Source organism: Benincasa hispida, chromosome 4 (genome assembly GCF_027475165.1).
Source record: "Benincasa hispida cultivar pf3 chromosome 4, pf3_genome.v1.1, whole genome shotgun sequence".
NCBI classification, from domain to species: Eukaryota; Viridiplantae; Streptophyta; class Magnoliopsida; order Cucurbitales; family Cucurbitaceae; genus Benincasa; species Benincasa hispida.
In genome coordinates this window covers 29,255,669-29,327,757 of record NC_143481.1, presented here as the reverse complement: position 1 = coordinate 29,327,757, position 72,089 = coordinate 29,255,669, and the positions used below count along the sequence as shown (strand labels likewise).

At 32.9% G+C, this 72,089-nt stretch overlaps 1 protein-coding gene, 1 long non-coding RNA gene and 1 pseudogene across 3 annotated transcripts; 2 read left to right on the top strand and 1 right to left on the bottom strand.

Moving 5' to 3' along the window:
* Window positions 1-19,297: 19,297 nt before the first annotated feature.
* LOC150036619 (uncharacterized) lies at window positions 19,298-21,259 on the bottom strand (annotated as a pseudogene).
* Window positions 21,260-24,576: 3,317 nt separating this feature from the next.
* Window positions 24,577-29,712, top strand: LOC120076633 (putative serine/threonine-protein kinase PBL21). Of its 2 annotated transcripts, XM_039030510.2 has the most exons (7): window positions 24,577-24,881; window positions 24,981-25,346; window positions 25,679-25,857; window positions 25,955-26,144; window positions 27,633-28,024; window positions 28,378-28,719; window positions 29,175-29,712. In XM_039030510.2, exons 2-6 carry the CDS (start codon window positions 25,244-25,246, stop codon window positions 28,663-28,665), a joined length of 1,152 nt encoding a protein of 383 aa, XP_038886438.2. In that variant the 5' UTR covers window positions 24,577-24,881; window positions 24,981-25,243; the 3' UTR covers window positions 28,666-28,719; window positions 29,175-29,712. The 2 variants fall into 2 exon arrangements, with proteins under 2 accessions (XP_038886438.2, XP_090168843.1); XM_090312717.1 differs by lacking the exon at window positions 24,577-24,881 and having other exon boundaries at window positions 24,898-25,346.
* A 13,139-nt stretch (window positions 29,713-42,851) lies between these two features.
* On the top strand, window positions 42,852-43,389 carry LOC120076570 (uncharacterized). The gene is made up of 2 exons (XR_016529430.1): window positions 42,852-43,101; window positions 43,195-43,389. It is a non-coding gene; the product is annotated as an uncharacterized LOC120076570 (long non-coding RNA).
* The last annotated feature ends 28,700 nt before the right edge of the window (window positions 43,390-72,089 follow it).

The window sequence follows — 72,089 nt, the reverse complement described above, 5'->3', positions numbered from 1 at the left end:
CTGGATTGGATTGATATCGACTGACAATCCCTACTGCATAGTAAATGTCAGGTCTGGTACATGACATTGCATACTTAAGGTTACCAACAGCCGATGCATAGGGAATTTGTCTCATTGCCTCAACCTCTTGAGGAGTCTTAAGACACTGCTCCTTAGACAATACAATTCCATGCCTGAAAGGTAATAAACCCATCTTGGAATTGTGCATCGAATATCTGACAAACATCTTGTCAATATACGATGCTTGAGACAAGGTCAACCTTTTGTTCGTACGATCCCTGATGATATGGATCCCTAGAAAAAATTACGCCTCTCCCAAATCTTTCATTTGGAATTGGGCTACTAGCCATTTCTTTACATCAGTCAGAAAACCTACATCATTCTCAATGAGTAGGATATCATCCATATACAGCACGAGGACAGCTACTGAGCTGTTGATGATGTTATTGTAAATACAAGGCTAATGACCATTCTGATCAAAGCAATAAGATTTGATCGCAGTATCAAATCTTATATTCCAATATCGAGATGCTTGTTTTAGTACATAAATGGACTGATTAAGCTTGCAAACCTTTTGTTCTTGATCTTGTTCAATGAATCCTTTTGGTTAATTCATGTAGATGGTCTCTTCAAGATTGTCATTCAAAAAGGCAATCTTGACGTCCATTTGCCATATTTCATAGTTATAATATGTGGCTATGGACAAGATTTTTCTAATAGACTTTAACATGAAAACAGGTGAGAAAGTTTCTTCATAGTCTACTCCTTCAACCTGGGTAGAACCCTTTACCATAAGCCTAGCTTTAAAGGTTTGTACCTTTCCATCTACACATCTTTTTCTCTTGTAGATCTACTTTCAACCTATAGGTTTTACCCCATAGGTTGAACTAAAAGCTCCCAGAAAGAATTGATGTACATAGACATCATTTTTTGATTCATGGCTTTAATTCATTCATCCTTGTTAACATCTTCCATTGCTTGTTTATAAGACAATGGATTCTCAACACTATCATCAGTTGTGATGTCTTGGACTTTTGTTAAACCCATGTAGCATACAGGTGGGTTCATAACCCTCCCACTACATCGAGGTAATCTCAACTCCTAAGATGGATGTGAATGATTAGATGAACCAACATCAACAACTCTTGTTGATGTATCAACCCTTTCAACAACCCTTGTTGAAATCTCAATAGTTTCATTAGAAATTTCACTTAAAACAATTTTGTTTTATGGTTTATGATCCCTCATGTGGTTTTCTTCCAAGAAGGTAGCGTTTGTCGATACAAAAATTTTATTCTCACTTGGATCAAAGAAGTACCCACCTCTCATTTCCTTGGGGTAGCCTACAAATAGGCATACTATCGAACGAGGTTCCAACTTTTTGGGATTTTTCATTAGCACATAGGCTGGACATCCCTAAATTCTAAAGTGGCATAAACTACCTTTATGATCTCTCCATAACTCAAAGCATGTTTCATAACTCAAAAGGTATTTCAGAAACACTTTTTGAAGGAACGTTGTTCAAAATGTAAACAATAATCTGTACTACATATCTCCAAAATGAGTCAGGAAGTTGAATACAACTAATTATAGATCAAACCATGTACAAAAGGGTTCTATTTCACCTTTCCGATACACTATTCTGTTAAAGTGTACATGGGGCTAAGAGTTGGGATGTAATTTCGTGTTCTATCATATTCTAAAATCTTAAGTCCATGTACTCTCCACCACGATCAGATCGTAGTGTTTTTATCTTTTTACCTAACAAGTTTTCAACCCTAATATTATACTCCTTAAACTTTTCAAGTACTTCAGACTTGTGTCGCATTAATTATAGATACCCATATCTAAAATAATCATCTATGAAAGAGGCAAACTATTCATACCCTCCCCGTGCTCGTAATTCATCGGACTGTAGAGATTTGAATATATAAGCTCTAAAGTCTCTTTGGTTCTACAACCTTTTCCAGTAAAAGATCATTTTGTCATTTTGCCTTCAAGGCATGACTCACATACATATAAGAAGTTTTCTTGTAAACCATTTAGAAGTCCACTTTTAACGAATCTCTCAATCCTATTGAGACTAATGTGATCTAACATTAGATGCTAAAGGTAGGCATTTTCTTTAGGAGAAATTCTCGGTCTTTTATTAGTTGTTTCCGTGTTGAACATTTAAGCATTTAGCACGATTTTTGTAACTAACAACCTTAGTATATACAAGTTACTTTCCATTGAATCAAAGTCTAACTCTATTCCATTCTTAAAAATAAACACGTTATTTTCAGAGAAGGATAGAGAATACTTTTGTTCAATTAGACACGAAACAAAAATTAAGTTCCTCTTGATATTAGGAACTACATATACGTCATCCAATAACATATATTGTTTCTTGTCCAAAAATAATTTAAGCCTGCCTATAACAACAATTGAAATGGCCTCACCAGTATCGATTCTAAGAGTCATCTCTTCAGTGACCAATTGTCTCCAGGAACTAAATTCTTGATATGAAGAACATACGAGATTAATAGCTTCTGAATCAACTATCCAAGCGAAATCATCATTCTCCGCTAAGCATGTATCCAGGACAAATAAATCAGATTTATTTTCTTTGAAGTTCTTCCTTTTCTAGAGAGTTGTGGGATTAGCTTTACAACCCATATATAAACTCCAAGTTTCATCTCAGAGGACAATCCTTGTTGATTAACTTCACTACATTCGGCAACATTTGCTTTCTTTATTTATCCCTTGACATTTAATATGGACTGGTTCATCGAGGGAGTTGACATTACTGATTTCATCATCATCAACCCCATTTTGCTTGAATTATGAGACTTTCACTCAAATAATTCTTACATTGATTGCATGATCTGATGTGCAGTGACCATGCTCTCAAATCGTTTAGCTAATGCATCAGATATGCTTGCCAAATGTGAACCCTGGCCTTAGAATTAGCCTTTGTCCACATTTCGTATGCATCACGAACATTTCGTGTTACATCAGAGATTGGAACTCGAGGACAATCCTCAATCATGACAAATTTGAGTTCAAGGAGGGACCATTCGTCCAAGAAGGGACCATGCGGCCAACTATGGTATACAATGAAGGAGTGTGTGTTGGCCTAAGAGATACTCGAGGCCTAAAAGGCTAGGAAGGGAGCTAACTAAGTGTGAGTGGCTTCTAACTCTTAAAGTATTTCAAAGTTTATGCTTTTACTAGTTTTCAAGTTTTAGCATGTTGGAAAATGGCTAAGTATAGTATGTTTTGATAAATGAGCTCATATCATGCCTTTGATGAGTTAGAACTCAAACATGTTCAATTTTCCTAAAAGCTAAATTGAACACATAAAGAGTCCTACGGAAACTAAATGTTAAACTTATGTTTTACCTAAAGCATCAAGATTTTAAAAGGAAGCTAAAACATGAATTTTTTTAAGAAAGCTAGATAATGTTCACTCAAACGCATGGCTTAGTGTCAAACACCATGCATGCCAATGCAAGATTTGAGGTTATATGAGTTGATGTTTCCAAGGTAAACTAAACTATGAGTAGATTTCATAAACTAAGTATTCATATATCTTCAAAGTATGCTTATATACAAATGTTTTACTAAAGAGTTCCTTAAAAAGATTCTTATGTTTAGTTATGAATGACTTACTCCAGTTTACTTACGGATTTTTATACATGATTTCATTTGAAAGATGTTAGCTCAATGTTTTAGAGAATGGTATTTTCAGTATATGATATTCGATGCATGCATTTCTATTGATTATATATTTTATTGATGATATATCCTTCAGAATGATATGTTAATGAGGAATGCTTTTTTCAAATTTGTTATGAGAAATATGTTTTTAGTACCCTAGCTATGAAACCCAATACTAAGGTTGTGAAGATATCAGGGTCCCCATTACCGAAGGAGATGGAGGCATATAGGGTTGATTCCACTCTAATGCTGAAGGAGGCAGAGGTAAACAAGGGAAATCTTTGCGTGCACGTAAGATTATTATTAACACTGTTGGTGATGTACTAGTCCACCTCAACTAAGGTTTCGACATTGGGAATGTGAAAAAAAGGGGTTCCACCCAACTAACGTTTAAAAGGGTACAAAGATTTTATATGATTGTTTCATGAGATGTTTTCAGGTTTTTCAGAGTTATTATTATTATATGTTGATATTTTATATTGAATGAGCTTAGCGAAAAACATGTTTTAACCCTAAAATTATGAGGATGTTTTTAGTTGATATTTGCTTTATGAATCTTCCAGTTTAGCATATGATGTGCTAAGTCTGGAAGTCTATGATTTTAATGGACTCTGGTTTTCATAAGTTATTCGAGAGTACGATATTTATATTTTCCATATGTGCACAAAGGATTTTTCCAAACTAAAGCTAGAAGAGCATGCTAATGATTTAGAAAGTTGCTTGCAAAATGAATTTTTATAGTAAAAGCTTATGTTCTTAAATGTGTCACTCACTAGGCTCCCCAGCTCATGTTTTTCCTATACTTTTGCACCCCCCCCCCCCCCCCCCCCAAGGTAGTAGAAGAGTTCCAGGATTCCAGGTTTGCGGGTTGCTTGTCAAGAATGTCCAGTCTGCCACCATCGTAAAGTGTTTGTTAGCTATATGTTACCTGAGTTGGTCTGTATTTAAATAACCTCTACAGAGGTAGAGTCAAGGCATTGGTCTGTAATAAGCCATATTCTGAAGGGTGATGTAGTAATTAAATAATTTGACTCTCTCTTTGTTTTTCTTGCAATGATTAAGGCACAAGATTGCGGAGATGTTTCAAGAAGAAGCAAATAATCTCACTCCATCACCGCAATCCACAAAACATAGATCGCTGCAAGGATGGATATGTCAATACATAATGCAGGCGACAACGCAAAATTTGGGGGTGTACTCTTCTTTATTTTTATTTCAAATTTTGCGCTATCACATTGCATTTTAGTCTTCAAAGTTTTATCACCGCATCCTCTTTAATCACCATAATCATTTGACATAGATAAATTTAGTAGTTTACCTCATTTTGTTCTTTGCCAAGTATGATTTCAATGATGAAAAATATGCTTCTATTTCTTTCGTATATACTAGAGTCAACTTAGTCTTAAGATAGTCACCTCATGAAATACTTCTAGAAGTTAGGGGTTTGCTAGCTTTCTTTCAAACTCTCTTTATAACGCATTCTAGAACATCGCATGACTTATTTTAATCTTTTGACAATGAGAACATTGCCGCATTTTAAATTTGAGGGTGAGGTATTTATTTTCGACCTTGCTATTTTCTATTAAAAAAAATCGAGAATAACAACTCCACTGTCAACGCAATAGGAAACCCATGTTGATAAGAGTTAAGTTGTGAAAGAACCATAGTTGGATGTCCGCATGACACACATGGGGGCAAGCCAAAACGAAAGTAAGTTACTAGGATCAACGCATAAATAAATGACCGCAACTCCACTGCCAAATAGGTATGAGGTTAGTCTAAGAAAGAGTGCATTGCTCGTAGTTGGATGTTCGCATGACATAAGTGGGTGCAAGCCAAAACGAAGGCAAGACACTCGGATCAGTGCAAGGTCAGAAAAAAATATCAATGAAGAAAATTTTTTGTGCAAGGATAAAATCATATGACACCCTGGTAGGAAAATTTTCTTTTTGAAATGAATTATGCGATGTTCTGGAATTTAGTAAAGTCCTTTTGAAAGTTAAACTTGCAGTCCCTAGGTCTTAGAAATATTTTAAGAAGAGACTTGAATAAGACTTAAGGAAAATCTGGTATATAGGATTTGAATGAGGTATACTTGATAAGTCTAGGAAAAGAATATTGCGGTTGACTTGCTAAAGGAATCTTTTGCTTATGCTTGAGGACAAGCATTGTTTAAATTTGGGGGTGTGATAACGGGCAGAAATGCATGTTATCATAATGCTAAATTCTTAAACAATGTTAGATTGCGTTGATGAAGTATGTTACTTAGCGTCCATTAAGTATCAATTTCATAATATTGCGGTCGCATGAGTTCAACGCATTAGAATAGTTGATTTTTGTATTTTTGTGCAGAATATGCGTTAACGCAATGCAAAGATCGCGATCATAGGAATTCAATGGTCGAGCGCAACTTCATCGCAAGACTTTGCGTTGATCGTGCTCGCAAACATTTGCCCGAGAAGGATCGCCGCAACTTGGTCAGCGTAACATGGTGGGCGTATCTGGGTGAAAGACCAATTAAGAGTGATGGGACAGAAAGCTGATGACAGTCGAATCCAAATTAAGTTGACAGTCGATGGTCACAAAGTACATTCAGCTTTATCGGTGATAATTATTCGGCGCATCAGTCAGGAATTAAAGCTGTCCCATCTGTACAACCAGGAGAGAGAAACCGTCTTTCACCATGGATGCTCTATAAATACCAAGGGCATTCTTCAGAGAAGGGGTTAACAATTTGATTAGTTCACACGTCTTTGTTCTTAGTTTTCTTTCATTTTAAGGTAGACGCGAGGGAGGAAGTTGTGTCGGTAGATCATTCTGGTAAGCTTGGGAGAGTTTCGGAAGCTTCAAAGACAGAGAGAAGGCCGACGCCTGCGGAAGCGGGAACATCTTTAGATCAGAATAGAGATTTCAGTGTAAAAAGCCTCGGTCAGGAAGGAATTGCTACCAGGCTCTCTACCTTTAACTTCCATTGTCATTTTGTACTCAACTCATTTATAAGAATGGAATTTCTTTCTTTATATATGTTCACTCTCTGTGATTCACGCATGGGTAGCTAACTCAGTTGAATGGGTTGAGAAGCATTTAGCTAGCACAACTAGGGAATCTTCATTCTTTGCGATTATCTTGTTTATGTATGCTTCATTTGTCCATTAGAGATACTCGGGAGGGTAGTCTAAGGATAGGATCTAGGCTTGGGAAGGTCAGGTTAGAATCTAGGCTCGGGAGAGTCAGATTAGGACGCATAATACAAGAGATAGACACTTAAGAATAAGCACTATTTGTTATCAACGCATCGCATGCATCCTAGAGATAGGATATGATTGTATGCGGTCACCTTGCTTTCATGCATTTTGCATCATCGCATAGGACAAGATTAGAGACTTAGGGATGAGCTCTATGGACATTTTGCATTAAACACATGCGTCCTAGATTTAGGAGCATCGCATTTATATTGGAAAATACTTGCTGTGCATGGTAGTAACATGATCGCATAGTCTGACGCATTCCCGAGTAATGCTAGCTAAAGATCTTCTCAACCCGTTCATCGTATACTCATTGCATCTATCAACGCAACTGTCTTTTCTCAAATCCGCCGCCTTTATTTATTTCTTTTTCATTAATGCAAACAACAAACCAACACTTATTTATTTACTTGGTTACCGCAAAGTTGTCATAAAAATTACCAACGCATACTGTTTTCACAAGTCCTTTTGTTCGACCCTAGACTTACCAGGAAATTCAGATGAATTTACACTTGGATTCTGCGGGGGAAACTTGAGTGCACAACGCAATTCCATCAACGCATAACATCCATATTTCCATTTCATAAATACAAGTATCATTCAACACCTTGATTGATTGAATATATATGTACTCTTAATAGAGATCTAAATATCTTGAAATCAAGTATAAGGAAAAAAAAAAAAAAAAAAGGATGATGAAACTTTTGTGGTTAAGGGGAAATCTGAATCTAAAGGAAAATCACAAGTGAAAAACACTAAACATAGATCTAATCTAAAGGTAAAGAGAAGAGAAAATGTTATTATTGCCATAAAAATGGTATTTGATGAAAAATTGCTTCAAATTAAGAACACTAAAAAGGTTTATGAGAAAAATGAAGAACAAACTATTGCAAATGTGCATGAGAGGTATGATTCAGTAGAAGTGTTAACTGTGTTTGAGAATGTTGTTAGTGATGAGTGGAGATTTGATTCTGGATGTCCCTATCATATGATACCTAATAGCCATTACTTTTAAGATTTTGAGAAACTTGAAGATGGGAAGAATTTGATGGGTAAAAATCAACATTGTCTTGTAAAGGGTATATGTCAACCCCGTACTCTATTTTCCTACAAAAGTAAGTAACAAGCATGTTAAGTAAAATTGAGAAAGAAGATAAAGAAAGTAGGAAGATGTAGGAAGAAAATTTTAAGTATTAGAAATACTTAGATGTGTGAGTTTAGATAATATAACAAGTGGAAATTTGGCTAAGTATGGAAGCATAGTGTAGACATGCGTTGATGGAGAAGAGTGAACGCATGAGGTTGCGTGAGTAGCAATCAAAGCTTGTAGAGACTAAGTGTTGAAGGCAAGGGTAAGCTAGGCGTTGGTTCCAAGGGTGAACGCATGAGTGAAGCTATGATGCGTTGGTAAGCAGCCGAAGGCATACGGTGCAAGGGCATGCGGTGAGGGAGGCATGCGACGATGGACGTGATGGATGCAGCCTATGCGTTGGTGTTATGCTACAAAGTGAGGAAGGCTTAACACATGGTTGATATGATAAGAGCTATGCGTGGGCTAGGACATGCGTTGGCTTAGAAGTGTGTGACCAAAGGAAGGACGCAAAAGCCTCTAGATGAGCTATGCGTTAACTAGATTGGGCAATGCGTTGAGAATGAGGTATGCGGCCATGTGGTTGCAAGCGTTGGCCTGGGAGCTGACCCTTGCGTTAATAGCCAAGAAGGAAAGATTATCTTGGATATTGATCAGCTAAGTCAACTATTATACTCAGGTTTGACATTATCTTCTAAGCATGAGGTGGCAACCTGATGTTAAAAGGAAAGCATGCAGCTATTAGTTTAAAAGAAGAAACTTGACTTCAAGCAGAAGGTTAGAGAAATTCACTCAGGCAAATGAAGTAATTTCAGAGCCATTCAAACCCTAAGTATGTCTAGTTGTTAAAGTTTATATGCCGATGGGAGATTCTAGTAGAATCGAGCTGGAGTATGAAGAATCCGGCTGGAGGTCGAATTCTCGGGTAAGTTGAGCTAGTCTTGATAATTTAAGGATTTCGGCACAACCACAAAGAATTCTGAGCTAAAATTTTAAGTTAAGCTTGCTAAGATAATTTAGAGAATTTTTGTAGAAGGAAATTCCTTGAGAAAAGGCCTGGAAAATTAGTTATTAAAATTGTAAGTTAAATTCAGAATCTTGATCAAGCAGGCAACTGCTTGGGTTGAGCAAGCAAGCAGCTTTAAGGGCTTGACAAGGATGATGAGCACATGCGTTGGAGGTTGAATGGGCGCAAGGATCGCTGAGAAGCATCAGACCATGCAACGCATATTGAAGCCATAAGCACAAGGTTGCGTTGGAAGATGGGTGCAATCGAATGAACGCATGGGGCATGAGTCGATGTGCCACTAGATGGGTGCATAAGCCGAGTGTTAGACGCAATTGGATGAACGCATAGGGCATGCATCAATGTGCCACCAGACGGGTGCATAATCCAAACGATGGGCGCAAAGATTGCTATACGTTGGGCCATGGGATGGGCAGTAGGCACGAGCTGGAGGCTTGGACGCATAGAAGGCTTAAACGTCTAATGCAATGTATGGACGCAAGGCATGGACGCATGGTAATGTAGTTTCTGCCTAGTCAAGTTAAGGCCTAAGAATTTGGCTAAGTGTTCAACAAACAGTAAGCATATACATGAAGGAGATTGCCAAAGACTATGAGTGACTCTAAATGCTTTAAATGTTTTAAGTAAATTGCTTAAGCTTATGAATGTTTAGCAATGCATGTTTACTGAAAGCTATTTATGACAATTATTCTCGAATAGCTATGTAACAACGCATCTCACATGAATGTTATATTTATGCTATGCTTTACAATGACCATGAGGATGCGTTAGTAAGGAATGTGTTCGGGCAACTAAGTTATTAAGAGATAAGAATATGCAAGTATAAATAGCTCAGTACTGAGGCATATGAAGAAGGTACTGAAGCTTGGACTAAAAAGTGAATAGCTCAATACTGAAGTACATGGAGAAGGTACTGAAGCTTTGTGTTAGAATTTGAAAAGCTCAATACTAAAGGACATGGAGAAGGTATTTGAGCAGCTCGATACTAAAGTACACGGAGAAGGTATCTGACCAATAGTACCTAAGGTACGACGGTACTTAAAACTAGAATTATACAAATAAATGAAAAGTTATTATTGGTAGTGTCGAGATCACTCCACTTTAGCTATGAATTGATGTTAAGGTATTGAGTAAAGATTCTCTCTCAACTAAGAATGCAAATTATGATTGTAGGAAGTGAACAAAAAGGGTTCCTATGTGATGTCAATGATGTAAAGAATGATAAGGAGTGAGCAAAAGGCCCACTCTAGACAAATAGACCAAGGATAGTATAGAAAAGTAAGAAAATGCTATGTGATGTCAATGATGTCATGAATAATAGTTGCCAAGTTTATATTTCAGTAAAAGCTTTCAGTTTAAATATGAAATTAATGTATAAATGTTATGTTTAAATGTTAGACACTCACTGGGCATCTAGCTCATGTTTTCAAATATTTTCCTTTCAGGTAGCGGTCAGTTCCCAGAAGAGTTCGTTGTTGCTGCTCTGCCACTTAAAGAGTCAGGTTGAAGGAAGCTTAATTGAAAACCTGTATTTAGTTAGTACACATGTATCTGTCTAGTGACTAGTATTCTAGTTGGGGCTCACTAAATTGTAAGAGTCATGTATGAACAATGCTGCAAAACCCTATAATGTAAAGGTGTTAAGTTCTGAATTAATTGTACAGTGTATTGATGGTATATACTTTTTAAGGGTTTGAAACTATTTAACAAGTTAATTAGGCAGTAAGTGCCAGTAAAAGGGTTGGTAACTACTGCAGTCTCCACTCCATCCGGATTAGAAGAGTAATCTAGGGTGGGGTGTGACAGTATAATATCTATTAAATGTTGTTTTAGAACTAGTTGATAAAGAAATTTTCCTTTGGCATAAAAGATTAGGTCATGTCTCTCAAAGAGGCTTAAGTGAATTACACAAATAAGGATTGTTTAGTAAATTGAAGTTTTTAGAATTACCTTTTTGTGATCTTTGTACTCTTGAAAATTCTATTAGGGTGAAATTTTCAAAAAGCACGAATTTATCCAAAGGGATATTAGATTATATCCATTTGGACTTGTGGGAACTAGCAATGAAGGAGGAAAATACTTAATGAATCTTGTGGATGATTTCTCAAGTAAGTTGTGGGTCTTTACTTTGTATAACAAGACTGATGCATTTAAAACTTTTAGATATTGGAAAATCCTAGTTGAAAACCAAACTAGGAGAAAAATTAAGGCTTTAAGAACAGATAATGGTCAGGAATATGTGAATGTCCGTTTTATAGCTCTATGTTAAGAATCTAGCATTACGCATCATCAAACAGTTTCTTATGCACCACAATAAAATGGCCTTGTAGAACGTTTCAATATGACTCTACTTGAGAGGGTGAAATGTATACTAGTAAACGCAAAGCTTCCAAAGATGTTTTAGGGTGAAGTTGTTTCGACGACAATATATCTCATAAATAAGAGTCCTTCTATTTCCTTTAATATGAAAACTCCTCAAGAATTTTGGTCAAAAAAGCCTCCAAATCTTAGTCATTTGAAGGTATTTAATTGTGCTACATATGCGCATATCAGACAAGACATAATTTAGAGTCACATGCAAGAAAATGTATCTTTCTTGGTTATTTGTTTGATATAAAGGGTTATAGATTATGGCTTTTACAACTAAGTGAGAGATGGTGTATTATCAATAAAGATGTAAAATTTAATGAATTGGACATGCCTTAGAAGCTATTAAGTGGTGTGAGTTTTAAGAAATATGTTAATAATATGTCTTTAAACTCGTTTGAGATGGAGTTAAAACACACATACTACTAAATCTTAAAGAGAACAATCTGTTTCTAATCATGAAGCTATAAAGGTTGATGATCAGTTGACTGGTGAACTATTTGAAGAACAACATGAGTCTGTAGGTATTGAAAATGATGAATCAGAATCTAGTTTGACTGACTACAAGTTAGCTAGAAATAGATAGAGAACTGTTGTTAGACCACTAATAAGATATGATGAAGCAAGTTGTGTAATAGAACAAGAGAAAGAATCAACTCATGCCTTAAATTTTGATGAAATGTTGTTAAATCACGAACCTTCAAATTAGACATTATGGTTAAGAGGTTTCATCTTGATGTTGCAAAGTTAGCAACTGTTCGGATAGCCTCTCATTTCAAATTATGAAAGCTTTAGTCTCTGAAGACAAACACACTACTTGTAGTCATGTCAAAGGTACCTTACTCTAATGCAGTAGGATGTTTTATGTATGGAGTGACACATATTTGTCCAGATTTGTCCTATGCAATGAATGTTATTAGCTGTTTTATGAGTTGTTCAGGTAAAAAGCATTAGGAAGTTTTAAAATGTGTAATCGGGTATGTAAAAGCTACTAAGAACTATAGTTTAATTTACACAACTATTGATTTCGATGTTCAGTGTTTAGAAGGTTTTGTTGATGTTGATTTTTCTTCAGATTTAGAAAAGAGAAAATCTACAATTGGTTTTGTATTTAAAGTGTCTGGAAATACAATTAGTTAGAGATCTTCACTCCAATTTGTGGTGGCTTTTATCTATCGTAGTGTCATAGTGTATTACATTTTGTGGGTCTATTAAAGAAGTAATTTGGTTGAAATGGTTGATTTTTGACGTGTTAGGAGATATAACAAATCCTCTACCATTAACGTGTTCTTACACTTTCAAAAATTTCTTTATACCATGATTGAACCAAATATGGATCTTAAGTTTCATTTCTTGAGAGATGAAGTGAATAAGAAGATAGTGAAGCTTGAGAAGATTGCATTTGAAATTAATATTGCTTATACATTTACAAAGTCTTTGTCAGATGTGAAATATAAATTTTTCTGTCACCTACTTAAGATAGGTATTGGCTAATGTTGCTTGTTTGTGATTTAAGTGTAGGATGAGTTCAAGTTTGTGTTTTACTTCCTTATTTAAGAATATACTTGATTCAAGAGGGTGATTTGTTGACTTGATTGTTGACTCAAGGCAATATATTAAGCTTTTCTTTTATTTAACACTAGGTTAAACTTATTATATTTAATGGGATTTCTACATAAAAGGCCTAAAGAATAAGTACATATCTTACGTTAATGTCTTAAACATTTAATTTTTTACAAAAATACCTCTTGGTTTCTCTATTTTCACTAATATCAGTGACTATTTACAATTTAGCCATCATTTATGTCATATATATATATATATTCTCTCTTTTCCATGCATACTCTCTCCCTCCGATGCATATTTTCTCTCCCTTATACATATATTCTCTCTCCCTAATAATATATTCCATATATTCTTCCCCCATAATTCACACCCATTTTTTCCTCTTCCCTCTCTTTTTTCCTTCCCCATCCCTCACTTTTCTCCTTCTAGCGGTATGAGTTGCAGGTGGTAGATGATGGCATGGGACGAATTGATAACTCAACACGAGATGATGCGAATGACTTGGGACAATCAATGGTGTGGACGGCGTGGGATGAATCAACGGTGGCGGGTTAAGCAGATTCAATCGATGGCACGATGAGGCGAGCAAATTCGTTCAACGAAGACGGGGAGAGAGATTCGTGGCGGCCATAGATGAAGAAGAAGAGATGAAGATGGAGGGTTATGTATAATAAACCCCATATGAAGATGGACTTTATTTTTTTTTTCTATTTTCTATATATATTGTGATATATATGTACTTTCTTTTTAGCTTTTGTAGGAAATTTGACATATACTGTGATATATATATTCGTTTATTTGATATAAACGAGTATTTTTTTTTATTTAGACTTGTTGTATTATGATATATATATTGTGGTGTAAATGAAATTTATGAAGATTTATATATTATGGTATATTTCATATATGGATTTATAATGTGATTTATATCAAGCATTGAGTCAATCTCTAATTTATAAATTGTAGTATATTTCATATATTGGTTAGAATATTTTCAAATACCTAACAAAATGTTCCTAACAAAATGTTCTAAGGTGTATTTAAAATAATTACAAATCCATCAAAATGTTCTAAAGTATATTTAAAATAACCATTAATCCGTTAAAAAAAATCAATAAATTGATATATGAAAACCAACGTAAATAGAATATAAAATTTCATTAAATGTATTTTTTTCAAATTGAAAAATAGAAAAAATAAAATAAAATAAATGCATTTTCTCTCTCAATTGATAAATGAGAAAAACTATATTAAATGATTTTTTCTCTTTATAATAAATTTATTTTCTCTCTCTAATAGGAATATATATATATATATATATATATATATATATATATAGGGGAAGTTGCATGAATATTTATTTTACAATAAATATTAGAGTTTATGTAGTAAGATAAAAGTATTTACAAATATAGATTTTTTATATTAAAGATTTATCCCAGAAAAAGGAAAAGACTAAAATAGACATGGGCCCATATAAAATCGTTTGGCCACAATGTAAAGGACTATTTTATTAATTATAAATTTCATTTCGACCCTTCATCTTCTTCCAAAAAATGCGAAAAACACTTCCAACCCTTTGAGCTCCGACAGTGTTGTCTCCTTTCGATTTCAATCTTTTGATTTCGACAGTGTCGTCTTCTTCCGCTCTGACAGTGTCGTCTTCTTCCACATCGATTTTGCTCCAAACTTCAAAAGGTACGTTGTTCTTCTTCGTTTCTTCATTTCTTCTTTTTCCTTTGTTCATCTCTTCATCACTAATAGCAAGAATTCGAAAACATAGGGCTTCGTTCTTCTTCCATTGACAGTTTATATAAGAAGATAAATAGTTATTTCAAATTAGGGCTACATACATTCTCCAGCTTTTTTAGGTGTTCCATTTTATTATGCATTTTGGTCATAGTGTAGTCATCACGGTGTAGTCATCACAGCGTAGTCATCATAGACTAATAGTCATCAAAATGTTAATTATGTGAAGATTATTTGTAATGTTGATTGTAATTTGCTAGTTTTTCGAGGAATATGTAGATAGTTTATTGTTGACTGTGTTTGATTGCTAATTATGTAAAGATTAGTACTGTGTTTCGTTGTGATTTGCTGATGTTTCAGTGAATATTATGCTAATTTAGTTATTTATTGTTGTTTAACTGAAGTTATCACTGATGCTTTAGGGAATATGTTGACAATTCATTGATAGTTTGTTGATGGATTTGTCTATCAACAAACTATCACTGATGGATGCTATCATTGATGCTAATTTAGTTCCATGTACTGTGATTTGATGATTGTTTATTCATAGGAAAAGTATCTATCACTATTATTGCTATCAATGATATGAATGTAATGGTTCCACATGTTTGTTTTTAGGATAGAAGTTATCACTGATGCTTTAGGCAATATGTTGACAGTTCATTGATAGTTTGTTGATGGATTTGTCTATCAACAAACTATCACTGATGGATGCTATTCATTGATGCTAATTTAGTTCCCTGTACTGTGATTTGATGATTGTTTATTCATAGGAAAAGTATCTATCACTATTATTGCTATCAATGATATGAATGTAATGGTTCCACATGTTTGTTTTTAGGATAGAAGTTATCACTGATGCTTTAGGCAATATGTTGACAGTTCATTGATAGTTTGTTGATGGATTTGTCTATCAACAAACTATCACTGATGGATGCTATCATTGATGCTAATTTAGTTCCCTATACTGTGATTTGATGATTGTTTATTCATAGGAAAAGTATCTATCACTATTATTGCTATCAATGATATGAATGTAATGGTTCCACATATTTGTTTTTAGGATAAATGGAGAGAGAAAATAGAAAAACATTGGAAGGATCAACATCTAGGAAAAAACACAAGAAGATCAAAGTTACAATGTAATGATATTTTATAAATTTATATAGATTTGTAGTTGCTTTTTTCTTACATTTATGTTATTGTTATATATACAGGAAAATGTATTAATTGTTCATAAAAGTGAATGGACAAATCCATTAAAAGTCAGCTCCTTCATAAGTTTAGATGTCCTGTCTAACATAGAAAAATTAGATGAGCCATCACTCCAACTATTTAGAGAAGGTCCTTTTGGGTACTTCTTATATATGAAAATGAAAAGGATGCCCAACCAACTCATATCACACCTTATTAGAAGGCAATGCATAACTACCAATCAAAATATATTGGCCTTTAATTTAGAAGGACATATTTCAGAATTTGGCCTCAAGGATTTTTGTTTAGTAACAGGTTTAAATTGTGATGATTACCCTATAGATGGTATCTATAGTGAACAGGAATCAATGGATAACACAATTAGGAACTTCTTTTTCAAGACAAATAAAAAAATTATAAGAAGAGAGCTCCAACCTACTTTTAATTTGTTAGGTTCTGATGCCAACATACCCATTGATATAAAGGTCAAACTTGTACACTTGTATTTTCTAGAAAGCTTTCTAATTCCTACACAAGGACATAAAAAAGTAAGTTGGAAGCATCTAAAAAAGTTGGATGACGAAGAAAAGTATAGATCTTATAAATGGGACAGGGTTTCCTTTGAACTAACTATAGAGTTTTTTAAGAAGGTTGTCATCAATAAGCCATCTTCCATTTTCCTCCAAGGATTTCCACTAGCTTTGGTATATTGGGCTTTTGAAATTATACCAAGATTATCCAACCCCACTATTGGATTTGTACGAAGAATAAAAACCAATGGACCTAGACTTACTCAATGGGAGTCTCAAGAACCTAATGATTTCCAACACATCAACAACAATATTTTCAAAGCCACTGGTGTAAGTCTTTTATCACTATTATTTCCTTTATTTATATATATTATTAGCATGCTATCAAATGATAGAAACTATAACTGATGTTTCAGCTTTTATGACATAGAAGATACCACTATCAGTCATTTGGAACTATTGTGATCTCTTCTATCATTGATAACATGTTATTGTAGATAGAAGCAATCAGTGATAGCTTGAAATCAGTGATTGTTTCTATAAATTAGCTGTATCACTAACATCTTTATTAAACTTTCAATTTACTGTTGCTTCATTTGTTCCAACTGAAAAAGAATTGTATTCCAACTATTATGCCTATTTTGCGGAGGTGGAAACTAGGGAGATGGATTTTGAAAAAGAAAAAAAAGGAAAAAAAATGTCAACTGGGAGAAGAATTGCATCATTACAAGAGGCAATTGAAGAATTAAAAAGAGGACAAGAAGATATTAAGAAGGACATCAATGAAAAGAACAAGGAGATTCTTGATATATTGGACCACATAAAAGAAGCTATCAGTGATAAACTTCCACAAAAAGAAGAAGGTGGTGAAAAGCAATCTCAAGAATCTCTTGAGAAGAACAAAGCGCCATCATCTAGTTTGGAGCTTTTAGATGCAAGTTTGGAAGTTCTAGAGGTAAAACTTGTGATTTTCTTTTTCTGTAAAGAAGTACAATAACAAAAATGATATATGCATGCAGGTTGAAGTTGACACTGCTAAGGACAAGGAGGCTCAAGATGATCAAGAGAATGACCAACAAGAACAATTGCATGATGATCCTGAAGATGAAGAGGAAGATCAAGATGAAAAGGATAAATCTAGATAAATAAGATATGACGAAAAAGAATGTAAATATTGATTGATTGATGATCTTAATTATAACATTAGCATGCTATCAGTGATATCTGAAATCATTGATAACCAACTATCAATGATAGTATAAATAATAGGAAGCTTTATTTACTTGACTGATACTGATAGCATGTTGATGTCATGTTATATTTGATTCCATGATTTCAAGTGATTGAAAAGACTCTTAAAAAGAGTCCAAAAAAATATCGACCAAAGGTTGTCATCGAAAATATAGAGGACAACAAGAGACCAAAAAGACAAGCAAAACCAACCAAGAAAATTTTGGAGAACGCAAAGAAATAAAAGAAGACAAAAAGAAGGTCTCTCCAAATGTGTCTACCAAGGCGTCTCCAAGCAAAGCTACAAGGCAGTCTCCAAGGTGGAATGACGATGCTCCAACCTTTGATCTCAAAATATCACAACTTTGATTGACAATAGATAGACTTATTTATTGACAATATATAGTGATTGTTATGATTTTGGAAATTACATTGTTATTTTACAAGATCAATGATAGTTATATTGAATCAATATGAATCCTTCATAAATGTGATTGATATAGTTGCAACTTTCAATTTATTTTAGAGGTTGTTACTAGCCCCTCCTGCCAGCACCCACCACCCAAGACTTTTAATCTAAATACCAATCTGTTAAAATACTAGTAATATATACAAACAGCAAACCTCCCTTAAGGTTCTACAAAGATTATATAAATACATGCATGTAACCAAGACATTATATTTACTGAAGAATAACAGATCCCTACAAGCGACACTAGCAAGATCCTCTAAAGCGACACTGGCGAGATCCTCTAAAGCGACACTGGCGAGATCCTCTAACGACACCAGCGATACCCTCTAGAGCGATACCAGCGATACCCTCTAGAGCGACACCAGCGATACCCTCTAGAGCGATACCAAGTTTTTCCTGTGAAATTCTTAGCGATACTCACCTCAATTCCTAGCGAGATTTCCCTCGAGAGCGATATCCTCCTTACAAAATCCTCTAAACACAAGCTACACAGCTTCTATCATTGATAGTATGGTATCAATAATGCTATACGATCGTGTAACATTTGGTTGGCGATTCTATCAGTGATAGAATCTATCATTGATGGATCTTCTACAAAAATGCTTATCTACTGTCAGTGATAGAATCTATCACTTCATTGTATTAATTGTTGACAGAAGCTATTACAGATAGCTTGATATCATTTCTTTCAATTGTTGTGGCTAAAGAAAAACGAAAGCTTCATAAATAAAAGAATCATATTGACTAAAGAATGGATATATCAACAACAAAGTCTATTCCATTAACAAAATATTAGTAACAAGGTCTTTAATATATATATGACAAACATCAATAACAAATTGTCTCACTATCTAATGGTTAAATTGATGACAACAAGCAACAACTACAATCTAATTGACAAATTGGTGAAAAACATCGGCTGTCTCACTATCATTGATAAATTGATGACAAACATCAATTACAAAACAAGCTTCTTCATTACAAACATCAATTACAAATCAATCTTCTTCATTAAACAACTGGTGGAAATTTGCATGTCCTACAATTATGGCCACGAAGATGACATCGACTGCACTTCGAGCTCCTTTTCTTTTCACCAATTGATAATATTCTTTATTTACATGGTCATCCAGTCGGAAGTTTAACTATTGGAGGTAATACATTCACACCAACATCGACAGATCTCCAATCAGAATGATTTCCAATAGGATAAACTGATTCTTTATAGGTTGATAACAATGTACTGCAAAAATAGTAGTCTGACACAAAAGTATATATATCTAAATTTAGCCCACGAATAACAGCACAAGCATGAGCACATGGAATCTCCACAAAATCCCAAACACGACAACTACATGGATAATGCTGATTGACCTTTTTCATAAAACCAATTTTGAAGTATTTCTCTAATATAATCAAGTAATGATGCAACGGGGAACTCCCTAGGCTCTTTCAAAATATTATTCAAGCACTTTGAAATAGTAGTTGTCATCATATTATACCTTCTTCTCCTAGAATGTGCACGTGCCCACTTCTCAAAGCCAACTTTACTTAGATATTCCCAAATTGTAGGATATATTGATTCCATCCATTTCATATAAAACTCGAACTTATCAATTGTATAAGCTTTTGCACAACGATAATATATGTCATCAATTAAAGAATCCTTATAAATCAACTTCATATTTTGCAAAAGGTGTCATAGACAAACACAATACTCAACATTTGAAAAAACATTCATAACACCTTGCAGAATGCTAAAATGCTGATCAGAAATAATGACTAATCCTTCTCGTTCACCAAAACTTTTCTTTAAATTCTCAAAAAACCATCTCCAGGATGCATCATTTTCAGAGTCAACAATACTAAAAGCAAGAGGAAAAATCTGATTGTTACCGTCAATTGTTGAAGCCGTCAAAAGAGTCCCGACATATTTACATTTTAAGAATGTCCCATCAACTGATATATTAGGTCTACAATGCTTCCAACCCTTAATTGATGCTCCAATAGCCATATAACAATACTTAAAATGCCCATTTATATTAGTTTCATAGGTAGTAAATGTACCTAAAAGAAGAAAATAAACAGTTAAGCCAGATTACAAAAGGTATATAATTGATTGATGCCTACCACCAATAGCTTCTATCATTGATTGCAGTCCATCACCAATAGCTTCCATTATTTTCATGTTATCAGTGATAGACTCCAATCTGTGATAGAAGCTATCATTGATAGATCATATAATAAGTCATAAACAAGAAACCTGGATTCTTTTCTTCTAACTTCATCAAAAACTTTGGAATCAAAGCATATGATTCACGTGCATCGCCTTTCAAAGACTTCATTATTTACTCTTTTGCCCTCCATGCTTTATAATAGCTAATAGTTACTCCAAATTCCTTACGGACTTTATTCACAATATCACTAGAAGTAGGTATGAGAAGAACTAAATCTAAAATCATTTCTTAAACATTTAGCTATTAAGGACGAAGAAGCTTGCCTATGACAAGTTTGAATACTTTTTATAGAACAATCATGAATATCAATAAACTTTCTAAGCATCCACAAAACACTCTGCTTGTAACGGGGTGCCCTCACATACCACTGACAACCATCTTGAACACATCGAAACACAATTGCTCTTGAATTTGACGTTATAGTCTTAAATTCAAAATTCTTCTTAACCGCTATCAAGTAAAAACAATTTGATAAAATCTCTTTGCTAGCAGACACATCTTTTTCTTTCAAATCACGAGCAATATATATCCATAATCACTTGAAAATCAACATCATCAATCACAGGTTTAGAAGAAGGAACAGTAGACAAATAATTCTCAGCTTCACTAGAAACAACATTAGAAGACACTTCCAAACGTGAACTACTGCATGAGCAACCAAAGGATGTTGTGTATTGTGTTCCTTAACTAAAGCCAAAAACCAAGCTATATCCTTATCTTCACAAATTTGAACTACATTTTGAACCTTATTCATAACAAAATCTAATAGAACGGAAAGTTCTATAGAAGAAGTAGACACATCCAAACAAATCTCCTTAACTATTAAACCCATAAAATCTTCAAAAACCATTATATCATCTACTAAAACTCCAGTAGATTTGTAATTCACATAACAGTGTTTTCATTCCATATTCCACTATGAAAAACAACTATTGGAATAACCATGTTTTAAAATTCCTGCAAAAGTAAAACAAAAACTATTGAATAACAATATCAATAGGTTCTAATAGCTATCAAAAGCAAATATAAATCTATCAATATCATTGATACCAATCTAAAACTAGGCATGTCTTTCAATGGATATCAATAAAAATTAATGAACAAATAAAAAATGATAGCAATCACACATTCTATCAGTGATAGACATTATCAATGATAGCCACTGATATCTTCCAATACACTGATAGACATTATCAATGACAAACACAAAGTCAATGTAGCTGTAATGTCAAACCTAAAAATATCAAACATCAAAATACACTGATATGTTTATAGAAAGAATATACAGTATCAAATGAAACAGTGAAGAATGCAAGCCCTAACTTAATTAATCAATCAAAACTCAAAATATCAACGCAATGAACAAAGCAAAATTTCATGAAAGCACACAAACTCTGCTCACAATCTATTATGTTCACAGTGAGCTGAAGAAATCATTAGGTTCTTGAGAAAAAGAGAAAGAAAAGACTAAATGACCAGAAACTATTTAGGAAAAATTGAAAAACTGAATCGAAAAAACAAGAACAAACGTTAAAAGAAAAAAAAATTCCCAATCAAAGATGAAATCGAAAAAAGAAAAACGAACTCACGAATCGGAATTGATCGAAGTATCATGGAGCTTCACGAATTAGAATTGATCGAAATATCACGGAGCTTCACGAATGGGATTTCATGGAGACTGATTCATTGATATTTCACCATGAAAGAAAAGGAAAGAACGGCAAAAAGGAAAGTAAAAAGTGTCACGGAGCTTCATTGATTTGATTTCATGGAGACCATAGATATAATCACTGTGAAAGAAGAAGAAGGTCATGAACGGCAATATTCAAAGGAGGTGACGAATGTGAAAAAGGAAAGTTAATAAAGGGAAAGAGAGGGTAAATTTGGAATTTTGAAAAAAAGGAAAGGTTGACCGATCAATGTTTGCTATAATAGCAAATATTAAAAATGTGGTATATATAATCACATTTTTTTCCCTTTTGTATTATTGAATACAAATTTTCATATATATATATAAGATAAAACTGTCGAAAAATAACATTAATAGGTCTTTTTAAAAAAATCTAATTTAAAGACATTTGTGAAAATATATGGTGAAACATAAACTTGTTGTTAAGTAAAAATTCCATATTTAATTTGTATGATAGAAGTTAGAGCGTTTGGGCTTTTATTATCTGCCCATTTAGTTTTACTCCTTTGTTAGTTGACAAAATGTGTAGTGCCCTGTTGCTCTCTTTCAGTTTTAGTGTGCATCACACTACTGTTTCAACTTCTGGAACGTGGAGGAAATTGTCTGGGTTTTGTTTCAGTTTTTGGATATTTTCTTCAAAAGGATATTTTCTGAGTTTTGTGAGATTGATTGAGCATTGAAGTTTTTCTATCTTTTGAGATTGTATTTTGTTCTTTGAAGATCGAAACTAACAGAAGATTGTTCATCTTGCAGAATGAAGGTAGACTTCATTGGCTTTGGATTACTGTTTTGTTTTATCAATTAACAGTGGGTTAGGTGAGTTATCACAATGCACATGTACAAGAGTTGTCCCATGCTCTCTAGACTAGTCCACTTCAAAATTATGTCGCCTCTCGATCTCCACACAAAATCACTCTTATTTCTTCGTTTGATTTCGTTTCTTCATTTCATTAGCTCAGGCTTGTCCACTTAAAAAGTGTTTTGTCCAAAAAGTTCATGACCGACTATACTTTTTAAGACTTCACAAATCTCTCACTTAACAACTCCATTCTTTACTTCAAATGCCCCTTAAAATAAATTTGAAGATGCTGACATCATTCAAAATTTTGTTGTTACTACAATATGTTTCCACCCAAAAAGGTCATCATGTCTATCTCTCTATCCACCAAAAAGACAACTTTCTTCCGTTATAGATCCATACACATCCTGTTCTAAATATGAGATGTTGAAAAAGAAGGAAACTACATCAAAATAATATTAAATTCTTAAAATTTGCCAAATTAATCTCTAACATTCAACAAATTTAATATCCAATTCATTTTAGTTATTCAATTAACGATCAAAACTATTTGTACTTAATTACTCAAACTCCAACCATCAAAATGTTGTTTTGAGATTTTAGATACCAAATAAATATTAATCGTAAACTACAAAAAATGTAATAATTTTTTGCTTAAAAATATTTTAAAATTCTAGTTGATTGTTTCAAAGCAAATCTTTTTCAAAAAATATATATTTCTTGAGAAGCGTATCAAAGAAATGGAGAAAAAGGAGGAATCATTTTTTAGACAGTAACTTAAAAGTAAACTTTTCAATTCAGGAAGGACTCTCAACTTCTTGAAAGGTTTTCTTAAAAGGTAAAACATATTTGAAACTCATTACCTTTTGAGTCCTTTAAATAGTGGAAAGCCAAAAGAGATGAACATTGACCATCAAAATTACTAATTCTGATAATAATAAAGTTAATCTTGAATAGACATTTTGAAGTTTATATAGATTAAAATAAAACATATTAAGAAACTAAATTGAGTGGTTGAATCACTAAAAAAACCTTTGATTTGATTTTAATCCATTAATTTCAAATGTCTAATTATAGTCTCTATTCTTTTAATAAATCTTAAGCTTAGTCCAATTGTCAAGGCTCAATTTAGTAACCATTTGGTTTTTGAAAATTAAACCTGTAGATACTATTTTTACCTAAATTTCTTTATTTGTTATTTACTTTTTACCATGAGTTTAAAAAACTAAATCAGATTTTGAAAACTAAAAAAAGTAGCTTTTAAAAATTTATTTTTGTTTTTAAAATTTGGCTCAGAATTCACGAGAAAATAGCCTTGATTTTCAAAAACCAAAATACAAAAAATGAAATAATTACCAAATGTATTCTAACTCGTTGTGATATTTTTTTAAAAAAAATTTGTTACCTAATGACATTTTCACTATAAATTTTGAGTACCTATTCATATATTTTATTACATATTTCAAAAAAAAAATTAAAGGATTAAAATTATACATTTGAAGTAAAATTAAACAAATTCTAAGGTAGAAGGTCAAATTGGTATTTTACCTCAAACTAAATGTTAATTTGAGTTCTATAATTAATTATTAATTTTTTAAAAAGAAAAAATAACAAAAGTCAGGTTTGAGTGAGAGACAGAGCATCACTGAATGAAGGACGACGCTGACTTTGATAAAACAGTTTCCTCGGCCTCCAGAAATGGAAACTTTCAGTGGCATGTCTGGTAAATAACATAATTTCATAAGGGCAATTACGTAAAATAGGAACAACCGGCGGACAGAAAATTAGGAATAAGAACGCGGCGGCGTGGCAGAACAGGCCCACCGCCACCGAACGCAATCCATTTCCTTCCAATTCCTTCCTTAAAAAAAAAAAAAAAAGAAAAAAGAAAAAAAGAAAAGAAAAGAAAAGATGGGTATGATTCAGGAGCCACTCTCCGCTAACTGTGGCGCTAAATCGCTCCTTCCTCTTTTCTATTTTTAGGTTTGTTGTTTTTTCCATTCCAATTCATTTCCTCTGTTTCTCTCTGTATTTCTAACGCCCTTTTTCCCTTTCTCAAATTTTCTCATTCTTTCCTTGCAGATTTTCCACGACGTGTTCTTCGCTGCAGTAATCTCCGCCACCCCTTTTCTTCATTTTCCCTTTTTCTTTGGGGGTGGGGATTTTTGTTTCAGGGTTTTCTTCTCTTAATCTCTCCGATTCGGGGGGGGAAGGAGGAGAAGACTCTTCTCCTTCTGTTTCTGTCAACCTAATGATTGGGATTGTTCTTTTCTATTAAGAAATTAGCGATTTCGGTTGCGGTTCTTTCATGTTTTGATGGGTTTTTGATTTTGGGTTCGGGAAATATGAGTTGCTTTTCTTGTATTTCTCCTCGTACTCAAGATGGGAGCCGGGTCGAAACTGATAGTCGTGTTCGATTTGAATCCCGCCATTCTGTTAATTCCTCAGGTTGGTTGTATTTTCCCCCTTTCCTTTTTGTACATCAGAATGATAAAATGTTGTACTGAGTTAATGACATTGTTTGTGTTGATAATCTTGCTCTTATTTCTACTTCTTCCATGTGCATTTGGGTAATAATCTTAGTGCATGGTTGGAATTGATTATGAAATTAGTCATTTTTGGATGATCTGGAAATTGCATTTAATAGTGTAAAGTTAAATATTAAATTAATTTTGAGTTGTGTTTCAGAGTTATTAGGACATGATGGAAGTGATTTAAACAATTTTAGAATCACTTCCAAATATGCCTTTGTTGTCAGGCTATTAACCATTAAATGTTAGGTACATGGAGGGGAAAAGAAGGTGAGAGCAACCGTGAAAGCTGTCCAAAGGGGAGCGCAGCTGCTCGTAGTTTTACGTTTCGTGAACTCGCCATGGCTACTCGAGGTTTCAAGGAAGTAAATTTGCTTGGAGAGGGTGGTTTTGGACGTGTCTACAAAGGTCGTTTGGAAACAGGACAGGTAAATTAAGGTTTCATTGCATTTTGTCAGCTTTGTTATGGCTAGAAACTATTAGTTTTTATTTTTTACAGTTTTGACCATTTGTTATTGTGGGCAGATTGTTGCAGTTAAACAGCTTAATCGCGATGGGCTTCAAGGCTTTCAGGAATTTATTGTGGAGGTTCTCATGTTGAGTCTGTTGCACCATCCTAATCTCGTCACCTTGATTGGTTACTGTACTGATGGAGATCAAAGGCTTTTGGTTTATGAGTACATGCCTATGGGAAGCCTGGAAGATCATCTCTTTGGTAATTGTTTTTTTTTTGCATTTGCATTTGAAAAGTACTTACCTGTGTATCCCACCAAATTGTCCAATCATAATTTATTATATGACAAATTCACTTTACTTCTTTTTTGAAATACTTGTGTGTATGTGATGGGAGGGAACGGGTACATCAGGATTTCTGTCACGAGTTATGTCTTCTTTTTCTGCAAGTACTATATTATGTTTTACCAAATTTATAGTTGTATGATCATGTGGATATCCATATTATATCCATATATATGGTTAGATTTTCTAGTACTATATATACTCCTTTCATTCAGCATTTGAAATGCCCTTTCATGATATATTATTTTATTTTAGGGGTCCCACACAATTCTTAAATGTTTCTTTTATGACAAGCAATGAATAGGCGATACTACCTATTATTTTATGTTAGGGGTCCCACACAATTCTTAAATGCTTCTTTTATGACAAGCAATGAATAGGCGATACTATCGTAATCCTAGAAATTTTCCTATAGAATATTATAGGGACCTGGTCAGACTTGATCCTACTTGGACCAATTTGGCCATTGACTTGGGGGAGTCAGCCAAGTCAATGATAAGTCAATTGATATAGTGTAGTCACAGATAAATATTTATAATCTTTTCTATGTTAATTTATTTATTTGATCTAACATAATTGGCTAATTAATTACATTTTGTCAGAGTATTTCAATTTTCATTTAACCATTTTCAATATGTAAATGCAATGAAGCTATGGTATTATATCCTCCTTAGCAAGGTAGCCTAGTATCTTTAGAATAAATTATGATGCAATACTATCCTATGTATTTTTCTAACCTTAATTTTTGTGGTCATGAAAATTTCAAGTTTTCTATCTATCTTTTTTGGGTTACATGCCCACACTAACGAAAGCCACTATATCAATCCATCTGTGGGCCTCCATGTCAATGGTGAATGGTAACTCAAAAATTTTATGATTGATAAGAAAAGGTTTTATTTGTTAATCATAAACTTCTTACTTTTATGTTTCTAGAGGGGAGATAATTATATGTTGGTTTTCTATTGAGTTTTACCTTTAGTGTATAATTACTTTTGGAAATAATTTTTTGGTATGACAGTCTTGACTGCTATGATTGCAAATTTCAATCTAAAACAGGAATTTTCTATGAAGTTCACCGATATAAAATGAATGTCATCTTTTACACTGCCCCTCTTGATTATCAGTCCCTACTTTGAATCCTCTAATCCTATTTTCATCATGCCAGTCTACCTGGAAGTTAAGAAATTACAATGGTGAACAGTTACAAGTAGTAAATCAAATTATTGATGTGTAAATGTATTGTGTAATTTAGTTGATAGCCTCATTTTCGCAACTAATCATTTATGGTTCCATATTTGATAGTTTTACTGAAAGTTCTTGGATTGATATAGATCTATTAAAAGAAACAAATGATCAAATTCATCACGTAATCTGATACCTTGATGGTGAATTTTTTTTATTTCAGATTTGGATACCGACAAAAAGCCACTGAGTTGGAATACAAGGATGAAGATAGCAGTCGCTGCTGCTCGAGGCCTCGAGTATCTCCACTGTAAAGCAAATCCCCCAGTCATATACCGTGACTTGAAGTCAGCTAATATCTTATTGGACAATGACTTTAATCCTAAGCTTTCAGATTTCGGACTAGCTAAACTGGGACCTGTTGGCGACAATACTCATGTTTCAACTAGAGTAATGGGAACATATGGATATTGTGCTCCAGAGTATGCCATGAGTGGTAAATTAACCCTTAAATCTGATATTTACAGCTTTGGCGTGGTTCTGCTTGAGCTTATTACGGGGCGCAAGGTAATTGATACAAAAAGGAGACCTGGAGAGCAGAACTTAGTTGCTTGGGTTAGTACTTTGATATAATTTTTGCTCTTAGTCCCACTTTCTTTTTTTAATACAATGGGTAGGGGAATTCGAACCATTGACCTTTTGGTCGTTAACACATACTTTATGTCAGTTAAACTAAGCTCACTTTGGTGGTAGTCCCACCTGTCTTTGTTTAATGTGCATGTTCTTTTTATCCTTCTTACACGATTCCTTCAACTTGCTGAGTTGAAGTATTTGAACTTATTGTTTAGTTTTGTATAGGACTTTTAGTCTTGTGGCATTCTCCATACGATGTATATTTTAAGAGTTGAGAGTAGTTGTTGATACTTTCCTTGGATAATTTGTTTCATCACTTTCCATCGATTTTGCAGTCCCGTCCTATACTTAAGGACCGGAGAAAGTTTGCGGAATTAGTTGATCCCCTGTTGGAAGGACACTTCCCTCTTCGTTGTTTGCAACACGCCGTTGCAATTACTGCAATGTGTCTTCAGGAACAACCATCATTTCGCCCTCTTATTAGTGATATTGTTGTAGCACTCGAGTATTTGGCCTCTCAAAGTTATTTACAAGAACTACGGAATGGTAGGATTTATAATTCATCAAAATCATCACCCTCACAACAGAATGGAGACACCCATGCCCCGGCACCAGATCCCTGAAATTGCTAAACTTCTGTTTGGAGGTTGCTGTATAGAAGTTGCTGAAAAAGCTACGTAAGGAGTCTGACATTTCGAGTTTCTTTTAATAAAGCATTTCATCCTACTTTTATTTGCACGAGTTTCCTACTTTTGTTTTTTGGTTAATACTTAGACCCTTGATTTTAAACTTTGAGATATGAAAATGCTTTTCGAGATGTTAATACACTCTTATAATCAACTCCTGGATGTACCCCATAAATCTTTGGGATGTTTGGGCCCAAGGAGTTGGGAGAGTGGAGGTGTGAACCCCACTCCTTGTTTGGTCCAACGAATTTGTAAGCCCACGACTAAAAAACATCATTTTTTTAACATACTAGCTTCCTATACTATAGGTCCTAAGAGTTCACAACTCTACTCTTTGTTCCGAACGTCCTCCTAGGAGTTGGGACAAAGTTAACTATTTTTGGTACTATTATCTGACTGTCTTTTGTAACTGATGCTTTACTTTTCACATATATGCTTTCTTTCAGGTGCATAGACGTGTGAAGCGTGTAAGATAAAAGCAATGTGAAGCATGTTTTGTAATGTAATATATGCCATTCAAAACGATTAGGTATATAACCTGTACGAAACTATGAACAAGTATTTGACTCAAAGGAGAATAGAAGAAACATGTTTTACACCCGACTTCAGCAGAAAGCAGCTTGGTTAAAAGGTACATATCGATTTTCTGCTGTTTTATTTGAGTTAAGTTCTGAACGTCTCGGTTCAGCTTGACGACTGCGAAAGCTACCCAGGATGTTCCAAGGTACACATCAGTGTCTTTGCTCTGGTATCTTTGTACATGAATAATAATACTCGTAAATGAAATCTATGTATGTAGTTTGTAAGAAGGTCCCTGATTCCCCCCCTTCCCTCACCCACCCCATCATCTATACTATTTTGTTTTTTCATTTGTTTTAGAGAGGTGAAGAAAGTGCTCTCTCTTTCTTTTTCTTTTTTTTCTTTGCAATACATTACACTTCAATATATAATGATAAATATGAGTTATGTTATGAATAAAACAAACCTATTCTTTTGCAACATTATTATTATTATTTGAATTTGTGTATGAATTGGGAAAGCTCCCAAAAGTTTCATTACCAAGACTTTTGCCTTTGGGAGAGTTAGCTGGATATAGATTACTTAGTTTGAATGATTTTAAGTTTATTTTTTTATAGCTGGAAATAGTCAATCCCCTTGACTTATAGATCTAAGAAATTTCAACCAACATAATAACCCCAAAGTTCAACCCTCTTTACTTTCTTCAACTTTTTGGTTTATTATCTTTTAGTTAGTTCCCTTAAATTCAACTTTATATATGACCAGAAAACTTGGGACATGTTTGGTAGATCTGGAAACAATGAAAATAAATTTAGCATCTTGTGTTTTCATATATGTCTTTTAGTAGCATATTTAAAAATTAGATTCTGATTTTAAAATATATTTAATACTATATTTAAAACGAAATTGTAATTACGATAATAAACTATTGATATTTTATTTATGAACATCTTTTGTGTTAAAAAAAAATTGTAGGATTATTATTTTGTAATATTATATAATTTATAATATATATTTTCATTTTTTTAAAATGAATTGAGTTTACAACGTGACATGCTTATAAGTTTTGAGTTTGGTTTGTTTGAAAATGTTACAATTATATTCTTGACATTTGAATTTTGCTTCAGTTTGGTTTCTATGTTTCAAGATTTATATTTTTAGTCTCGAGATTGTTCATTAAATACTTACTTTTTCATCTTTAGAGTTAATTATGTTGATAAATAAAAATAGTTAAAAGAATTATAATTAATTAAGTTTCACTATTTTTATCACTTTTAAAATTAAATTTAAAATTTCACTTCATAATTATTTTTAATTAATTAATAAAATTGAAATTTTAAACCTAAAACTGTAAAGATTTGAAACTTATTGACTACCTAAAATTTAAGGATTAAATGTATAACATTTTAAAATCTAGGGACCAGAGTTAAAATCGAGAGACCAAAAAACATATTTATTATTCTCATGTCTTTACGTACATTTGATGTAGTTCTATATTTTAAAATTTAAAATTCAAAATCTAGATATAACATAAACATAGAAATGTTGTTTCGAAAATTTTTAGAAATAAACATGTGTTTTTAAACATAAAATGCCTTAATATTGGCATGCTTTTTGTTTACTTATGTGATTGAGTAGATTTTCATGGTTAGATTTGTGAACATCATATAGTCAACCCTGCTGGCTTTGTGTGTGTAAAGTTGAGTGGGGCATGGGTGGTGATAGTTTGTCAATATAAAATGAAGAAAAATATTTCAAGTGTATCTAGATAACATATATCTTTGTGCATCTCATAATTTGACATTAAATAATCAATAAATTATTTTGAAAAAAATGAGAGAATTGTTTACACCAAATACATCCAAATATTATCATAAAATAAAATGAGAAAAAGGCATAGAATGAATATTATGATAATAAAAAAGTTGGGGATGGGTTGACTGAGCCACCCCGTTTAAGGGGTCATTGCCTTTAATTAATTCATTCATTCATTGGAAACTAACTGTGTTGAAATTTTCTCACCAATTTATTTAAGAAAATGACATATTCACTCCATATTTTCTATACCAAAAAAGAAAGAAAAAGAAAGCCCCACTTCTTTTTTGTATTTGCCGTATTCATTTTTCTCTGTATTTATTTTTTGGATCTGTTTGACAAAAAAAGTCTTTGAATTGATTGTCCTTTGTCACTTTGTCCTCATTTTCTTCTTCTTTTAATAGGAAAATACTTAGATATTAAGTTAAACTTATGTCTCTGCATCTAAATAGTTGTCAAATAAAAATTTTACTTAGGTGCTGTGTGACTATATCTAAGTCGGTACAATCCAGACAATTGTCAAATAAAAAATAGGCATATGATAGTATTTTTTTAAAAATATATTGTTTAAAATTTTTTTCTCCATGTAAAAGAATGGGGAGCCTAGGAAAATTTTTTCTAGTAGTACAAGAGTACCATACTTCCTTTGTTAATATTATAAATTTCACTTCATAAATATTTGTGATCCTACATTAATATCAGTAGGTCTCACTCTATTCTTAAAAATACGTTGATGTATCACACAATAAATGAAATTATTATGAAAAATTATTCTAACTTTTTATAATATAAACTGCACCTAATTATTGCTTATTTTAAAAAAAAAACAATAGTTTTTGTGAACTCAATAGATAAGGACATCATATTTGTCCCCTACACCACGTTGTAAATGGCAGTCTCTTTTCTCTTTTTCCTTTTTTTTCTTTTGCTTTCCTGTCTGAAATCAAATGGGACCATGTAGCTTTGGATATGATTCTCAGTTATCTTAATTTGTTTTTACCCTAATTATTCCACTTTTTAATGAAGTAAAAATTAAAGATAACTTTTCTTTTTTTTTTTTTTTGTCCAACTGTTGATTATTTTAATAACAATATCTGATTTTTGACAGTACTTGGTATGAGGGAATCGAAACTCTCAAGTTTTATGCTTATTAAGCCTTTTATAAAACTTTAATGATTAAATATAGGATAATTTTTTTTTTAACTTTGTTTTATAACGATTTAGTCTCTAAATATCATTTTTGTATTAATTTAGTCTCTAAATTTTACTATTTAATAATTTGGTCCTTATACTTTCAAATTTATAATAATTTAGTTCGTATTGTAGAAATTATTGTTAAGATTTAATTAGATTTCTTGTATTAATAAATCGATAAACTAATTAGAGACTAAAAATATTTTATAAAATACAAAGTTTACATCATAAAATAATAAAGTTTAACATCAAACTTTGATAAAAAAAAAAAAAATTACGTTAGGGATTAAATTGTTGTAAATTTCAAAGTACGAGGACTAAATTGTTACATATTAAAGTTCAGAGACTAAATTATTACAAAATCAAAAGTATAGGGACTAGATCATTACCAATAAAAGTTTAAAAACTAAATTATTACTTTCATGAAAGTTTAGGGGATGAAAAGTATTTTTTTTTGGTCCTACAAAATGTATTTAATTGGTCTTAAATAATTATTGGATATAGAAGTTTAAGAATTTATTAGTTATAAAATTAAGAGAGATTTTTAAAAATAGAAAATTAAAGGAAATTATTTACACAAAATAGCAAAATTTAATTTTCTTTCGTAGAGGCCAACTGAAGTCTATCAATGATAGAAACTAACAAAAATATATCATTGATGATAAATGTTAATAGAAGTCTACCAGTATTTTTTTGCTATTTCTATAAATAGTTTGACATTTTTCATTCTATGAAAATTTTCTGAAATTAAACTAAACATTCTTTTTAGTGGATGATTAGTTAGATATAATTTTGAAAGTCTAGTGGTTAAACTTATAGTTTAAGTTATTTGAATTCATTTTAAAATTTGATATTTGTCGTGTTACTGCTAAAGTGAATTTAAATATCGAAAATTTTATTTCTTGGTCCCTAAGTTTTCGATACACTTTTTATTTGGTCTTTAAATTCCAAAATGTTACTTTTATCCACAAGTCTTAGTTTTAATTCTAATCGGTCACTAAATTTCAAAGTGTACACTTATTTAAATTCTATTTGGTCATTAAGTTTCGAAATGTTCAATTTTAACTTTGATTTTTCACTAAATACTCACTTTCTCTCATTGTATTAATGTCTATAAATCAATTTAAAAACATTGAATAGATTACAATTCAATTAAACAATCACATGTTGACTGAAATTTAATGTCAAAAACCAAAGTGAGCATTAGCTAAAAAAAACTCGAGGGTAAAAAGTTTCAAATATTGAAACCCAAGAATCAAATAAAAAAGCTAAACTAAAAGTTGGAGGCTAAAAGAGTAAGATTATGAAAATCTAAGAACTAAATCAAAATTAAACTTTCTTTAAAAAATGAAAATTAAATTTAAAATTCGTAACGTTTTGAAATTTATGTACCAAATAGAAATTAAATCCAAAATTTAAGAATGAAAAAGGTATTTTCTCTTAAATATTTAGAATTGGAAGCAAGTTGAAATGTGTTTTTGACATGATCATCCTTTTTCAATAAATGTAAAGAAACATTTTTTAGTCCAACATCTTAGTTAAACTGACAAAAAGCATCTAAGGTCTTTAGAGTACGACGATGAATTTTGGATGAAAATTTAAACTAGACATTATTTTTTTTTTATCACTGACGTATCAATCCAAAATGAGCATAACTTAGCTAACTAACAATTTTGAAGTCACTGGTTTAATCCCCTCCTTCAAACTCCCATGCTAAAAAAATATATAAAAAAAAGAATGGAGTCTTTATATTGCTTTCATGTGGTCCTGAGTCATTTATGAATCAAGTTAATAAGAAAACTAATACCAAGTTTTCCTTTTAAAATGAAACAAATAAAATAAAATAGGCTCCCTTATTCTTTATATGATGTTGATGAGAATGGTTAGAAGCAAATGATGTGTGGTTTTGGGGCCCACATTTTCTTTATCAGAAAGATTCTTCTTCCCCCAAAGAGGCCACTTGGATCTTCCAAATCTATTGGAACCCATCCACATTTTCAACACAGGATCACTCTCATTTTTTCTATTCATTCTCATCTCTATTAAACTTTACTTTCATTTTTCAATTCTTTTGAATTAAATTATTAATTTACATAACTATTCTAATATTATTTGCATTTAATAGATTATAAACATTTCGTCCATGTATCAAGAAATTTTTTACTTTTTTTTTTTTAAAAAAAAAAAATATTATTATTTTCTTGGTATGTCATAAATGAAGAGGGATAAGTAGATAGGTATAACCAAGTCTTACCTAAAATTTACAATGTTTTTGTGAGCGCTGGGAGATTGATTACATAAATAATAATGTACACTCTTAAATTTAATTTTGTATCAAAGTCTATTTTTCAATGGAATTAGTGAGTTTGGTTAAGTTTGGTCTTTGGTAAAATGACTAGGTGAATGTAGTTAAAATTAAATCCAAGGTAAAATGTATATATACATGAAATTGAAATTGAAATTCTCTTTTTAAAAAATTAATTACATTTCTACTCATTCTTTTATCGTTAGTATCATGCTTTATTGTCAAAATGAACCTACTCAATTAGAATAATGTACTATCAACTTCCAAATTAGAGATTCGATCTTTTCTATACTATATTAGAAAAAAGTACTATACATTAATAAAATATTGGTATGATATGCCATTTAGTTAACTTTAAGTTGTAACTAAATTAACTTGATGAGGCTATAACAAATATGTAATAATGAATATTTTATCAATAGTATTCAATAAAATATATATATCATTTGCATCACGTTTACATTATAATTATAAAATCAGTTTCACCTTAAAATTTAATTGTTAATTACCTTTTATTTTTAAATACGTTGATTAATAATCAAAATTAATATAGAAAGCTACACATTTTTGTATGCAGGTTGGAAGGATTTTAAGAAAAACTATGCATTTCACAATTAGTGTATTATATTTTTAAATGCATAAAATCACTACTACTACTACTACTACTACTAATAATAATAATAATAATAATAATAATAATAATAATAATAATAATAATAATAATAATACGTCTTAAATTCAATATTTTAAATTATATTCAAATATCAATACAAAATTATTAATAATGTATAAGTTGAAAATTTAAACCCTAAAAACTTAGGTCAATGATCCATTAGGTCAATCAACTAATCGAGAGTTGGTGTCTTTTTCTTTAATTAATGAGGAACATATGTTAGTATGTAACTTATTTTAATGAGTTCACCTCATTATAGAAATTTTGAATTTTTGACTTTTTAGTCGAAAGATATATGTCGAATTCCGTGATAGAAAATTTAAGATTTTATGTCAAGAATCACAAATTTACATTAATGTAATTTTAGATTGTTTTGATGTGTATTAATACTCAAATTAAGGTAATATAGATTACTAAACTATAACAAATTACTGTGCATGATATCTTTATGTTTAATATTCAGACTAAAAATATGATTTTATACATAAATAATTTTATATTACTTTTTTAAAATAAAATCTAATTGAATGGTTTAAACAAATGTATTAGATAAAAATACAGCATGAAATATGTAGTAATTTTTTTCTAAAATTGAGTTAAATTTTATAATTATATAAAACGTCAAAACTGATAGATATTTTTTCCTAAATTATGAGGTAAGACGAAAATTACTATTTTGGTATATATATTCTATCTTAATTCATATATTTCAAAATCTTAATTTTCTTGAAAAAATAAATTATTTAAATTTAATCTTCATATTCTAGAAAATTTTTAAATTCTATTTCATTATTAATTTGAAGTTCAGTTTTAAAATTAACTTCAAATTAATAATGAAATCTAACTTAAAATTTTTCGAAAATATGGAGATTAAATTTAATTAGTTTCTTTTGTCAATTTTTTTTTTAATTTTGAAATATATGAATTAAGATAGAATATATATACCAAATAGTATATTCACCTTATCTCATAATTTAGGAAAAAAATATCTACTGATTCTTATGTTTTCGGTCTAATATCCATTTGGTAGCTTTTTTAAAATATTATACATTTAGGACACTTTTATCACAATCCAAAAGTAATAAATCAATGATAATTTGAAAAGTGAATCTCATTTGATTTTAGTTGTGCTCTGCATGCTATCTGACACATGGAGCCTACTTCCAAATTTGTAATCATCAACAAACATAAAATGATTGACAAGTGGAGCGTATTCGATTCAATTGCATTTGAAAATTACGTCGTATTATTACCATTACGTTATCATTATTGTTACTGGTCCAAAGAAAAAATTGTGAAATTTGATACATTTACTATTACTATTCTCATTACCATTACGATTTCACCTTCAGAGCTAACAATAACCGTAAATATGTCAAAATTTACAATTTTAAGTAACGCGATCAAAAGCAATTCAATTACGTTTGCAATTAAACTCATTACAATTAATTCATCAATAGAATTCCATTACAATTACAACAATTTTCATTACAATTTTTGTAAAATGACCTTAGTTCTGAAGTTTTGTGTTTGATTTCAATTTAATTCTTATGTTTTAAAATGTTACAATTTTAAAGTTGAGTTTTGTTTCAATTCGATTTCTAGATTTCAAGATTTAAACTTTTAACCTCGCTTTTGCACTAAATACTAACATTTTAATATTTATTGTTAAAGTCTATTACTTAATTTAAATAATTAAAAGAATTATAATTAATTAATTTCACTATTTTTTCATTGCTATTAAAATTAATTTTAAAATTGTCCTTCATAATTATTTTAATTAATTAATAGACATTAACGTCAATGACTAAAAGTAAATATTTAGTGAAGATGAAAATTAGAAGTGTAAATCTTAAAATTTAGGAATCAAATTGAAACAAAACTCAAATTTTAATGACAAAATTGTAATATTTTAAAACCTAAAAGAACAGTGTTGACGGTGGTGTATTCTGACCTAATCCATTAGCCAAATTTATTAAAATTGAATTTGACGACTTTTGAAGTATTAAAAGCTTTTCAAAAGAATTTTATAATCAATGTATAATCAACAAAACCAATAATTAATGCAGAGTTTTTTTTTTCTTTTGAGAAAAAAATAATGTAGAGCTTTAGGATATGTATTAGTTTTCTATCACGCAATTATTCTAACTAGTTAAGAGTGAAATAAATCTAATCTAACTAATTAACTAATTCACGTTTGATAATAATGAGTTTGTTTTCATATTTTGAAATTACAATTGAAATATCAACTTATATTTTCTTTTTCTTTTTTGTTTTTAATTTTTCATTGTTATAATATATCAATTCAATATTTGGCCCACCAACTTTAAATGTTGGTGAGGTTGAGTTGGTATATTTACCAACTCACCCAAACTCACTCCAACTCTCCTTCTTCCAATGTTTTCAATGGCCTTACCTATCAGCCATTGTCGATGTCTATCGCTGCCACACTCCAGGAACTAACTTTGAGCTCCGACAACCACCTTTGATGACAACTTCAGCGACCAACTCCAATGACCAATTTTAGGCTTTGGCAACCACCTCTGGTGACAACTCCAGTGATCCAACCTTGATGATCAATTTTAGGCTCGACAATCACCTTCGACAACAAACTCCGATGACCAACTCCAACAACCACCTTCGCAGGATTTGACAACCACCTCCGACTACAAACTTTGGAGAAAACCACCTTCGAGCAAGCAACTCTAACGACCAACTTCCAACTTCGACAACCATATTTGGTGAAAAAACTCCAGCAACCAATTCTAATACCACCTTCATGAACCAACTTCGAGCTTCGAAAACCACCTCCGACTATAAACTCCGACGAAAATCATCTTTGATGATCAACTTCAATAATCATCTTCATGCGACCAACTCCGACGACTAACTTTGGGCTTTAAAAACTACCTCCATCAACAAACTTTGACTACCAACTCCAATACCACCTTAATGAGACAAACTTCAAGCTCCGAAAACCACCTTCAACTATAAACTATAGTGAAAATCATCTTCGATAACCAACTTCAACAACCACTTTCGACAAATATAAGACCGATGACTGTTAAAGTATGTTGTAGGGTTGCTGATTATATAAATAATAGTATTGTCTACATTAAGTGCAATATTTATATGATACTCACCTAAAATGCGCGTATTTTACCTTTAATTTATGATGGTTTTTTACATGATTTTATAAAATTTGATGTGTTTGCTAGTGATTTTTAGGTTTTATATTCGCGAATTGAATTATGCTTCAAATGAGTGAAAAATGACCAAATTATGCCTAAAGAAGTCAAAACCAAGCAATGGATCAAAGAGAGTGAAGAAAAGAGTTGAAAAAAGAGGTCAAACTTCAAAGAGGCGGGGCAGCGTAATGCAGAGCGTTGCAACGCTACCCCTTTACGCTGATGATCTGATAGCAACATTCTGGAGAGCGTTGCAACGCTTCACTAGAGCACTGTTACGCTAGGCCAGCGTCGCAATGCTCCTGTTGAGCATAGCATTACACTGCGACAACAATCGGACTAGCATTGCAATGCTACTTTCGAGCGTTGCAACGCCGACCTTTTCTAAAGTGAAATTTCTCCTATTTAACCTAAGGTTTTTAGCCGACCTCCACATTGAATTTTTTACTGTTTCAGACCCAGAGAGAGGGTATAGACAAAAATATGGAGTCTTCATGATGTTGGAGGAGTCAACGATCGTTTGAAAGCTAAATTCATCACGGGAATACAATCGGAAGTCGGATAACTTCTTTTCCTCTTATTGGATTCTTTTCTATATTGTTGCATTCTTAATTTGGTTTTGTCCATGGAAGCTATGTTAGGCTAAGTTTCTCATAGTTTTAGGGGTAGACGAATTCTTAGTATTGAACACTTTACTTCTTGAATGTTAATTTATATTTATACTTTCTAGCATGACCGTTCTTAATGCTTTTGATTGTTTGATCAGCATTGGCATGATTTTATGATTTGAATCTTGCTCAAACAAGTAGGCTTTAGATTAGACCATGCATGTCAGACTATCGTTCGAACACACTATTGTATTTAGATAATGGTAGAGATTGTTAATGAAGAAACTTAATATCATGCTTCTTAATTTAGTAATGTTAATTATCATTTAATTGGTATGAGAAAATATTGTTTGCAAAAGATTCAATTTGGATAAAAAAAAACTTCTATATTTAGGTGTTGTGTTAATTACTTTAAGAGTCAAGCAATTGTGTTTAATTATACCTTTGATGAAATCTATTTTTTGAAACATTTCTTAGTTGATAATTCTTCATATTTGATCACTTTTATTGCTTTCTTAGTTAGTTTCACTATCTTACATCACGAGTCGGTCCCTAGATAAAATTAGAACGATCTTTGAATAGCTAGAAGAATATCAATTTGATTCCCAGATGATGATACTTGGTCTTTACCGGCCGTTTTAATTTACTATAATTTGACCACGTTCACTTGCATGCAACGTTATATGTAGAAATTTGTAAAATACATTTTTATTTATTTGAATTCACATACCAAATGAGTGTTAATAATATTTGGAAAAGTATGTATGTAGGCTAATAGTATGTAACACATAATAGAAAAAAAAATCATAAAACGAAGATTGTTTTCCTGAAATATTTTCTGACAAGAAATAGTAAAAAATGGAGATTTGTTCTCTAATAATCTTTTAAATTTGGAGGAATTGAAAGTGAGATAATTGTTCAAGAAATGTGGTGATATTCCATTGGATGCTAAGAGATGATGAGGGAGATTCAGTTAAAAGAATTCATGACAGAGTAAAAATGCTAAGCAACAATAGGAAGAGGAATAAAAAGAAGATGATGATGATGAAAATCATGGAGAAAAATTAGGAATCAAAATTTATAATTTTTATTTCTTCCTTTGTTATCTACTTTTCACTAATGATTTAAAAAACCAAGTCAAATTTTGATAACTAAAAAAAGTAGCTGTCAAAAAGTTGTTTTTGTTTTTGAAATTTGGCTAAGGATTCAATTAAGAAAGATGTTAATCGTTGCAAGAAATATTGATGAAATAGACTTAATTTTCAAAAACTAAATGGTTACCAAACATGTCCATAGAGTTCAAAAAACTACATCAGATATCCTAGACATATGAACTCAACTCTACACCCTAGACATATGAACTCAGACCAAATAACTCTGCACTCAAAACACAAACATATATGAACTTTACAGATATATGAACTCTACAAACATATGAACTCTAGACATCTTATCTCAACTCAACATCCCAAACAACCCCTTAATATTCTCATTCCTCTACCTCAAAGGAATAAACAATATTCCGAGTGTTTAATTCAACTAAACATTTACTATGTACTAACTTAGATATCAGCATGTGTTTTGCTCGACATCACAAGCTCAGAAGAATTTCGTTCGTGGGCTAGGAGACCTAAACGAGATCTTCGCGCCAACATATACAAACATAAAATTTCATAGACATATATTATAAATTTTTCTAAAGTACAAGGACTAAATAGATATAACAATAAAAGTTTAGAAAAAGAATATTTAACCAAATTATTTTTGTTCTATATGACTCATTTGTCACTAATTATTTAACATAAAAATAAATCTAGTTTGAAACTTGACACTTAGCAAATAAATGAACCAATCAACTATGTAGTTTGGGGTTTTCTTAAATTATTGAGGACTAGTTCTTTTAATTCAAAATTTAAAAACTAAAAGTGACTTTTATACCACTTATAAATGACAAACTTTTTCTTTATTTCTTTCTTTTTTTTAAGAACTAAATGATTATTAGAAGTTAATAGGGGTGTTCAAAAAACCCGATAACCCGACTAATCCGGACTACCCAACCTAAATCGTAAAGGTTAGGTTGGATTAAAAATTTTAAAAAATTTAAATTTCGGGTCAGATCTCGGGTTACTCATGTTTAGGGTCGAGTTGACCCAACCCGACCCGGATATATATATATATATATATTAAAAAACAAAGCAGCAAAACGATTACGAAACCCTCGGTCCCTTGCAATCAGTCGCTTCACTCGCCCTTGCTTCCTTCACCGAACCCTCCCTTCCCTCGTGCTCGTTCTAGTTCCTCCCAACCCTTGCAATCGCCGGTGACGCCTAAACCATTTTTTATCCGATCTCCGCCTTAGTCCCCTCGTTGATCCCTCGTCGAAACAGTCTCCACCTTAGTTCTTTCTCCGCCTAAACCCTTGTCACTTCCGGTACATAAAAAAAAAAAATTCTCCGCCTTAGTTCTTTCTCCGCCTAAACCCTTGTCGCTTCCAGTACATAATAAAAAAATTTCGACCCCTCAGTCCCCTTTTCCTCTCTGTAATCTGTAATTTTTTTAGGTACTTTTGCTTTTCTATTTAATTCTGGAGGTTTTATTTGGGAATTGTGCAGATTATTGTGTTGTCCAAGTTTTTTTTTTTATTGAGGTGTTATTATGTTGTCCAAATTATTGTGCTGTATAGATATTTGTACAGATTTGTTTTGCTGTCCAAGTTTTTTTATTGAGGTGTTATGTAGTTTGTTTGAACATGCTATTGCTAAGGGACTAATATTTCGCACGTGTTAGCATTTTAGCAGTTTGCCTTAATCGAACAAATTGCTATTCCATTCAAACATAGATTGATTAATAAATTAATTTTTGTTCAATCTCGTAGTGTCTCGAGAATAGTTAGATTCTTCAAAGTCGTCACAACGGGCACGGAATCAAACACGGCCGAATCACCATTTTCAAATTTCATCGTGAGTAAAATAATTTTTGTGTACATATACTAGTTAATGTGTGATTGATGATTGATCTTTATATCTAGTTGTTCTGAGTTAATTGAGAAGTTGGTGTTTTTTTTTTAATTATATAGATAGGTGTAATTAGTTGTTTACTAGTTTCATTTATTTTATAGATGGACAGTGGTAATGCAAGTGGAACTAGTAATAATGAAATGTCTCCTCCCCTCCTAATGTTAGCAAAACTCCTAAAAATATACCACCCATACCTCTGAAGTCCAATCGAAAGAGAACTAATAAACCAACTTCGTCTGTGTGGGATCATTTCACAAAAATGGAAGCGAGTGCTAATGATGGAGCTAGGTGCAAGTGTAACTATTGTGGAAAAGATTACACATGTGACAGTAATACTTGTGAATCTAGTACTTTATGGAAGCATTTAAGAAATCAATGTAAAAAGTACCCATATAAGGAAGAAGAAAAATGAAAAACCACCCTAACTCTCGTACCTTCAAATGATGGAAAATGAGTCAATGCTAGTAATTTTGTGATTACATTGTTTAGCCAACAAGCGTGTAGACTAGCATGCGCTAAGATAATTATGAATGAGTTGTCGTTCAAATTGTTAAGACAGAGGGTTTTAGAAACTTTTGTAGTGTTTTGTGTCCTAAGTTTAATGTTCTATCGAGAGGGATTGAGAGTTGTTTGTTGGAATGGGGGATCGATTTTTTTTTTTTTCATCACCGTCGATAATGCAAGTTCTAATGATGTGGCTATTTCTTATGTTAAGAGAAGAATCAAAAGATGGAGAACTATTGTACTGACAAGGATATAGAAGAAAAAAGATGGTTTTGAGATATTGTACTGGTAGAAAATGAATGGCTACAAATATCCCTTTTTATCAAAAAAATGTTCGAGATGTTTTGGCATCCACAACTTGAAGAGTTAGAGGCTTGTAAAAATATTGAGTTGGGTAATTAAATGAATCTTTTATTGTTTATAACATGTATTATGCTCAAATAATTAATATATTTAATTTTACATGATTTTTTTTTTTTGTAGAGGGCTCATCATCCTCTATTGTTTTGAAATAAGGAATTGGATTTTGAGCATAATGATGATTTTAATGGTAAGTTTTACTGCCATAAGATCAAATATTATTATTACTTATAAATGATCCTCTTGATTTAATGTATTTATAATTTTTCCCGGCATTGAGAAGTGAAAAGACCAAAGATGAAGAAGAAAACTCACTCAAGTCATTTGTCATGCCTCATGATGCTTTTGAATGATTATTATTGAACTAGGAATGTAATGTAATAGGCCAATAGTTATTATTAAATTTTGACTTTTTGTTACGATTTTGAATGTAGACTTTGAATATTTTGAGTATGGATTTTGAACTTGAACATTTGAATTATTTGAGTAAGTTTCTTTTGAAGTTTATATTGAATTAATAGTGATTTTATTTTAATGTAAATGCTAAAATTTCACATAGATTACATGTTTTTTTATTATTAAATTTTTATTAATTGATGTAATATATTTAGAATTAGTTCAGTTTTGTAAATATGAAGGTTTATTGACCCGCAAAAATCAAATTGTTCAATAGAAAAAGAAATAACAAAAAAAAAAAGAAAAGAACCGACAACCCCACCCGACTCAACCCAAAAATTTTGAGTTGGGTTGGATTGGGTTACCCTTAAAAAATGCTCCAAACTTTTATCACGACTAAGCCAAAAATAAGCTTTGAAATTGTAAGTTCAGGACTCATCAACGGTTGTTTAAGGAAGTTAAGATGAATGCTTCCATTGATATTGGTATTTGGATGAAACACTTCGATTCTAAATGCAATTTAGAGAACAAACAATATACAATTATTAAATTAAGTCTCATGATCCTATTTGGTTAAAAGAGAATCCAATAAACATGAAATCATCATCTACAAATCATTAACAACAAACATAAATACAAACATCTCCATCTCACAATTAAAAACCAAAAATCATCTAATCAAGGAACAGATAATCAATTCATTTAGCTTCAACGCATCAAGACAGATTAAAAGGTCAACTCCGCATCACACTATCTGCCGAGAACAAATTAAAAATAAAGTTTATTGACAAATTAAAAATAAGATTGATAACGTACAATACTTCTAATTTAAATTGAATATAAAATTAATTCATTGAGAAATATATTATTAATGAATTTAATTAACTAAGTATTAGTAGAGTTAAATAATTAATATATAAAAATCTAAATCAGATGTTTTATTTGATATACTTAGTATATGGCAAAAGAGATGGATCTTGATGAAGTTGAGGTAGGTGTTCGAGTGAAGACTATAAACAAGTGCATCCTATTGAAGGTAGATAGTACTAAATTATCAATTCTTTTAAATATTTCCTAACAATAATTACATAATTTTAAGATATTATTTAAGATGTCTGGCCAGGTATTTTTCTTCAACTTAAAATATTTTTTATAGTTCAAATGTGATTTTTTTTTTCTTTTCTTTGAAACTTATTCAAATGTGATTGATAGTCCTTTGGCAGCTCTACTCCAGAAAGACAAAAAACCAACTGGTCCTTTTCCGCTTGATCGCTAACTCATGAGCAAAGCCGCCTTTTGCCACCCTTCATGCAGCATATGAGCGGATCTTCACTAAAAGCCGACTCTATTGGCGGATGGATAAGGCCCCTCACTCTGACATGAGAACAAAGAAAGCCGCACGAGATCCTTGTAGCTTTGCCTGCCGCCCTTCAGTGGTATAGTAGTCTCGATAGCAAAGCCGCCTTCGGCCCTTCGCTTAGTAAGCCCCTCTTCGAGCCTTTACAGAATTCCGTTCGCCCCAGTCCTTAGTAGCGTTGACAAAGGAGAACAGCCCCCCCTGTGATAGATAGAGAGCTTACCGCCCCGCCCTCTATAGTCGCGACTGTTGTCATGGAAAAAGAGTTTGTTTTATGTCAAAGAAGCATGCTTAACACAGCCTATAGCGTAAAGGCATTCGATCCGCGTCTAAACTAAATTAAGGGTAAGGGCCCATACTCTCTCTTCTGTAGATACGCTATCCCTTCCGACTATGGTATGGGGGAAGGGAGTACCCTGCTGGTGGCTGCCACTGCCTCACACTTAAATGCCGCCAGCTCTGTCTTCCTACTTAAGCTTAAGGCATCCGCGACCTGGTTGGTCCGTCAAAGCGGCAGACTGACGCAGAGGCCAGGCGGTGACAATTGAGAGGTTGTCACTGAGCATTCCTAGTCACACGGGAAGAGAGGTCAAATGGCAAGACCATACGCCCGTTTGACTCCTCGCGGAGTATAGCTCACATCCAAACATCTGATTGGGGAACTCGGCTATTTTCGAGATAGTGCTTTTTCAACTCTCTCAAAATGGAATCTATTCCAAACATATATGCCATGGTTCCTTACTTCGACAGGGTACAAATATCTCCCCATGGCCTTTCGCCTCTGAAAGCATCCTTCTTTCTCAATGCCCGGGCATCCATCCAATGCATTCTTTTCGATCTTGTACTGACGGTACACGAAACACCAACCCAATCTCGAAATACTCACTGATGATGTCTCACTCTCAGAGGTGGCCCTTGAGTTCATTTGCTTTTGGTTTAATATGGTATCGATAGCTATAGCTGTTTTTCCAGTTTGTCGGTCCCCGATTATAAGTTCTCGTTGGCCACGGCCTATAGGAACCAGGCTATCTACCGCTTTTAACCCTGTTTGCATAGGCGATGGGCTTTTTTTTGAATAAGGCTCGCTCCCGGCGAGTGACTGAGAGAGAATTTGGGCCTGGCGTGCATCCGGTTCGGTCAACAATAAGGTACAAAGCGGATTTCTTAAATGGCTTGAAGTTCCATTATCGTTAGGTCGAAGATCTCTACTAGGTTTAGTGCACTTTGGTAGTTGCGAATGTGGCCGTAATCGAATGTATTTCTCATTCTACATTCTCTCTTACCAAGCTCTCGTACTTGCCAGGGTTGAGGTGGCTGTCCGTGAGCTAATTGGGCTTCGAGACGCCCGTTCCACTTCCGTGCCGGAGGAAATGGGATGAGAACCCATGATACAATCTTCTTGTATGTCGATTTAGCAAACCAATGCCTTTAGCCACTCAGCCATACCCGAACATTATGATCATCTTTAATGACTTAGCAACCAGAGAGAGAGAGTTCAGTGCATATACAGATCTATTTTCATTGACATCAATGCCAAAGCCTTTGGTGTGACTCATTCCTTTTCTAAGTTTACAAAAAAAAAAAAAAAAACAATAATTAATTAATTAAAAAATTAAAAAAAATAAAGAATTTTAAAGAATTAAAAAAATTAAAAAAAAATAATCTATACAGATTTATAAATATTTAGTTTGTGAAATCTTTTCTTGTATTTAATCACGGGTTAGATTTTAGATTAGTTTAAACTTGTCATCTTAACTATTTTAATATAATTAGGTTTAAAATAAACTAAAAAAAATTTAGAATAATATTTTCTAACAAAATTTTGAAATAGAGATTTTGAATAAAATTATAATTTTATTTAATCTATTATTTTAATAATGTGATACTTTAATCTTACTGGATTTTGAAATAAAATTTCATAGACTTTTTGTCACTTTAACTAATTTAAAAATAATCTAATTTTTTTTTACCATAATACGCTGACTTAAAATTAAAATAAATTAGTATTTTAATCTTAAATTCAATAATTGAAAAACTATATTTTTTTTTTCTTATCAAATTACATTTGAAGAATAAAAAGTAATAAATTTTGAATTATAGTTTTTATTTGGTCACTAAGTCTTTTTAAACATTTTAAATATTTACGTTTAGAAAATAACTCTAAGTCTTCGAGCTAGTTAAATTGACGAAAAAAAAAATTAAAATGTTATTAAATTAAATTAGAGCTTTCAAACATATATAGTTCTACATATATAACCTACAATTGCATTCTATTGACGAGTTTGGAATGACTTAGAAAAAAAAATATCTTTCAAAAATTTATTTTTAATTAAACACTTTTGATAAAAACTCATTAAAATAAAAAAACATACATGTATTGCAATTCTTTATTAAAAGTATTTTTATATACAAATTTGTTTAGTTTGTTATATACTAAGAGTATTTTTATTAATTTTTTCAGGTTGGTTGATGGCGGTCGTCGGAGGGTGGGCAATAGAGCTGGTGGCCGAAATTTTGCTAGTGTGGGGGGAATGGGCGTTGTCAGAGGTTGGTCATTGGTGATCGGAGTTGGCCAGTGGCGATTAGAAGTTGGCCAACGACGATCACCAAGGTGGAGGCTAGGATTGGCTGGTGGCAGTCATCGAGATGGCGGCCAAAGTTGGCTAATGACAGTTGTAGGAATTGGCGACCGAAGTTGGCCAGTGGAAGTTGCCGAAGGTGGCGGCTAAAGTTGGTTAGCAACAATCGCCAGAGATGGTGCCAAAGTTGGTCGATGACTGTCAAAGTTGGCTGTGGTGGTCATCAAAGGTGATGTCCGAAGGTTGGCCGACGTACTTTCTAGATTAAATTAGAAGAAAAAAAATGTAACTCATGGATTTGAATAGTAAACATTATTCAAACTTATGGGAAAATGATGTAGGAAGCCAGCTTCCTAAATCTATGCCCCAAACAAAGATTAGACTTAGGATGTCTAATTCATCCAATCATAATCCTTCAACAAACACCTCCTATACTTTCTAAAATTATTAAAATTATTATTATTATTGAAGAAACCAACCATGAGAAAATGTTTCTAAAATTTATAAAAGAATGTGCTAATAGGCACTAGTTTATTTTTGAAAAAGTTTATTATAAACAAGTAATAGAAACTAATTTAATATTTATTAAAACAATTGGGACATTTAAAAGTATAAAGTTTAAAATAGAATAAGTCCCAAAAAAACACATAGACCAAAATAAGATATGAAAACTTTATAATTTACTCTTCTATTGAACTCATTCCGTGAATTTAAATATTAAATATTCATTCTAATCTAATAAATTCTAGATTTCAATAAGTTGTATAATTAATTAGTGTCAGTATGGATACAAACAAATTTGTCGTAATTCATCAACTTAATTTCTTCAACTTAAGCATTCAGTTGATAGATGATTTAATTTCATGATTGATATTGTCGATTATTATTTCACAACAATTTTCAAAGTCGTTATTGTTAGAATATTGAACTAAAAAAAAGTGGTTAGAATATTGTTTCACATTTAAAAAAAAAAAAGTGTCATCAAACTATTAATTTTAAATACAAATGGAAAACTACAAATAAAAGAATTATCACTTTCACAAATTAAATTTACAAAAATTTTGATGAGTATAATTCAAACCAATTCAACCACACTGTTATGTTATGATAATCCATTTTAATAATATTTTGGTTTTTTTTAAAAAAAAATTGATTATTTACGAATCTTAGTTTGGCCAATCTTTTCTATCACATGCAGACATTATATACACATAAATAGATTAATTTTGGACATATACTCCTTAAATAACGCCACCATCATGCGGCACAATATAATCATTTGATTCTTGATTTTTTTTTTTTTTAACTTTTAAATATTACGTATTTCATTTTTCTTACCATTTTCTTTATATTGAGATTACTTTTACTCAAATTTTTTATTTTTTTCTCTCAGTTTTCAATTCATAAAAGGTATAGGAAAAAAAAATTTGGACTTCAAATTTTGGATCTTGAGTTTTAAGGGTTAAAATGTGTTATTAGTTTTGAGTTTCATTTCAATTTTCAAAATGTTACAATTTTACTATTGAGATTTAAGTTTTGTTTCAATTTGGTCCTTATATTTTAAGATTTACACTTTTAACCTCAATTTGTCATTAAAATTTCGCTTTTAATCTTTAGTGTTAATATTTATTAATTAACTTAAAACAACTAAAAGAATTGTAGTTATTTGAATTTCCCTTTTTTATCACAAGTTATTTTTAAAATTATATTTCAATATTATTTTAAATTAATTAATAGACATTAGTATCGAATACTAAAGTGAGTTTTTAGTTTTAAAATAAGGTTAAAAATGTAAATCTAAAAATCTAATGACTAAATTAAAAGAAAACTCAAATCTCAGGGGTCAAATTGTAACATTTTGAAACTTAAAAACTAAATTGAAATTAAACTTAAAATTAAACTTATGGACTAAAAATATAATAATTTGAAGCCTACAAGTCAAATGAAAACTGAACTCGAAAGCTAATGACTAAAAAAGTATTTTTCCTTAAAAAGTAGATAGCACAATAATTAAGAAACTCATAGGTGTAGTGATTATAAATTTTATTTAAAAAAAAAAAACATAAAATGAGTTTGAGTTGATAATCATTTAGTTTTTTTATTTTTGAAAATTATATTCTTAAAGACTTAATTTCACATATTAACTTTTTTTTATTTTATTGTCCACACCTTTTAGGAGTGCTTTCAGAATTCAAAACATGTTTTAGAAATTAAAAAGAAAAGAAAAAAAGAAGTAATCTTTGAAATTTTGATTTTGTTTATAGAGATTGAACTAAGAATTGGAATTACTTATCTAATGAAAATGATGATAAAAAAAATATATTTGGGATAGAAAATCATATCCCAATATATAGATCCTAAAAGTTGATTTGCGTGTCTAGCAAGTATGAAGAAAGCAAAATAATAATAATAATAGATTTCTCTTCCTCTCAAATATTATATGCAACAGTATTAACCAATTTGACACATTAGCTTAATTTAAAATATATATATATAATTACAATGAGTAACATTTTTAATAATCAAATATATAACTGTTAAAAAAATTGTAAATATAGCAACATCTATTAGCGATAAACTTCTATCGCTGATAAACTCTTACTAATGACGTAATTGACCATTTAAATTTTGTCATATTTGTATTTATATCATATTATATCTACTAATACTTTGGATTTGCTATGTTTGCAACTTTCCCTTAAAAAATTGATTGAATATTTTTTTACTATTAAAAGAAAAAGAAAATCAAAACTCAGTGCGGAAGCAACGATGAGATTCTGATAAAATTACTTTTTTTTTTTTTCACTTTCAATTATGCAAAACTACTGATCAAATATTTTTTTTTTTTTAACATAGAAGGGTTGTTTGAGCCTCAAGTTCAAGTAGATAGAGTGGACCATTGTAATCCAATCCATGTTTGGGTTTTAATTATAATAGTTAGTGCTTCTAACTATTATAACTTACCATTAATATTTCAAATCCTTTTTTGTGACCGTGTTTACTATTTTTTACTCATCCTTACTTTTTCCTCTTTATTACAAGATTTACTATTTTCTATGCAGACCAAAATAGTTTGCACCCGAACATAGAGTATTATAATTTATAACTCAGACTAAAATAATTCGTACCCCAAACATAGACTATTATAACTTACAAACTATTATAATCTATTGACTAGAATAACTACTAACTATAGTAACCAACCCAACATTCCAAACCCCCCTTTAGAAGGAATAATCAGATACATAGCAGTAATTATACTATCATTTAGAAAAATAGCAAAAGGCGGAGTAGTTTTGAATTATAGCAAAACGCATGGAAATCATATGAGTCAAACTTTTGAAAATCTTTAAATGCTCTTATCGTCTCTTTTAATGGTAGTATAATTAATTCAACATCTGTATTAATGAGACTGTAATTAATTCAACTATATATTCGAGCAGACTTTCAACGCCAACTAACTTGATTATTTCAAGCGGATAATCATCCTTAAATCTCGCGATTTTAGCAGTTGTTATGAATTTATGTATCAAATTTAATACTTATTTTGAATTTTCAAATCTTCTACAACAACTAATTTTAAAATCTTCGTTTGAAATTTAAATTATCATATTATATTGATTATCCCAACTGAAATTAATTGTTTTTATTATACTTTCTATTAAACTTAATTAAGATTCATAGTTTTAAAATACTTTTGAACATTATATTTATTATCCTTTGTTTCAAACATAAAATATTAGAATACAACACGAAACCCTAGCTTTCTTCATCATCTCAACGTTTTCTTCTTATGGTTGTTAAACGATTAAGAGTTTTGTTCAATGGTAAGTGAGATGAAAATAACTACTATCATGACTTTTGATTAATTGAAGTTTCTGTTTCTTCAAACATATTTTTTAAACATCTTGTCGATCTAATCCAATCTAAAATTTTTCCAACTTTTGAATGTATCATTTCTCAGTTAACAATGTATCCAGATGGCTGTAGGATGATAAAGATGTGAAATCCTATTGTGATTAGAAACGTGGAAGATAAAGATGTGAAATCCTAATGTGATTAGAATCGTGGAAGACAATCGACAACAAGTCTACTTTGCAGGATGAAAGACTCGGCTTAATTGGCCACGACCAATAGTCCAAGCCGCATAGTCTTTTCTTTCCAAAGTGATTCCTATCGAGCCATTGTGAAAAGGTATGCCAAGCATATAGACGATGTTGGTATTAACCTGTTTGCCTTGGGGATCTTATACCCACCTTGACTGATTCGATCAAAGAAGGATGTATCATCCTCGAATATTTTTTGTTTCTCTTCTATTCATCAAATCTCCACGATTGACATCAACATCATATCATAATTGGTTAATTTCAATTGACGATTTTCAATTGGGATTTTCACATTCTAATCTAAATTGGTTTCTTTCTTCATGAATGCAATCATTTAGATAAAGTTTTTATTAGTTCAGCCCTTACTTGCTAAACTAATATTTTGGTGTAAAACCAAGAAAAAATATTGTTACAAAATTTTGGGTATGTTCAAAAGCGATGTATATGATTTGGTTGAGTGATTTTCAATTATAGTGTATTTGTTTTCAAGTTTAGTGTATTTGTTGGGCGTAGTTTGGAAACTAATTACACTGTATTTATAGGTCACATAAATATCTCATTGGAAGTATCGCCAAAAAATTTCAAAAAATATTTGATGACTACAAAACCCTCATCCGAATTACAGTGTAATTAATTTTTCTTTAACCCTAAAATGCTCCCATCCGGATTTTTAGAATTTTGAGTAGAGTGGAGGAAATTATGGTTGCGATGATAGATTCAGAGATAGTAATTCTATTCACGACCGCACCATTGTTGGCAGAGGAGCCGATTTCAGAGAGAAAAATGGTGGCACTTTGTTGGAGAAGATGTTGTTGCAGTGATTAGAGCCTAACCAACCGATAGTCTCTAGATGTTAATTTTAATTACAATGTAATTACAAATATTTCTTGATAAGTCAATTGCAATCTCATTTGTATGGCTGGGGGTAGTTTATACTTTTATAAATTCGTTTATTTTTTATTTATATTTTTTTTGCCATTTTTATGGATGAAATGATGATTTGCTATTTTTACAAATGAAAAGTTAAAATCCACTATTCTTCTCGTTAGTCTTAATTAGAAATACTAATGATCAATCCGAACCATCTATTGTGTAGTCCATGTTGCACCCACTTAAAAATTTGGGAAACTCAGGTATATAGCACTAATTTCACTTTCATTTGGGGAAATAGCAAACTACAAAGTTCTTTTGAAATAAAACAAATTGCATGACACACACGTGGTTGGTTTTCCATTAATCCTAATACACCCTCACTAGCCTTTTTAATTCTACCGTAATTAATTCTACATCTTTCTTAATTACACTGTAATTAATTTATCAAATTTATAATGTGGACTCTATTGATTTCCTTTGAGATTTTCACGGAGAACTAAGTGCATCTTTCCGTGTGAAAAAATTGACATAAATTTCGTGATTAAATTTGAAAATAATTGAAATTTGTCTCTCAAGATCTTTCTATCTTAAAAAATGTTTTAAATTTTTGTAAATTCTTTTCTAAACTGGCTTTTTATATTTATATTATACTTTATCTTAATCCAATTAAGTCATCTATTTTTTAAAATAATTTTATAATTATCTTATTTTGAATTTTCAAATCCTATATTATATTAAGTTTCTAACTAACTTTTTCTATTTATATTAGATTTTCTATTAATCATAACCGAATCATACATTTTTTAAATTATGTTTATGATTATCTTCATTATAATTTTATTTTAAACATGAAATATTTGAAAACATCTCATTTTATTAATTAGTCTTATTTTAAAATTCTAAATCATATTATTTTTTTGTTTTAAAGATTCCATTGGGAAGAATAACGAAATAGAAATTTCATTTAATTTATGGCAAATCCACTCTCACTCACGTGTTCCCACTTTTCTTTAACCCTAAAATGCCCCTCATCTGAATTTTCAGTTACACTGTAATTAATTTTGCCATTTACAGATTTTTTAGCATGAATCCCGGATTTTTCCAAATTATCTCCCTACACTTTTTGAATTTTAGTCCAAGTGAGAGTTTGTTGGGTTTTATGTCCTAAAACTCGTAATTTGTAAACAATAGAGTTTATTCTGAAAATTCAATAAGTTGTAATTGAATATATGTATTACTTACTTCGGTTTATAAATCTAATAAACTAAAAGACCCATGACTATTACATGAGTACTTGAACTTTATGTGGAGACATAAAAGTGGATCAAGTTCGAGTAAATAGTCAAGATGATCTATAGTATATGAATGAGGATGGGTGCCTTATTCTGGTAAAACTATTGGATGTGGCCCACTCTGTAGTTGTTACAAAGAGTTGTAAAGTGCTACAGGATTACTAAAGAGTTAGTAATTTCTAACAAAAAACGGTAGCTAAATGATATCGGAATATGAGTTATTCTAGAGTAGTGTTTAGTCAAGAATGTCTTGCTATAGTATCGTTGCAAAAATAATCTAGGGTATATTATTACTTTGCTAAAACTTGATTGGGTTTAAAAGAAATTCACTTTTAAAATTTGTTTATATCTTTCAGAGTCACAAGTGCACTAGTACAATTGTTGGCTTCTGATAAACTGATAGGGGATAATTATGCAACTTGGAAATCAAATTTGAATACTATACTGGTGATAGACGATTTACGGTTCGTCTTAATAGAGGATTTTCCTCCCAATCCAAGCTCTAACGCAATAGAGGATTTTCCTGGTCATTACTGAGAATGAGATGCATTCCCCATATAGTTTAAGAAGTCTATTGTACAATAACATGTTCACAAAGATTCTCTTGGCTAAAGTGTTTGAGAATCACCTAGTGAGACTAGAAATACCAAGTAAATAACCTAGGGCAACTGGCAGAAAAATCGGGTATAGGATACCGAATGGTAAACCATGGATATGAGATGCCCTAGTTTATTGTATTTCTCTGTAAAACTAAGAAACTCGATTTTATATGTTCGGATATATAAGTTGCCGCTGGAGTTTTAGTCCAAGTGGGAGTTTTTTGGGTTTTATGTCAACTTGTGGTTTGTAAACAATAAAACTTATTCTGAAAATTCAATAAGTTGTTATTGAATACATGTATTACTTATTTCGTTTTAGAAATCCAATAAACTAAAAGACCCATGACTATTACTGTTGGGGTTGATGCCCTAAACTCTCGTTGGGTCTTGTAGTTTGTAAACACTGTATTGAACAAATGCTTGTGATGTAATAATATATGATATGTTTCTTCACTATTATCTATGAAATATTGGATGTTTTAATTGCTTTACCACAAACCAATAAACTAAGATCCTTGGTTGTCGTTGTAACTCAAGCGTGTATGTGGTGACATACAGGTGAATCATGCCTTAAGTGATAACCAAAATGGTCTGTAGTATATGGATATAGGAGAGAAACCTTATCTTAGTAATGCTACGAATGCGGCCCGCTTTGTAAAATAGTTACAAGTGTTGTGACTTACTACAGATGGTCTGATCCTGATCATTTATGTGGAGATATGCGAGTGGGGGCGTCCTATACATAGAAGTTTATATAAGACCGGACCATGAAGTGTTATAGTCTCGTTATATAACGTCATTCATGATAGAGACTTCACTTCACTAAGATAACCATAGGTAACATGACCTCGATCCTGAGTGAGTTAGGAACTCCTGCCTTTGAGGGCGGTTCTTTGATTTGCATGGGTACGAGTGGCCAGATTGCCGACTCAAACCTACCACTTTGAGGATTTGTCTGATTTGGGAGTTAGGAACTCAGCTACACAAGATGGAATTCACTCATTCCTCGAAGCAGGGGTAAGTCGATAGATTGTTCCCTTAAGGGCTGATTCCGGGGCTTGAGCGATATGGCACCACACACCCTCTTATGGCCCGAGAGATGTCCACACATAATAGGAATATGTTGTATTGTTCATTAGAGGAATCAGTGGTACTTAAGGAGTTAAATGTAACTATAGGGGCAAAACGATAAATTGGCCCAGCTGTACTTATAAGCATCTGTGAAGGGTTATCGTACTGTTGATTGGTTATATTTGATGGACACAAAAATATATCTGTGGTGAGAAGAGTACAACTGTCATTCTTTAGTGAAATGGCTAACAGTTAATGGGTGGTGAATCTCGTGGCTAAAGAGTTTAGTAAGCTATTCATGTACTGTTGAAGCTTCGAGCCATAAGTCCATAAGATCCTCTTGGTAGCTTAATGGATTCAAGTTGAGAATCAGTTTTTGGGTCAGTTTGAAGTGTTCGAATTGACAAGAGGGAGTTCGATTATATATGATATGATTGAACTGGTCAATTATATATGATATAGTTGACATGATGTATGAGATATATTAATTGGAGGAAAAGGATAATAAATATGATTTATATCTAGTAGAGGAGAAAAGGACTATGGTTTAAATGTTGCATATGATGTGATATTAAACTATAGGTTATAAATATAATATGATTATATTTATTTTAATTAAAAAATTATGAGATAATTGTTGGTGATTTTTTCTCCATAACCATATGAGATAGTGGGAGGTTGCAATCAGTTTTCGTAATTGAAGGATAAATGAAAATAGTTTTCATTTTGCACAGAGATCGAACAATTGCTTCACGATTAGTACACTGCCCATTGTCTAGATAACGAAAGCATACACGATAGCTCAAGTTTTACTAAACGATCATGTACATGCGCAGATTACCTAAATGATCGCATAGTCTTTTCTAAATGATCACACGCTCGAGCAATTTACCTAAATGATCGTCTAAATGATCAGCCCCATTTTACTAAACGATCGTGCACCTTTTGCTAAGCGATCAAGCACCTGTCTACGTGATAGACACCAAATCCTCCCACTTGCTTGGTCGTTGTAAACAATCATTGTTTCCTCCTCCCCTCTACCAAATCCAATAGAGCCCACACCTCCTAGATTCTTACTCTGAGAATACCGAGGTTTGAGTGGTTGTGTCCTCCTTTGCTACATTGTTCGTGTAAAAGATGGTTCTATGGTGAGCGATAGCGTGATTTAGTGGACGATAGCCTTGGCGAGCACAGCGATTGCATGAGTTGTCAATTCCTGACGAGAGCAAGAGATCAAAGAAGAAAAGTTCTTCAAGAGGTATGTCTCTCAGTCCTTTGTTGTTTAAGTTTGAAAAGTGTGTCGTAATTTGTTGTTAAATGCATAACTTGTATGTTTGTTAGTGAATGCGGTATTTCTGTCACAATGAATTTGGAATGATCTTGCTTCCGCTCATAGGTACTCTTTGATAAGAGTTCATTCAATTGGTATCAGAGATAGATTCTGATATTCCAAATTCATTGATGTATAGAATAACTTTACTTCTCGATGGATAAAGCATGTCTACACTCTGTTTAATTGTTAAATAGTTTTGTGGATATGGATTGATGGAGTTTTCTGGGATGATGCATCTGGTTATTTAATTCTTTTACATTCAAATTTAATTGTAAGAGTCCTTGTGTTTTTGGGCATATTAAGTTGCTATCGAGTCTGTAAATTCAAAGTATTTGATTCTTTGTGAGTCGCTCGTGATGAGGCTTCAAGGCAAAGATTTTCTGTACTTCGAGGATGAAGACGACCAAACGTTGGTCGGGTCGTATAAACGATGGGGTAAGCGATCATTGAGTATGGGATACTCGGCAGCATTTGACGCGCGCGCATTAGACGATCGTGTAGCTCAGTAAGTTTCATCGCTTACTTCCTGACTACCGATCGCGGAGTAAATTTGTTACTTAAGCGCTTGTTATGTGATCGTCTAGACGATCGTGCTTCATAGCAACGTCGTCGTCTAAACGATCGTATAGACTTGCATTTAATGTTTGGTGCACTAAATGATCGACTGCCTCATGCTTCATCGCATTGTAAATGGTACTCGATCGTAGCTAAGCAATCGTGGAATACCCTACCAGTTTACTAAACAATCAGGGAGGCTTCGCCCGAGCAGTTCAAGACTCGGTTCGCCTGTGAACCGATTTGCTCGATGGAAAAATGTAACAGATAGAATTTTATTTTCGTTTTTTTAGGCGGTTCATCCCGGTCCATTAATCTTTTGTGAATGTACATAGGATGTATGTTCAATTATATGTCATATGGTATGCCATATAGTTGAAATCCTACCTTAGGTTATGCATTGGTCATGCATCATCTCTATATTGTAAGAGTTATGATTTAGAGAAGCATTATTTAAATTACATAAGAGCATGCACATGCATCATATAATATAAGAGTTATATTTATGCATGCATTAAGCATAGACATGCATCATATTTATATTATAAGTGTTATCATATAAGGGTGTATGGAAGCATGTTTACTTTGTTCATTGCCAAGTATATAAAATTTATATATAGTAATGAATGGACATTGTATGAAGCATGACACATAGATTAAAATTTATAAGTGTTATAAATACCTAGTTGTGCATGACAATGTGGATAGGTTTTAGTTGTTTCTTTTATAAGAGTTATAAGAAATTAAAACTAAAATCTATAAGAAAGACATGCATGAAAACTTAAGCTTGAATCATGGTTTTAAAAGTGTTTTAAAACTTGGTGGAGATAGACCTAAGATCATGGTTCAAATAAGATTAGCAACCTAAGGTTTAATATTTTAATCAGTTTAATACGATTAAATTGACTAATGAAAGATTAAAAGTGTAGCAAATTTATCTATAAGTGACCTTTTGTCTAATGGGAGTTCTGTCTAGGCTAAGGTATTTAAGTTGACGGAAACGGAACACCCCTACTTGGGAACCTACCTAGTAAGGTGAATTAGATAGATTTGATGCATGCATGAAAATTTAAGGATAGTCCATTAAAGAGTTTAATGGGACTTGACTTGAACTTGTTTAATTTTGAAGACAAGAGTTGTTTTTGAGAAAATTAAACTGACTTAGATAAAATCAATAGCCAGATGGTCTAAGTTAATGAACCCCTAGGTAGAACATTCAGTGGGAGGTACTTGGGGTATATGATACTTCATTTAAACCTCTTCGCGTTTCTTCCTTTATGTCAACACGGTGAGATCTATTCCCGGCCTCGTGGCACCCTGGGAGTGTCTTCCTAAAGGATGGTATTTGGGTAGGTCAATATCAAGGTGGATAGAGAGAATGTTTATAGTAAGTGGGAGCGAGACGTGCGACAACATATCCTACGGTCTCTCTCGTTAGGTTGGACAACTATTTTAGCTTCCTTTAATGACATCTACCTAGCTAGATATTCCAAAAGAATTCTTTATATCATTACACATACTTTATCTAGTTCATCAAGTCGTAGTATTACCCAAATGATTATGACTAATGAATACTTTCTAAAATTCTTCTCGAAATGTTGGGTTTTTTAATATCTCAAAACCTTTAATAAATCTATAGACTCTTCTTCTTTTCCTCCTTATTCATAAAACAACTTTTAACCTTATACTTGAGTACTGGCCTGTGTATTTATACTACCACTGATTGCACTATCCAACACAAAACATAACACTAGTCCTTGATCAATTCTTGTCTCGACAATTTTATTCTTTGGCTTAAACATTTAAATACCTTCATTCCTAAATTGTCATAACTCTACATAGTTTCATCAACCTTTAACATTGCTGAACTGAGGTATATATTTGTTCGTTTCTAACATAATTTCCATGAGATTAACTAGTGCCAAGTGACCTCATAATTTACTCTATTTTATTTTTTTCCCTTGTAGTGTCGTACCTGATAATCCTCTTATAATAACTTCTAACGAGTCACCGACCTAGCATTAGAACATAACTGGTGCATTTAAGCTAAACAAATATTTTAATGCACAACAATCATAAAACTTGTAGTTGATAAGACGTACTTGGTGATGACGAGGAATCCGTTCATGGGCCATAAGGAAAATCTAGACTTACATAGTAAGTCAGTCTACAAAACCCAAAACATGGGCTCTGATACCAACTGTAACGACCCGACCCCCTAGGACTTAAGTTAGGTCGTTACTAAATACATGCATGCATAGAACTCAAAACGACACTCGGTTATGGTGAAATAAATGCTAATTAAATAAGATAAATTCAAAAGACTTTCATTAATTTCAAATATTAAAAAAATAGTAGGGTACCCATAAATCATAAAGGATAATAAATAAGTTTGAAAAACGATTCTTAAAAATAATTTTTAAACTTCAAAACTAAAAGTTAAGAGAAACATGAAAAGAACTCTAAATTTCATGATGCAGAAGCGTAAAAACTAGTTCCAATGGCTCGATCACGAATTCCACTTGTCCATCGCCAGTGTATCTCTACCCTTACCTGAAACGACAACATGAGAAAAAATGAGTATAAAATACTCAGTAAGTAACCCCACTACTGGGGTCAGGCTGGGCATCTATGTCCTCTAGATACCCACCTCTGATGAAACATATAACTGCTTTAGTCCTCATGGGACACATACGCACATGAAATAAGAAGGATACTGAATCCTATCCTACTGTGGTTAAGTATTCCCACTACCTCTGATGAATCCCGAAGGAGACATAAACTGGTGAATCCCGAAGGAAACACAAACTGGTGAATTCTGAAGGAGATACAAACTGGTGAATCCCGAAGGAAACACAAACTGGTGAATCCTGAAGGAAACACAAACTAGTGAATCCTGAAGGAAGCACAAATTGATGAATCCCGAAGGAAGCACAAACTGGTGAATCCCGAAGGAAACACAAACTGGTGAATCCCAAAGGAAACACAAACTGGTAAATCCCGAAGGAAACACAAACTGGTAAATCCTGAAGAAAACACAAACTAGTGAATCCCGAAGGAAACACAAAATCTAATGGGCATTTATCTAATCAGTAAGGACATTTGCACAGTCTCAACATCATAATCTTCACCGTATGAATCTATGACATAAATATAAACCTCACATCACAGCTCTACAACATACACATATACCTCAACATCATGGTTCTACAATATACATGTATACCTCAACATCATCAGATAAAAGATAACCATGGAAGCACATACCTTCTCATACTAGGATTCAAGTGTCTATGTGCATAAATAAATAATTCAGATCTCATAACAGAACATACTTTAATCATATGATACTATCAATCTTTCATGCTGTCATTTTGCCATAACCTTCATTTAACATGCTAGCATACATCTAATGTCTGGCCTGTGGGCAGTTGCAGTAGTAAGATTACTTATCTTGATATTAGGTCGAACCAAAAAGCAATTGAATCTTTGTGAAATTCTTGAATCCTTAATCAAGCCTACACATAAACCAAGCTTTAAAATTAATAGTTAAGGTCAAATTCCAAACACCAAAATATTACAAAATATTTCCAGATAACCTTACCTAAGGTGTGGTCCAATTCAAATTCACCTTCCAAACCTCCAATTTTAAGTCCGAATAATTAGCAAACCAAACTCTTCTTCACCTTGAATGAAATTCTTGAATCAACCCCCTAATCATAATTTGAAATTAGGCTTACATGATTAAAGCTTCAATCAAATACATACTTCACTACCAATGTCTCAAATAAATTATCCATATGTAGCTTCGTCCAAAATCACTTCCAAATGACTTTACCAAAATTTCTCAACAACCAAAATTAATCCACAAGAGGATAATCAAACATAGAACTTACCAAAACTCGCTAAAACAAACTCCAACTTCACTGAACAACACCTTAATACCTTCACAAACTTGAATCCAAAGTTGAAACACAATGGGTATCAACCAATTGATGCCAAAAGTAAATGAGTATTCAAGAATCAACCGAAAACAAACCCAAACGGCAGAAATCTTACCCAAATCGATAGATCCAGTGACGGCAAAAGCGAATGACGCTTGAGCAGTGGTGGACGGAGGTCATGAAGAAGAAAATGACGCGGCGGCTTTGGGCGGCATCAGACGAGCTCATGAATGTGAGGAAGAAAAGGGGGGTGGGTTTTGACTTTTTTATAAAATAATAATAATAATGAAACAGAAAAGGAAGTAAATATAATTACATTTAATTTCTTTTCGTTTTATACTATTAAATTCCTTTCCATTTCAAAAGAAAATTAATTCCTGCCATTAATTTTCCATTTGAATATTTCATACCAACAATTAAATTCCCGCACTTATACTTGAAGTCAAAAATTCCAAAAATGCCCTCCAACTAGTAACAATTACTGAAATTCCAAATAATAAAGTTATTGAAATTACATTATTACTAAAAAATGTGTGGGGTGTTACATTCTTCCCTCCTCAAAGAACTTTCATCCTCGAAAGTTCATTATTGAAAAAAAAAAAAACTTCGGAGGTGTTACAAGGTCACTTTAGTCTCTTGTTCTAATCTGCTTTTTCTTTATGGTGGGTGCATTAGGGTTGGACTCTAAGGCTGAAAATGAGGGGTTACACTTACACGAAATTATTAAGGGTTAACAGTTCTGGACCAAACGAAAGGTGACTGTTAGGTGCAATTACAAGAGTTGTTTCTGCCTAATGGTTGAGAGTGTCTCATCCTAGTTAAAGGACATCTGATCATCCCACCGGTGACATTTGTCCTGCCTCGCTGGGGCATCATTGTGAAAAAGAAGTATTTTCACTTAGGGTACTTGGAAACTATTTTGCTAAAACTAAAATTAGTGTTAAAATGTGGTATTTCATAGACTTATTAAATTTGTTCGTTTTTCAGCAATGTAAATATTTCAACAGCCACATTAGTGCTACTTAGCGTCGACAAATTGACTGGCGAAAACTATGCTAGTTGGAAACACACGATCACAACCATATTAATCATCGATGATCTCAGGTTCGTCCTTACGGAGGAGTGTCCTCCTATTCCACCTCCTAACGCCACTCGAAATGTTTGGAAGGCTTATAAGCATTGGACACGGATGAACGAGAAGGCCCGAGCCTATATCTTGGCCAGTCTTAATGACGTTTTGGCCAAGAAGTATGAGCCTATGGTCTTAGCGCATGAGATCATGGAGTCCCTATAGGGAATGTTCGGACAACTGTCTAGACAGCTCAAGCACGAGGCTCTTAAATGCATCTTCAACTCCAAAATAGAGGAAGGCACCTCTGTTTGAGAACATGTGCTTAATATGATGGTCCACTTCAATGTGGCGGAGATGAATGGATCTCTGATCGATGAGGGCAACCAGGTTAGCATTATCCGGCATTCGTTGCCGGATAGCTTCCTGCACTTTCTTAGTAACGCTATATTGAACAAATGTTGCCTTGTCATCAAAGAAGTTCCATCAAGGTTCGACCTCAGGGACTAAGTCTGCACCTTTTACTTCTAACACTACTGAGTGGAAGAAGAAGAATGATGGTAAAGGAAAGGGGAAGGCACATGCTAACCCACAGCCTGTCGCCTAGCGGAGAAGGCGACCAGCGCCCAGAGACAAAGGAAAGTGTTTCCATTATAACCAAGATGGCCATTGGAAGAGGAATTGTCCTTGCTGGATCAAGGAGAATAACAAGGCTAAGGCGAAGGCCAAGCCAAAACAAGGTAAATATGATTTACTGGTGTTGGAAACTTGTTTAGTGGATAATGATGATTCTGCCTGGATTATTGACTCTGGGGCCATTAATCATGTTTGTTCTTATTTTTAGGGAATTAGATCCTGGCAGCAGCTGGAGGCTGGTGAAATGACGATGCGAGTAGGAACCAGGCACACCATCTCAGATGTGGATGTGGGAGAAGTCCAGTTGACTTTACAAAAGAAATTTATCATTTTGCATGATGTTTATATACTTTCTTAGTTGAAAAGGAACTTAATTTCTGTAAAGTGTCTGATACAGTGTAATTATACTCTAAATTTTTAATTGAATAAAATGTTTATTCATAAAGATGAAGTTAAAATCTATTCAGCATATCATGAAAATAACTTGTATGTGCTAAGGTTGTTAACAACAAGTTCCCTCCATAACATAGAGATGTTTAAAACTGTCGTGACTCAAAGTAAACGACAAAAGGTTTCTCCAAAGAAAATGCCCAACTTTGGCACATTTGAGTAGGGCACATCAATCTCAATAGGATTGAGAGGTTGGTGAAGAAAGAACTTCTAAGCGAGTTAGAGGAAAATTCTTTACTGATGTGTGAATCTTGTCTTGAGGGCAAGATGACTAAAAGAACTTTTACTGGACAAGGTTATCGAGCCAAAGAGCCTCTAGAGTTAGTATATTCTGACCTTTGTGGTCTGATGAATGTGTGAGCCAGGGGAACCTATGAGTATTTCATCACCTTTATTGATGATTACTATAGGTATGTGTATGTTTATTTGATGCAATGGAAGTCTGAATGCTTTGAAATGTTCAGAAAGTTCAAGGATGAAGTTGTAAATGCATTGGTTTGATGGATTAAGACACTTCGATCGATCGAGGTGGAGAGTTTTTGGATTCGGGGTTCTAGAACTATTTGATAGAACATGGAATCGTTTCCCAATTCTCAGCGCTAGGTACACCTCAGTAGAATGGTGTAGTGGAAAGGAGAAACAAAACCTTGTTGGACATGGTTCGGTCAATAATGAGTTACGCTTCCTTACCGGACTCATTTTGGGGTTTTGGAGTGGAGACTACAGTGTATATACGCAACTATGTTCCTTCCAAAAGTGTTATGAGAATACCTTTGGAGCTGTAGAATGGCCATAAAGCTAGTTTGCATCACTTTCGCATATGAGGTTGCCCAGTACATGTGCTTGAGGCTAATCCAAAGAATTGGAACCACGGTCGAGGTTGTGCCTCTTTGTAGGCTATCCCAAAGATACACGAGGGGGTTACTTTTATGATCCTATGGAAAATAGAGTATTTGTGTCTATGAACGCTACCTTTCTGGAGGAGGATTATATTAGGGAGCACAGTCCACGTAGTAAGATCGTGTTACATGAGCTTTCCAACGAAACTACTGAAACTTTAACAAGAGTTGTTGCCATGTTAAAGTCTATCTGCATCCTCCTGTCCATTGCCACATTTTATGATTATGAGATTTGGCAAATGGACGTCAAGATTACCTTTTTGAATGGTAATCTTGGGGAGACCATTTATATGATGTAGCCCGAAGGAATCATAGCCTAAGGTAAAGAGAAAAAGGTTTGCAAACTGAATCGGTCCATTTATGGGCTGAAACAAGTGTCTCAATCTTGGAACATTTGGTTTGATACTACGATTAAATCGTACGAATTTGACCAAAACATTGATGAGTCTTGTGTCTACAAGAAAATCATTAACGGTTCAATAGTTTTCCTAGTGTTGTATGTGGTGGGGTTGATTCCCTAAAGTCTTGTGTCCTGTAGTTTGTAAACAGATTGTTCGAATGTTTTTTATGTATAATATATGATATTTTACTTCACTTATTGATTATGCTCATCTGAATGTTTTATCTTCTTTACCATAAATCAATAAACTAAAATCCCAGGTTATCTTTATGTAACTTAAGCATGTATGTGGTAACATACAAGTGGATCATGTCTTAAGTGATAACCAAAATGGTCTGTAGTATATGAATATAGGAGGGAAACCTTATCCTGGTAACCCTACGGATGCAGCCCGCTTTATGGAATAGTTACAAGTGTTGTGACTTATCACAGATGGTCGGATCCTGATCATTTGTGTAGGAGACATGCGAGCGGGGGCATCCTATATAAAGAGTTTTTATAAGACCTAACCACGAAGTGTTAACGTCTCATTATATAACACCGTTCATGCTAGAGACTTCACTTCACTAGGATGACCATAGGTAACATGACCTCAATCCTGAATGAGTTGGAAACTCCTGCCATTGAGGGTGGTCTTTTGATTTGCATAGGTGAGAGTGGCCAGGCCACCGACTCAAACCTACCACTTTGGGGATTCGTTTGATTTGAGAGCTGGGAACTCAGTTACACAAGATGAAATTCACTCCTTCCTCAAAGCAGGAGCAAATAGATAGATAACTCCCTTAAGGGCTGATTCCAGGGCTTGAACGATGTGGCGCCAGATACTTTCTATGGTGTTCACACATAGTTGGACTATGTTGTATTGTTCATTAGAGGGATCAGTGGTACTTAAGGAGTGGGATGTAACTACAGGAGCAAAACGGTAAATTGGCCCAGCTGTACTTACGAGCATCTGTGAAGGGTTATTGTACTCATGATTGGTTATATTCGATGGACACAGAAATATATCTGCAGTAAGAAGAGTTCAGTTGTCGGTCTTTAGTGGAGTGCCTGACAGTTAACGGATGGTGGATCTCGTGGCTAAAGAGTTTAGTAAGCTATTCACGTATCGTTGGAGCTTCGAGCCATAGGTCTATAAGGTCCCCTTGATAGCTTGGATACAAGTTAAGAATAAGTTTTTGGATCAGTTTGAAATGTTCAAATTGACAAGAGGGAGTTCGATTATATATGATATAATTGAACTGGTTAATTATATATGAAATGATTGACTAATGTATGAGATACATTATTTTGGAGAAAATTGGATATAAATATGATTTATATCAAGCAGAGGAGAAAACACTATAGTAGATATATGATATCAAACTCTAGGTTAAGAACATAATATGATTATATTCATTATTTTATTAATTGGATGATTATAAGATAATTGGCCGAAGTTTTCTCCGATTTCATGCTATAGTGGGAAGTTCAATTTAGTTCTTGTAACTAAAGAATAAAATGAAAATAGTTTTCATTTTGCAAAAGATACGAAAAATCGCTCACGGTGTGAAAAGCTTCTATCGCTTAGTGTTGAGAGCCTATACGATATCCCCATCTACTAAACAATCGCACACCCGCGTCTCCTAAACGATCACCAACGATTTCATAAACAATCGCTTGACTTTTGATAGATGATCGCTTAGCAATTACTACACGATCGTGTACCCCGACCTAAACGACCAAGCACTCGGCTATACGATAGTATCCTTTTTCTCCCACTTGCTTGTTCGTAGTACACGATTGCTTGTTTTTCCTCCCCTCTACCAATTCCATCAAAGTCCACCCTTTGGATTCTCACTCTGAGAATATTGAGGGCTTCAAGTGGTGGTGTCGTCCCCGGTTTCCTTGTGTTCTTGTGCTGCTGATCGTGTAGACGACTGTGGTGGTGCTACACGATTGTTTGCTGGACGAGTAGGAATAAGAGGAGTTTGTTCACGTTGGACCGAGTTTATTAAAGAAAGTCTTCAACGGGTACGTTCTCTTGGTCTTTTGTATTTTATCTTTTAAATTATGCTAGTAATTGGTGTTTCAATGCATATCTGTATGTTAGAATGTATGTGTGGAAATTTTATCATAATGAAATTGGAAAGCTCCACTTCCGCTCATAAGTACTTTTATATAAGAGATCCTTTAGCATGTAGATGATATCCTACTCAATTGGGAATGATGTAGGACTACTAACTACAGTTAAGGAATTGGTAGTGACCCAATTCCAAATGAAATATTTGGGAGAGACTCAGTTTGTTCTTGATAACAGATCTTTTAGGATCGGAAGAACAAAGAGCTAGTGTTGTGTCAGGCATCATACATTGACAAGATGTTGCTCAAGTACTCGATGCAGAACTCCAAAAAGGGCCTACTACCTTTCAGGCATGGAGTTACTTTGTCTAAGGAAATGTGTCCTAAGACGCCTCAAGAAGTTGAAGAGATCAGATGGGTCCCATATGCATATGTTGTTGATAGTTTGATGTATGCAGTGCTTTGTACTAGACCAGACATCTGCTATGCTGTGGGAATAGTCAGTAGGTATCAGTCTAATCCAGGATAGGGTCACTGGACCGCAGTCAAGAACATCCTCAGGTATCATCGGAGAACGAAGGACTACATGCTTGTGTATGGAACTAAGGATTTGATCCTTACTAGATACACGAACTCTGACTTTCAAACTGATAAGGATTCTCGGAAATCGACTTCAAGGTCGTTCACTTTTAACAGATGTGCAGTAGTGTGGTGAAGCACTAAGTAGGGGTGCATCGCCAACTCCACGATGGAGGCCAAGTATGTAGCGGCTTGTGAAGTTACTAAAGAGGCCGTTTGGCTCAGGAAGTTCATGACAGACCTGGAAGTTGTTCCAAACATGTCTAGGCCTATCACTCTCTATTGTGACAATAGTGATGCTGTGGCAAACTCCAGGGAGCCCAAGATTGACAAGCGCGAAAAACATATAGAGCGGAAGTATCATCTCATCTGCGAGATAGTGCATCAAGAGGACGTGATTTGAGTTGAATGTCTTGCAACAAATAGGGAAGATGGAAGTGGAATTGAGGCATGCATCAATTGGGTTTTTGCTGAGAAATTCGAGTTGAAAAAAGTGTTCTTCAAGTGGATGGTGCAGTGAGTTCTTCTCCAAGTTTCCTTCATTCAAGCTAATCTTGAGTCCCACAACCCAATCTAAAGCTCCAAGAGAATAGTGGAGAAAATCTTGAGGTGGTTCACAACGAGATTTTGAGAAGATTTGTAGCTAATTTTGAGATTAAAGAAGTTCTACAAAGGTATTGCTTGAAACCCTCTTATTATTGTATGAGCATGTTTCATTTATAGCCAAAATTAATGAATTTTAATGATTATTGATCCTTGTTGATTCTGTTACATTCTGATATACTTCTTCAGAGTTGATCTACAGGGAAACACTAGATGATGTTTTATTAAGCCAATTAACTGGTTATAGCAATAAACCGAGGTGGGGTGGGGGGGGGGGGGGATTGGTGTGGATAGTGAATAAATGTGCAAAAAAATTAAAGTGCAAGGGCAAATGTAAACTAGGGTCATATTTATCTAGCCTCTAGAGCAAGAGAGATGCTATGCAATTTCTATCATTGAATTCTATTAGTGAGACATGCATTCGATTTTATGCATGCACAACAACTTGCTTGACACGACCAAACTAGTTTTTGCAATGGCGAACAACTAATTAGGAACGAATCAAGAAAGCGTCCTAAATATTAGTTCAGGTTGGAAAGCCACACCCTAATTAAATTAATTCCCCTAAAATCTACTGGGTTCGATAGCATCCATATAGAAATAAAAACATAGGCAATAGGCCTTAGGATTCTATTGTGTTGATTAACTAATTGGATAACCAAAATTTATTTTTGAACCTATCAATTCATGCATTCTACGAATAGCTATCAAATGCACAATTAACTATTTGCTAACCAAAATTTATCTTTGAACCTATCAATTCATGCATTCTATGAATAGCTATCAAATGCACAATTAACTATTTTCTACTTACGTGATTTTAGCTAGACATTCGAGTGCGAACATGACATAGCTACGAATTGATTAGCAAGGGATTACATGCTTAGAGTGAACAATCAACAACACAAACATGCATATCAAAATTAAAACGAATTCAAAGAAAACATAAAATCATAATGCATTCATCCCAAACAACAAAATTCTCAAGAAAATTACAAAGGGTTCTTGCTCCCAAAACCAAATAGAAAATTACCTTATTGATTCATAGATGAAACAAGGAAAAAAGATTCAATCCATTGTTCATAACCCAAAAGAAAGTTAAAATCTAACCTCATGATGCTAAAAAGATAAATTAAAGGAAGAAGAAGAAGAAAACAAGGCATCACTTCAACCTCCATCAAAATCAACATGAAAAGCCATAAAAGAAAGAGGAGATTACTTAAAGAAATAGGCGTAGCGCAGTTGTGCTCTAGGTTGTTGTCGCAACGCCAACCTCAAGCGCTGTGACACTCAGCGATGCACTCCTCTAAATGGTCGTGCGTCAATGCTTCTCCGTCAAAATCTAGAGTGTAGTTGCACTCCAAGGTAGCGCCACTGACCTCCCGCTATGCATGCATTCTGTCTTTGAGCATGAAGGAACTCTTGTAACAAAGAACCTTTGAGCGGAAGCGGATTGTCCAAATCCCATTTCGATTGAACGTATATCTTTACAGTAATACATACAGATTATGCATAAAAGTTAAATTACAACATGCTTTTGAATAAATAAACAAGAGTTTAGGGATTATACTTTTGAGGAACTATTCTTCAAGTAAATCCCACGAGCATTCACGAACGTCGAACAACACGAACTCCCTCGAACAGTAGCAAGCAGCAAAGCAAACTCGAACAAAAAAAGGGACACTACCATTTAGTGACCTTGGTATTCTCAGTGTAAGAATCCAGGAGTGGTGGGCTCTGACTAATTTTGGTTAAAGGAGAGTTTGTTGTTTGGAGGAGGAAGACGATCGAGGAATGAACAAAGTTATCGTGTAGGCGATCAAGTTTATCGCATAGACATTCTTACTCGATTGTATAGTCTCTCAAATCGTGTAACACTTAACTGATGAATAATAAAATCAAATTTTATTTAATTCCATTTTGCCATAAAACTGAAAATTTCCCACTAAGGGTGCTTAGAGAGAAAAAAGGTTTAATTATCAAATAATTAATAATTATAAATAAATATGATAACCAACTTATCATATTATATTATAACCTATAGTTTTAATATTGTATCATATACAATATATAAACCATAGTTCTTTTTCTCTATTTTATGGAATTTAATATAAATCATATTTATATTAAATTTACAACTATTAATCTTATTTATCATATTCAAATATTTATTCCTCCAATTAATCAATAATGTATCATATATATTATATCAATTATATCATATATAATTGAATTACTTTAATTATATCATATATAATTAAATTTCCTCTTATTAATTTGAACATTTCAAATTAACCAAAAATTGATTCTCAACTAAATCCATTAAGCTAGGTAGGGGACCTTATGGACCTGTAGCTTGAAGCTACAATGATACGTGAATAATTGATTAAACTCTTTAATCACATTATCCACCATCCGTTAATTGTCGGGCACCCCACTAAAGTCCGACGGCTGCACTCTTTGCACTACAGATATATTTCTGTGTCCATTGGATATAACCAATAAACAATACGATGACCCATAAAAAATTACTTGTAAGTACAGCTGGGCCAAATTACCGTTTTTCTCTTGTAGTTACATCTAACTCCTTAAGTAACATTGAATCCTCTAATGAACAATAGATCATAGTCCCACTATGACTAACTCCTCTCGGGCCAAGAGAGGATGTGACGCCACATTGTTCAAGACCCGAAATTAGCCCTTAGGGAGCAATATATCTACTTACCCCTACTTCGGGGAAGGAGTAAATTCCATATTGTATAACTGAGTTCTCAGCTGTAGGATTGTATTAATTGCAGGGAAGTACAAGGATCATCTAAACACTCAAATTCACTAATTTTGGCATAATATAAAGCATGCTTTTGCAGAAAAAATGGGTTTCAAGACATACCTCTTGTAGAACTTCTTCAAAGCTCCTTCTCCAGCTGCAATCTTCTCCAAATCTTGTTGTAGACCATCTCAAGATCTTCCCCACTATTCTCTTGGTGCTCTAGATTGAGTTGTGGGACTCAAAACAAGCTTGAATCAAGGGATGAAAGAGAAAAGCTCACTGCAGCGACCTTTGTTGAAGAACCTTTCTTCAAACTGAATTTTCTCTCAAAATTCTGTAGATTGCATGTCCGATTTTCACTCCAATCTTCTCATTATATTGCAGATCAACATGTAAAGAGAAGAGTTGCATGAGTTGCAACTCATGTTTGGAGAAGACAAGGCAAATGGTTGCTTAATGTGTGAGCTACTTCAAAGATAGATAATGGAAAAACCCATTTTTTCCATTTTGTGTTTTAGTTTTCTTTTCCTTTTTCAATTTTATCTAAAAATCAAATTTTGTTTTAAAAAATCTATTTGATTTTAAAAATGAAAAATGAATTAATTTAATAAATTAATTATTAAATAAAAATTAATTAATTTGATATCAAATATTAAATTAATTTTAACACATATCCATCTTTATATATTTAAATCATATTTAAATATATAAATTCTCTTATTCCGTTTAATTCTAAAATTAAACATAATTATATTACAAATTCCCTTAATTCTAATTTGAACGTTTCAAATTAACTTATCACATTATTCTAGAGGTAGTCCGTTATGAGCTAGTAGGAGGACCTCGCAGACCTACAGATCATGGGCTCCAACGATCCAAGATTAATTAGCTAAACTCATTAGACCAAATTAATCTCCATTCGTTAACTAGTGGGTCATTCCACTAAAGCCCATAGTTGCACTCCCCTCACTGTAGATATATTATGTCCACATGATTTAACCATAATCAGCAAGTCGACCCTTCACAGGTTGTTCGTAATAACAGTTAGGTCAAATATCTGTTTTACCCCTCGGATTACGTCTTATTCCTCAAGTCCCTACTGATCATCTAATGAACAACTGATTTGTGATCCAACCACCAAACCAAACTCTCTCAGCCCAGTGAGAGGGTGGGACCCCTTGTTCAAGACCTAGATTCAATACTTGAGAGAATAACCTTTCTCCTATTCCTAAATTGGGTAGGTGTGAACTCTGTCTTGTACCCTATGTCCCCAGCTATCTATCCAGTCTTACCCCTAAAATGGGAGTCTTATTGAGCCGGCGCTATTGAGCCAACCCTCAACTATGTAAATCTAAGGGCAATCCCGAATAAACAGAAGTTCATAGTTAGCTTAGGATTAAGACCGAGTTACCTAGGTCATCTAGGTGAAATAGTTAGTCTTAAACAATAAACAGTGTTATAAAGTAAGAGTGACTTATTTCTTGGTCCGAATCTTATGCAAACTCATTGCATAGAACGCCCCCACTTCTTATGTCATAACATGTACGAATTAGGATCACATCGTATGTAGCACTTTACAACTCTTTGTAACAACTACAGAGTAGGC

What these genes read in the sequence shown, in the direction of transcription:
- LOC120076633 (XM_039030510.2), top strand. Translation starts at nt 25,244, where the DNA reads ATGAGTTGCTTTTCTTGTATTTCTCCTCGTACTCAAGATGGGAGCCGG. An exon ending in GTCGTTTGGAAACAGGACAG is followed by an intron (nt 25,858 to 25,954) that starts GTAAATTAAGGT and finishes TATTGTGGGCAG; the next exon opens with ATTGTTGCAGTTAAACAGCT. An exon ending in CCTGGAAGATCATCTCTTTG is followed by an intron (nt 26,145 to 27,632) that starts GTAATTGTTTTT and finishes TTTTTATTTCAG; the next exon opens with ATTTGGATACCGACAAAAAG.